The sequence below is a fragment of the Jaculus jaculus genome, chromosome 21, assembly GCF_020740685.1.
Source record: "Jaculus jaculus isolate mJacJac1 chromosome 21, mJacJac1.mat.Y.cur, whole genome shotgun sequence".
Taxonomy (NCBI): Eukaryota; Metazoa; Chordata; class Mammalia; order Rodentia; family Dipodidae; genus Jaculus; species Jaculus jaculus.
In genome coordinates this window covers 11,271,442-11,341,944 of record NC_059122.1, presented here as the reverse complement: position 1 = coordinate 11,341,944, position 70,503 = coordinate 11,271,442, and the positions used below count along the sequence as shown (strand labels likewise).

Here is a 70,503-nt window from a genome sequence, read left to right as displayed (position 1 = left end):
CAGAGAAACCCATTGCCACATCCACTGGTCCAGTTGCTTCATATGCAATTTTCCTCCTCCTCTTCTTCAAGACGGGGTCACATGTAGCTCAGACTGGTCTCGAACTCCGATCCTCCTGCCTCTGCCTCCCAAGCCCTCGGATTACAGGCCTGAGTCACCACACCCGATTGTACCTCTTGCATCTTGCCACTCCATTTGCTTAAGCCATGTTTACCACCCTGGCCTGTAGTCAGCTTCGAAGGGTCTTGTTTGAAATGGAATCTTACCATGTGGCCTCAGCCAGCCAGCCCAGTGCTGGGGTTGTAGGTGTCGGTTGCCCTCAGGCTGTGCCCGCTCTTCACTCTGGGTCCCTCTCCTGTCCCCTACCCAAGATCCCACAGCGACAAAGACAGATCCAGCCGCCTTCCCTGCCAAGTCTCTCTCTGATTTCTTCCAGACCAGAAGGAAACTAACAACCTCCAGAAGACCTCCACGCCCCAGATCCAAGATCCAGGAGGATACCACCCCTTAGCCCCTGAGAGCAGCCACAGGCCTCCAATAAAGGGAAGGAGAGTATGTTCAAGAAGGTGCCAGGGCTCTTTTTGCACACAATGTAGCAGTTTGGCTTTTCCCAGAAGCTGACTCGAGATCATAATGGCAACATGTGTGAAAGGGGCGGAGCTCCGCGGTAGAGCACAAGGCCAAAGGAAGGGAGAGGAGAGGATTGAGGGGATGAGAGGAGAAGAATGGAGGGGGAGAGGAGGGGAAGGGGGCAGGGGAGAGGAGAGGAGGGAGGGGAGGAGAGAAGGGGAGGAAAGGAGAGGAGGGGAGGGAATGAGAGGAGGGAAAAGGAGAAGAGGGGACATGAGAGGAAGAGGGGATGAGAGGAGAGGAGAGAAGGGGAGAGGAGGGGAGGGGAGGAGAGAAGGGGAGGAAACGAGAGGAGGTGAGGGAATGAGAGGAGGGAAAAGGAGAAGAGGGGACGTGAGAGGAAGAGCAGAGGAGAGGAGAGGAGGGGAGAGGAGGGGAGGGGAGAAGAGGGGACAGGAGAAGAAGAGGGGAGGAAAGGAGAGGAGGGGAGCAGGGAAGAGGAGAGGAGAGATTAAAGGAGAGGAGAGGAGAGTAGGGGAGAGGAGAGGAGAGGAGGGAAGAGGAGAGGAGAGGAGGGGAGAGGAGAGGAGGGGAAGAGAGAAGGGGCGGAAAGGAGAGGAGCGGAGGAGAGAAGAGGGGATGGGAGAGGAAGAGGGGTGGAGAGGAGGGGAGAGGAGAGAAGGGGAGGACAGGAATGGAGGGGGAGAGCAGGGGAGAGGGAAGGAGGGAAGGAGAGGAGGGGAGGGGGAACGAAGAGGAAGGGAGGGGAGGGAAAGGGAGAAATGGAGGGGAGGAGGAGAGGGGAGAGGAAGAGGAGAGGAGAGGGCGGGGAGGGGAGGGGAGAGGGAAAGAGAGGGGGAGGGGAGGGGAGAGGGAAAGGAAGAAAGCAAGCGGGGTGTGGTGGCGGCGGCACTTGGGTGACGGGGGTAGGAGGGTTGAGGATGGGTTTGGTGGGGGGTGGTCAGGTTCGGAGGGCACTACGGGGTCTTTGTGTTCCTCTTCCCAGTGTGGCCACATTGAAAACATTACTGCTTTAAAAGAGAGGGGGAGGGCCGGAGAGATGGCTTCGTGGTTAAGGTGCTTGCCTGCAAAGCCTAAGGACCCATGTTCGACTCTCCAGATCCCACGTAAGCCAGACTCACACAGTGATGCAATAATTGGCGAGAGAGATGGCTCAGCAGTTAAGGCACTTGCCTCCAAAGCCTAAAGAGTAGAGTTCGATTCCCAGGACCCACATACTGCCAGTGCATGCATCTGGAGTTCATTTGTAGTGGCTAGAGGCTCCAGTGTGCCCCTTTCTTCTCTCTCTCTCTTTCTTTTTAAATTTTTAATTTTTCAAGGTAGAGTCTTACTGTCGCTCAGGCTGACCTGGAATTCACTATGTAATCTCGGGGTGGCCTTGGACTCATGGTGATCCTTCTACCTCTGCCTCCCAAGTGCTGTGATTAAAGGTGTGCACCACCACATTCAGTTACCCATTCCCTCTCTATCTGTCTCTTGCTCTCTCTATCTCTCTTTCTACCTCTCTCAAATAAATATTTTTTTTAAAGAATTTTATTGATTTTATTTGAGAGTGACAGAGAGAGAAAGAGGCAGATAGAGAGCGAGAGAGAGAATGGGCGCGCCAGGGCTACCAGCCACTGTAAAGGAACTCCAGATGCATGCGCCCCCTTGTGCATCTGGCTAACATGGGTCCTGGGGAATCAAGCCTCGAACCGGGGTCCTTAGGCTTCACAGGCAAGTACTTAACCGCTACGCCATCTCTCCAGCCCTCAAATAAATATTTTTTAAAAACAAATAAAATGATTTAAAAAGTAAATGAGCCAGTCATGTGAGTTCAAGGCCAGCCTGAGACTACATACATAGTGAATTCCAAGTCAGCCTGGGCTAGACTGAGACCCCACCTCAGGAGGGGGAGGGGGAAGAACATGGGCTGGAGAGATGTCTTAGCAGTTAAGACGCATGCCTGTGAAGCCTAAGGACCCCGGTTCGATTCTCCAGGTCCCACGTAAGCCAGATGCACATGGTGGCACATGCATCTGGAGTTCATTTGCAGTGACTAGAGGACCTGGTGTGCCCGTTCTCTCTGTGTGTGTCTCTTTTTCTCTCTCTCTGTCTGAAATAAATAAATAAATGAAAGAAAGCAGAACAAACATCTGGGGAGATGGCTCAGTGGCGGAAGGTGCTTGCCTACAAAGGACAGGTCCTTTGGAGCCTGGCTGCTCGGTGACCACTCAGGGCCACGTGCTGAGTAAACAGCCCTGCCCTCGTCACTCTGAGGGCTCTGTTGGACAGGGTTTCACTGTGCAGCCCAGGCTGGCATCAAGCTCGTGATGATCTTCCTGACTGAAGCCACCTGTATGCCAGGATGACGGCGTGCATCACGTTACCCCTCCCGTGGGCGCTTGGGTTCCTTGCCTTTGCATCACTGTTCCTTCCCCAGGGACCCGTCCTCTTCCTCGGAGAAGCCCTCCCTGATTTTTCCAGCGCAACGCGTGGCACATCTGCTCGGCCCACTATGTTCCTTCCCCCGTGCCTACTTCCTCCCAAGTTCCCCTCACTAATTCGCTGAAGTTCAATAGCTTTCCCTGAAAACCAGAGGGGAACTGAAGAGTTCATAACCATTCCTAAGACCAGCAGGCAATACAGAAACCTCAGAGGCATGCGGCCTCGACTGGCCTGCCTACTTTGATTGATAAAATCCCCTTAGCTCAGAAAACCATGGGGAAACAGAAACCGTCTGCTGGGTTATCATCCTCCCCGGACAAGTTTGCTAAAAAAGCTTATTCTGAGTAAAGACACAAATAAGTACAGTTCCTTATCTTCCTCCTTGCACCTGGTCCAGTCTGTTTTTCTTAGGATCCTCCTTGTAAGCTCACACCCCAGCCTGGCCTGGTGCTCCGGCCTTCGTCCCGCGGGAGGGCTGCTGCCCCTCGCTGTTTCCATAAACTGTAGAGGTCAAGTCTGGTATTCTCTTTTGCTTTTAACTCACACTTTCCTTCCACTCATACTGTCCCACATTTGCATTCAGGACTTGAGTGTAAGCGCCAGAGGGACAGGAATCAGGTGTAATTAGTTACCAGTGACTTTCAACAGCACCCAGTACATAGTAGGCACTTGGGAAATATCTGCAGAATAAACAAAGGCCCCCACTATGAGCTTTTTAAAACTAACATCATTTTGTACATATAGGAAAACTTGAGCCGGGCGTGGTGGCGCACGCCTTTAACCCCAGCACTCGGCAGGCAGAGGTAGGAGGATCGCCGTGAGTTCGAGGCCACCCTGAGACTACATACTGAATTCTAGGTCAGTCTGGGCTACAGTGAAACCTTACCTCGAAAAATCAAAAAAAAAGAAAGAAAGAAAGAAAGAAAGAAAGAAAGAAAGAAAGAAAGAAAGAAAGAAAGAAAGGAAAAGAAAACCAGGGGGCGGCCGGGCGTGGTGGCGCACGCCTTTAATACCAGCACTCAGGAGGCAGAGGTAGGGAGGTAGGAGGATTGCCGAGAGTTCGAGGCCACCCTGAGACGCCATAGTGAATTCCAGCTCAGCCCGGGCTACAGCGGGAACCTACCTTGAGAAACCAAAAGCAAACACATGATTGAGCCTTGAATCTGTGGCGCTGGCTGACAGAAGTCAGACATAGAGGCAAAATAGGTGCAGCCCTTGTGCAACGTCCACCCAGAGCGACAGACACAGAGAGCAGATGCGTGGTCAGCCGAGACTGGAGGGACAGGAGCAGGGAGGGATTGCCTCATGGACACGGCATTTCCATTTGGGATGATGAAAATGTGTTGGAACTAGATAGAGATAGAGGTTGCACAACACCGCAAATGTCTTAAATGTTGCTAAACAGTTTACTTAATTTTTAATATTTTTTTTTAATTTGAGAATGACAGACACAGAGAGAAAGACAGATAGAGGGAGAGAGAGAATGGGCACGCCAGGGCTTCCAGCCTCTGCAAACGAACTCCAGATGCGTTGCCCCCTTGTGCATCTGGCTAACGTGGGACCTGGGGAACCGAGCCTCGAACCGGGGTCCTTAGGCTTCACAGGCAAGTGTTTAACCGCTAAGCCATCTCTCCGGCCCAATTTTTAATAATTTTTTGGCTTATTTTTATTTGTTTATTTGAGAGCGACACTCAGACAAGGAGGGAAAGAGGCAGATAGATAGAGAATGGGCACGCCAGGGCCTCCAGCCACTGCAAACAAACTCTAGATGCGTGCGCCCCCTTGTGCATCTGGCTTATGTGGGTCCTAGGGAATCGAACCTCCAAACGGGGTCCTGAGGCTTCACAGGCAAGCGCTTAACCACTAAGCCATCTCTCCAGCCCCTTAAAATTTTTTTAAAATATATATTTATTGAGGGGGGCAGGAGGTAGATATAGAGAGAATGGGCACACCAGGGCCTCTATCCACTGCAAACTAACTCCAAGTCACACGCACATGCACCTTGTGCATCTGGCTTTATGTGAGTGCCGGGGAATCGAACCACGGTCCTTTGACTTTGCATGCAAGAGCCTTAACCTCTAAACCATCTCTCCAGCCCCAGCTTACTTTTTGTATTTAAATCATTTGTGTTTAAATGATGGATTTTGTGGTGGTTTGATTCAGGTGTCCCCCATAAACTTAGGTGTTCTGAATGCTAGCTTCCCAGCTGATGGATATTTGGGAATTAAATCCTCCTGGAGGAAGTGTATTGTTGGGGGCGGGCTTATGGGCTTTATAGCCAGTTTCCCCATGCCAGTGTTTGGCACACCCTCCGGTTGCTGTGGTCCACCTTCTGTTGGCCAGGGGGTGATGTCCACCCTCTGCTCATGCCATCGTTTTCCCCCTGCCATCGTGGAGCTTCCCCTCAAGCCTTTAAGCCAAAATAAATCTCTTTTTCCCACAAGCTGCTCTTTGTTGGGTGATTTCTACTAGCAATGCGAACCAGACTGCAACAGATTTTGTTAGGTTGTGGTTAACACACACCTGTCATCCTGGTGCCTGAGAGGTTGAAGCAGGAGGATCCTGAGTTTGAGGCTAAACCTGGGATGCATAGTGAGTTTGTGACCACCTTGAGCTCCATGGTGAAACCCTGCCCCAAAATAAATAAAAATGAGGCTGGAGAGATGGCTTAGCGGTTAAGGCATTTGCCTGCAAAGCCAAGGACCCAGGTTCAATTCCCCAGGACCCATGTAAGCCAGATGCACAAGGGAGCATATGTGTGTGGAGTTCATTTGCAGTGGCTAGAGGCCCTGGTGCTCTCTCTCTGTCTGTCTCTCTCTCTCTCTCCCTCTCTCTGATAAGTAAATAAAAATAAGTTAGAAATATATAAAAATTTAAAAATTATAAAAAGTAAATAACAATAAAAAGAGGGGCTGGAAAGATAGTTTAGTGGCTAAGGTTCTTGCCTGCAAAGCCTAAGAACCCAGGTTCTATTCCCCAGCTCCCATGTAAGCCAGATGTACATGGTGGCGCATGTGTCTGGAGTTCATTTGTAGTGGCCTGAGGCCCTGATGCACTCATTCTATCTATCTGCCTCTCTGTCTTTCTTTTTCAAATAAATAAAAATGAAATGTTTTTTAAAAATAAAAAAGAAAGCTTGGCGTTGTGGAGCACACCTTTAATCCCAGCACTCGAGAGGCAGAGGTAAGGAGGGTCGCCGTGAGCTTGTGGCCACCCTGAGACTACATAGTGAATTCCAGGTCAGCCTGGGCTAGAATGAGACACTACCTCAAAAAGCCAATAAATATTGGGGTCTGGAGAGATGGCTTAGCAGTTAAGGCGTTTGCCTGCAAAGCCAAAGGATCCCGGTTCGATTCACCAGGACCCAAGTAAGCCAGAGTCATGTAAGCAGAAGGGTGCACATGCATCTGGAGTTTGTTTGTAGTGGCTGGAGGCCCTGGTGTGCTCATTATCTCTCTCTTTCTTTCTCTCTCTCAAATGAGTAAATAAATAAAGTTATAAAAGAAACATAAACAAACAAAAAACAAAAACAACAACAACAAAAAAATGTGCCTGAGGTCAAGGAGACCCCAGGACTGACCCAGGGTCCCCAACTCCTTCCCTTCTGCCTTGATGTCTTTCTTTTTTTTATTTTATTTATTTATTGTTTTTGTTTTTGGAGGTAGGGTCTCACTCTAGTCCAGGCTGACCTGGAATTCAATCTGTAGTCTCAGGGTGGCCTCAAACTCTTGGCGATCCTCCTACCTCTGCCTCCCGAGTGCTGGGATTAAAGGCATGCACCATCACGCCCGGCTATTTATGTTTCTTTTATAACTTTATTTATTTACTCATTTGAGAGAGAGAAAGAAAGAGAGAGATAATGAGCACACCAGGGCCTCCAGCCACTACAAACAAACTCCAGATGCATGTGCACCCTTCTGCTTACATGACTCTGGCTTACTTGGGTCCTGGTGAATCGAACCGGGATCCTTTGGCTTTGCAGGCAAACGCCTTAACTGCTAAGCCATCTCTCCAGACCCCAATATTTATTGGCTTTTTGAGGTAGTGTCTCATTCTAGCCCAGGCTGACCTGGAATTCACTATGTAGTCTCAGGGTGGCCACAAGCTCACGGCGACCCTCCTTACCTCTGCCTCTCGAGTGCTGGGATTAAAGGTGTGCTCCACAACGCCAAGCTTTCTTTTTTATTTTTAAAAAACATTTCATTTTTATTTATTTGAAAAAGAAAGAGAGAGAGGCAGATAGATAGAATGGGTGCATCAGAGCCTCTAGCCACTACAAATGAACTCCAGACACATGCCCCACCATGTACATCTGGCTTACATGGGAGCTGGGGAATAGAACCTGTGTTCTTAGGCTTTGCAGGCAAGAACCTTAGCCACTAAACTATCTTTCCAGCCCCTCTTTTTATTGTTATTTACTTTTTATAATTTTTAAATTTTTATATATTTCTAACTTATTTTTATTTACTTATCAGAGAGAGGGAGAGAGAGAGAGAGAGAGAGACAGACAGAGAGAGAGCACCAGGGCCTCTAGCCACTGCAAATAAACTCCACAAACATATGCTCCCTTGTGCATCTGGCTTACATGGGTCCTGGGGAATTGAACCTGGGTCCTTGGCTTTGCAGGCAAACGCCTTAACCGCTAAGCCATCTCTCCAGCCTCATTTTTATTTATTTTGGGGCAGGGTTTCTCCATGGAGCTCAAGGTGGTCACAAACTCACTATGCATCCCAGGTTTAGCCTCAAACTTAGGATCCTCCTGCTTCAACCTCTCAGGCACCAGGATGACAGGTGTGTGTTAACCACAACCTAACAAAATCTGTTGCAGTCTGGTTCGCATTGCTAGTAGAAATCACCCAACCAAGAGCAGCTTGTGGGAAAAAGAGATTCATTTTGGCTTAAAGGCTTGAGGGGAAGCTCCACGATGGCAGGGGAAAATGATGGCATGAGCAGAGGGTGGACATCACCCCCTGGCCAACAGAAGTTGGACCACAGCAACAGGAGGGTGTGCCAAACACTGGCATGGGGAAACTGGCTATAAAGCCCATAAGCCCGCCCCCAACAATACACTTCCTCCAGGAGGATTTAATTCCCAAATATCCATCAGCTGGGAACCTAGCATTCAAAACACCTAAGTTTATGGGGGACACCTGAATCAAACCACCACATTCCACCCCTGGCCCCCATAAACTGATATCCATACATGATGTAAAATACAATGCATTCAGTCTGACTTTAAAAGTCCCCATAGTTTTTATCAATTCCAATGATGTTCATACATCCCCATAATCCAAGATCTTTTAACTGAGCCATAATACCAAAAAATAACCTCAAAAAACCCATAATGGCACAGAATAAATATTTACACTGCAAAAGATGGCATTGGGCATAGCAAAGAAACATTCAACCAATGCAAGATTTAAAACAACAAAGGCAAACATCAAACTCTGTAGCTTCAAGTCCAACAACTCTAGCCAGTGACAAATCTTCAAGTCCGATAATTCTAACCAGCAACAAGTCTCTGGCATTCCAATTCCACCCCTCCAGCTAGGCTATTCACAGTCCTGGAAAACTTCATCGGGGCCGGCAGCTCCTCGGCTGCCATCTCATGGTCCCGGCATCTCCACTGGGTCTCCACTGCAAGCCACGGTTCATCCTCATGGCCCCATGGGGTATCTATACAGGTAACCAGCAAACCCGCTTCACACTGCCCATGGCCATTTCCAAAACACAAGACCGTGTTGCAAACTCAGTGACCCTCTTTCCAGCATTTCTTATACTCTATGATACCAGGTAGGGTGCCAATTTGTTAATTCAGGGGGGAATAAAGCAGACTTTGAAGAACAGGACACTCCTTGAGCACTCAGGCCCCTTCAAAAGAGTCGACATTCTTCCTGTTGCCCCAGCACAGGTCAGCTAGCCCAGTCTCAAAGGTTGTAATCTCTCAGTTGCAGATGAATGGGCAGCAGTTCACCCAAAGATTTTTCTTTTTGTACCATATCCCTCTGCACACACCAGTTCATTTCTACGCTAAGCAACCCTGCACAACTTCTCAGGACATGGGCACAAGAGCAAGCTTCTCACACAAACTGCTAGCCCAGTCCAGGCAAAGCTCTTTCTCACCCTCATAAGCCAAACCTCACAGTCCATAGTTCTTACTGCATTCAGGTCTTGCAGCTCAGACCAGAATAGTCCATCAAGCTGTACTTCAGCACTGCAAGGCATCTCTTAGGCCAAAGTTTCAAATCCTCCCACATTCCTCTTGAAAATCAGCTCCAAAAGGCCAAAGCCACACAGTCAGGTGTCTAGCAGCAACCCCACTCCTCGGCACTTTACTGTTGCAGTCCGGTTCGCATTGCTGGTAGAAATCACCCAACCAAGAGCAGCTTGTGGGAAAAAGAGATTTATTTTGGCTTAAAGGCTCGAGGGGAAGCTTCATGATGGCAGGGGAAAATGATGGCATGAGCAGAGGGTGGACATCACCCCCTGGCCAACAGAAGGTGGACCACAGCAACAGGAGAGTGTGCCAAACACTGGCATGGGGAAACTGGCTATAAAGCCCATAAGCCCGCCCCCAACAATACACTTCCTCCAGGAGGATTTAATTCCCAAATATCCATCAGCTGGGAACCTAGCATTCAGAACACCTAAGTTTATGGGGGACGCCTGAATCAAACCACCACAAAATCCATCATTTAAACACAAATGATTTAAAAACAAAAAGTAAGCTGGGGCTGGAGAGATGGTTTAGAGGTTAAGGCTCTTGCGTGCAAAGTCAAAGGACCTAGGTTCGATTCCCCGGGACTCACATAAAGCCAGATGCACAAGGTTCATGTGCTTGTGACTTGGAGTTTGTTTGCAGTGGATAGAGGCCCTGGTGTGCCCATTCTCTCTATATCTACCTCCTGCCCCCCCTCAATAAATAAATATTTTAAAAAATTTTAAGGGGCTAGAGAAATGGCTTAGTGGTTAAGCGCTTGCATGTAAGCCCAAGGACCCCGTTTGGAGGCTCGATTCCCCAGGACCCACATAAGCCAGATGCACAAGGGGGCGCGCACATCTGGAGTTTGTTTGCAGTGGATGGAGGCCCTGGCACACCCAATTCTCTATTTATCTGCCTCTTTCCCTTCTTGTCTGAGTGTCGCTGTCAAATAAACAAATAAAAATAAGCCAAAAAATTATTAAAAATTAAGTAAACTGTTTAGCAACATTTAAGACATTTGCAGTGTTGCGAAACCTCTATCTCTATCTAGTTCCAACACATTTTCATCATCCCAAATGGAAATGCCGTGTCCATGAGGCAATCCCTCTCTGCTCCTGTCCCTCCAGTCTTGGCTGACCACGCATCTGCTCTCTGTGTCTGTTGCTCTGGGTGGACGTTGCACAAGGGCTGCACCTATTTTGCCTTTATGTCTGACTACTGTCAGCCAGCGCCACAGATTCAAGGCTCAATCATGTGTTTGCTTTTGGTTTCTCAAGGTAGGTTCTCGCTGTAGCCTGGGCTGAGCTGGAATTCACTATGGCGTCTCAGGGTGGCCTCGAACTCACGGCGCTCCTCCTACCTCTGCCTCCCGAGTGCTGGGATCAAAGGTGTGTGCCACCACGCCCTGCGGAGAATTTTTTTTGACATGGGGTTTCACCACTGGCCTCAGACTCTCATCCAGACGGAAGTTCACCACCACGCCTGGTTGTGTTTTCAATCTGCATTTGTATTTAAGTGAGGCTCTGAGGGTCACATGGTCACTGGGTTAGTGCATTTTGCTTGTGTGTGTGTGTGTGTGGGGGGGTGCATGTGCCCTTGTGATGCCCGCTCGCCTGTGGTGGGTAGGATGCATTTGCCTGCACTGGCCAGGGTGAAATGCCAAGTGCCCTGCTCCTTTACTCCTCCACCCATTTCTGTTTGAACCTCTCTCTTTTGTGTATTGGAAAGAGCTTTTAATTTTAATTTTTAAAAAATTTTTAGAGAGAGAGAATCGGCACACCAGGGCCTCAGCCACTGTGATCAAACTCCAGACACTTGCGCCACCTAGTGGGCATGAGTGACATTGCACGTGCCTCACCTTTGTGCATCTGGCTTATGTGGGATCTGGAGAGTTGAACATGGGTCCTTAGGCTTTAGAGGCAAGCGTCTTAACCACTGAGCCACCTCCCCCCAGCCCAAACCAATCTCTCTTCCGGATCTCAGAAGCTTGTTTACAAGCATACATGTGTACACCCAGCTATGTATGTGGGTTTGGGAGATCTCAACTCAGGCAGTCTCAGGTGCCCCTCATGCATGCACAGGAAGCATATGGCGCCACTGAGCCATCCCCCCACATCCTCCTTGTTTTGGAGGCAGGATCTCATGTAGCTCTAGGATGGCCTACAATTCCAAATGTAGTTGAGGATGAGCTTGAACCCAACACATCTGGCAATTTTTTAGAAAGAGAGAGAGAGCGAGAATGGGTGTGCCAGGGCCTCTGGCTACTGCAAAGGAACTCTGGCTGCATGTGCCACATTGTTCAGCTGGCTTATGTGGGTCCTGGGGAGTCGAACCTGGGTCGTTAGGCTTTGTGGGTGGTTTCGAGTTCTTAGTTGGGGAGGGAGGGAGAATGAGCATGCCAGGGCCTCTAGCTACTGCATACAAACTCCAGATACATACTCTACCTTGAGCATCTGGCTTATGTGGGCCCTAATGCTTTAACCACTAAGCTATCTCTCCAGCCCCTAAGTGAGGTGTTTTTTCTTTTAATGTTTTATTTTTGGTTTTTCGAGGTAGGGTCTCACTCTAGCCCAGGCTGACCTGGAATTCGCTATGTAGTCTCAGGATGGCCTCTCACACATGGCGATCCTCCTACCTCTGCTTCCCGAGGGCTGGGATTAAAGGCGTGCGCCACCACGCCCGGCCCTAAGTGAGTTTAAAAAAAAAATGTTTTTGGACTGCAGAGCCAGTAAGGCACTTGTCTGCAAAGCCTAACAAACCTGAGTTCAATTCCCCAGTACCCATGTAAAGCCAGATGCACAAAATGGTGCATGTATCTGGGGTTCATTTGCAGTGGCTGGAGGCCCTGGTGCATCCATTCTCATTCTCTCTCTGCTTGCAAATAAATCAATAAAAAATATTTAAAATTTTATAAAATTTATTTATGGGGTAGGAGTAATATAGGAGTGCCAGGGCCTCCTGCCACAGCAAATAAACACCAGGCAAAAGCACCACTTTGTGCCTTCAAGATTATATATATGTATAATTTTAGTTTTTTGTTTTTTTGGTTTTCCAAGGTAGGGTCTCACTCTGGTCCAGGCTGATCTGGAATTAATTCTGTAGTCTCAGGGTAGCCTTGAACTCATGGCAAACCTCCTACCTCTGCCTCCCAAGTGCTGGGATTAAAGGTGTGCAGGCCCAGCTGCTTTATTTTAGTTTTTTTGAAGTAGGGTCTTGCTCTGGTTCAGGCTGACCTGACGTTCACTATGTAGTCTCAGGGTGACCTTGAACTCACAGCAATCCTCCTACCTCTGTCTCCCTCCCAAGTGATAGAATTAAAGGCATGTGCCACCACACCTGGCTTGTGTATCTGATTTTATATGGGTACTAGAGAATTGAACCCCAGGCCATCAGGCTTTACTAGCAAGCATCTTTAACTGGTAAGCCATCTCTCCAGCCTCCTAAATCAGTTGTTGAAGATGAAGAGGTTTTCAATGCTCAGCATCAGAGACTGGGGGAAGTCCTCAGATGGGTGTGAGAACTTTTAAGTTCTCTGTTTCTTTTTTAATCCTTTTATTTTAAATATTTCATTTATTTATTTATTTGAGAGTGACAGACACAGAAAGAAAGAGGCAGAGAGAGAGAGAGAGGGAGAGAGAGAGAGAGAATGGGAGTTCCAGGGCCTCCAGCCACTGCAGACGAACTCCAGATGTGTGCCCTTGTGCTTCTGGCTATCATGGGTCCTGGAGAATTGAACCTAGGTCCTTTGGCTTTGCAGGCAAATGCCTTAACCACTAAGCCATCTGTCCAAGTTCTCTGTTTTCTCTAAGCTGTGTGACCTTGGGCAAGTCATGGCCCTATATGACCCCTTAATATACAAATCAAAGTCCTTAACTCATTTCCCTGTTCAAAATCTATCTGTGGGCAAACCTTCAAGGTGCCTGCAAAACCTAATGACCTGAGTTCGATTCCCCAGTACCTACCTAAAACCAGATGCACAAGGTGGTGCATGAGTCTGGAGTTCATTTGCAGTGGCTGAATGATCTGGAGCTCCCATTCCCTCTCCCCATCCCTCCAGCTGCCCACCCTCTCTCCTGGACATGGTGGTATTCGCCTTTGATCCCAGCACACCGGAGGCTGAGGGAGGAGGACTGCTGTGATTTGAGGCCATCTTGAGAGAATATAGTGAATTCCAGGTCAGCCCGGGCTAGAGTGAAACAAAACTCTAGTGAAAAATCATGGCTCCTATTCTCTCCTGAAAAAAACGAACTTGGGAATTTATACATGATTTTTTTTTTTTTTTTTTTTGAGGTAGAGTCACATTGTAGCCCAGGCTGATCTGGAGTTCACTATGTCGTCTCAGGGTGGCCTCGAACTCACGGAGATCCTCCCACCTCTGCCTCCCGTTTGCTGGGATTAAAGGTGTGCACCACCACACCTAGCTACATGATTTTTTAATGTAATTGAATTCCCTCAAAATCCAACTCTAGGATGCCCCCTCACCCTAACTGATCAGTATTAACAGGGTGTGGTGGTGCACACCTTTAATCCCAGCACTCGGGAGGCAGAGGTAGGAGAATTGCTGTGAGTTTGAGGCCAGCCTGAGATTACATATTGAATTCCAGGTCAGCCTAGGCTAGAGCGAGACCCTACCTCGAAGACAAAAAAAAAAAAAAAAAAAAAATTCACTTGTTCACTGCCTCAGTTGGTCAGCAATTACTGGAATGGCAACTGTCCTCTCTGTCTGGCCTCTTTTTGGGAGATTTTGGGGCTCTGTGGTTCGCAGCTTGGGTGTAGTTGCAACCATCCATTTCAGCCACATGTGGTCAGGACTGAGCCAGGATTTCCCAGAGGAGTTCTAGTCTAGAAAGCAGAGAAAAATTCCAGGAGTGGGAGATGGGGGAAGAGTCCGGCAGGCGGGTTGTGATGGGTGCATAGGAGTTCATTTTGCAGGAAAGAGTTTTCTAGAACAGTAAACCAGCTTTAGGGGATTTGAAGGGAGGGTGAGAAATGATACAGGATATTTACACGTAGTCCACACTCAGCTGCTGGAAGAGGGTGAGTGTTCTCTCACTTGAAGGTTGCTCAGCCACGCTGGGGGACACTCAGGGTTACAGAGCCATTACGTGACAGTCAGGTGGCTTTCTCCCAGGTATGGCCACACCTGATTGGCCGCGAGACAGTAAGGTGGAGGTAGTGGGGTAAAGTGGTCAAAACGGGCCAAAATCTGATTGGCTGGCAAGTCAGAGGTGGGCATTGTGTGATCAAGGGAGAGTTATGCAAGTGGTTTAGTTGACTAAGGAGACCAAAGTTGAAGTCTGATTGGCTGAGGGATGGAGAAAAGCTCTAACGGAAGGGCAGGAGGCTGAGTTTGGGGCTCGAGAAATGGCTTAGTGGTTAAGGACCCCGGTTCGATTCCCCAGGACCCACATAAGCCAGATGCACGGGGGGGGGGGGGGTGCGACACATGTGGAGAGTTCCTGTGCTGTGGCTGGAGGCCCTGGCGCGCCCATTCTCTTTTTCTCTGCGTCTTCCTCCCTCTCTCTCTCTCTCTCTCAATAAAGAAACTATTTAAATATGTATATATATATTTAAACGGAAGACAAATGGGACTGTGGCGTGATTGGCTGAGGTGGCCGTGGGAGTGCAGTGGAGAAGCCAGGGAGGTCAAGATGCCTATCACTTATCTTCCTCTCAAATCCCAGTGTGCTGAGCTTAACCTCGTACACTATGAGGAAAGGACGCAGGTGTGTGGAGGAGTGAAGTTGGGCCACTGTAGGCAAAGGCCAGGTGTATTGCAGTCTCCGGCGCTCCCATGTCCCGGTCAGCCTCCTGCAGAGGACTTCAGGCTCCGCTGTCACTCCCCCACTTTAGGACAGAGAAACGTCCCATCCTCCCAACTTCCCCACCACCAGCCACCCCATTACCGTCTCCCAGCACTGGGAGGCAGAGGTACGAGGATCGCCGTGAGTTCGAGGCCACCCTGAGAATACAGAGTGAATGAGTGAATTCCAGGTCAGCCTGGACACTCTACCTTGAAACCCCCGCCGCCCCGAATAAAAGGGGCTACAGCCTCCATTCAAAATCATCTTTCATCTTTCTACTTGGTTTTATTGGTTTGTTTATTTTTGGAGACAGATCTTGCTGTGTGGCTCAGGCTTGCCTGAAACTCGCCATCCTCCTGCCTCCGCTGTGCCAGGATCACAGGGTATGCATCAGCCTGGCTCCCACGTAGGTCTGTATTCCTGTTGTTCTATTTTATTTTATTTTATCTTATCTTATTTTATTTTGGTTTTTCGAGGTAGGGTCGCACTCTAGTCCAGGCTGACCTGGAATTCACTATGTAGCCCAGGGTGGCATCGAACTCATGGCCATCCACCTACCTCTGCCTCCCTGGTGCTGGGATTAAAGGTGTGCACCACCATGCCCGGCTTTTGTGTGTGTGTGTGTGTGTGTGTGTTTTATGAGAGAGAGTGAGAATAAGAGAATTGGCTAGCCAAGTGCTCCAAGCCACTGAAAACAAACTCCAGATGCTTACGCCGCCCCCTTGTGGGCATGTGCGACGCTGCACGCTTACATCACTTCACGCGTCTGGCTTAGGCGGGACCTGGAGAGTAGAACATGGGTCCTTAGGCTTCGCAGGCAAGCGCCTTAACCGCTGAGCCATCTCTCCAGCCCTTTTCCTTAACTTTTTATTGACAATCTCTGTCCATAGGGACAACATATCTTGATCATAAACCTTTCTCACCACCGTCCCTCCTAAGAACCCCCTCCGCTGAATCCCTTCTTTTCCAGTCTGTCTTCTTCTATTTTGATGTTACCATTTTTTCCCCTTTCCTATTATGCAGGTCCTGTGTAGATAGTGTCACAAGCACTACGGCCACTTTGTGTCTGAAAGACAGCATTGTAAGCAGGCCTCCTCTTCCCTTGGCTCTTACATTCTTTCTGCCATCTCTTTTGAAATGGTCTCTGAACTTTGAACGGTGTGGTAGAGATGTCTCAGTGCTGAACACACCACTGTTGTTTCTTTCTTTTTTTTTTTTTAATAAGATTTTATTTATTTATTAGAGACAGAGAGAGAGGGAGAGAGTGTGAATGGGCACACCAGGACCTCTCGTCACTGCAAACAAACTCCAGACGCATACACCACCATGTGCATCTGGCTTATGTGGGACCTGGAGAATCGAACCTGGGTCCTTGTGCTTTGCAGGCAAGTGTCTTAACTGCTAAGCCATCTCTCCAGCCCCACTGTTATTTCTTGCCAGCACTATGATGAGTTGTTTTTGTTTTTTTTTTTTGTCTCATTCTTGCTCAGGCTGACCTGGAATTCACTATATAGTCCCAGGGTGGCCTTGAACACTTAGAGATCCTTCTACCTCTGCCTCCTGAGTTCTGGGATTAAAGGCATGTGCCACCACAACCAGCTATGAGGTTTCTTTTATTAGAAAAATATATTTCTTTATTTAGAGAGGGAGGGAGAGAAAATGGGTGCACCAGGGCCTCTAGCCACTGCAAACGACCTCCAGATGCATGTGCCACTTGGGGAATCGAACCTGTGTCCTTTGGCTTTGCAGACAAATGTCTTAACTGCTAAGCTATACCTCCAGCCCTAATTTTTATTTTTATTTTTATTTTTTTGAGAGAGAGAATGGGCATGCCAGGGTCTTTCAGCCACTACCAAACTCAGGCGCTTGCACCCCTTTGTGGTCATACCTGGCATTGCATGCTTGAGTCATGTGTCTGGCTATACGTGGGATCTGGAGGATCCAATAGGATCTTAGGCTTCGCTAAGCCATTTCTCCAGCCTTCCCTAGGCTTTCGATTAGGTTGCAAGTACCCATTAAGGGCCCATTCTCTCCCTCTCAAAGAAATAAATATAAAATATGTTTTTAAGCTGAGGATGGTGGCACACGCCTTTAACCCCAGCACTCAGGAGGCAGAGGTAGGAGGACGGCTGTGAGTTTGAGTCCACCCTGAGACTATATAGTGAATTCCAGGTCAGCCTGGACTAGAGTGAGACCCTACCTTGAAAAAAAAATATATATATATATAAATACATATACATATTAAAATATATATATATATTAAAGCTTGTAGTGTCTATTGCTGGTTAGGACTGTTAGTAACTTCTCTCCTCCAAAATGCTGGCACTGTGTAGCTCTTTCCATCATCCTGACAGCTGGTCCACAGGGAGGAGACTTTCTTTTCAGCTCCAGTTTGATTCCTTAGTGACCTGCAGCCCAAGCATGTGGGTCTTCAGGAGGAGTGTCTTACCATCTAGTTCTGGTGGGTAATTAAGAGCTTGGCAATGGTCTCTAGTGTCTTGGGGGCATCAGGGACCTCCTTGGCCAACAATTCACTGGACGGTATCCCATCCCTGGCACTGAAATTTATCCATATCTGAGGCCATACTCCGGCTTCAACACACACAGCTTCACACATGCACACACACGTATTTAAAAAGGAAAAGAGAAATAAAGAAGGGCTGGAGAGATGGCTTAGCAGCTAAGGCGTTTGCCTGCAAAGCCAAAAGACCCAGGTTCAATTCCCCAGGACCCACGTTAGCCAGATGCACAAGGGGCCGCACGTGTCTGGAGTTTGTTTGCAGTGGCTGGAAGCCCTGGTGGGCCCATTCTCTCTCTCCGTGTCTCTTTCTCTGTCAAATAAACAAATAAATAATAAGATATTAAAATAAATAAATAAAATGAGTTGGGTCAGGCGCAGCGTTGCACACACGTGATCCTCACTCTGCGGAAGCGAAGGCAGGAAGATCAAGAGTTGAGGCCATCTTGAACTACATGATACCCTGTCTCAGAAAAAAGGGGAGAGGCCAGGTCTGGTGGCGCACGCCTTTCATCCCAACACTAGGGAGGCAGAGGTAGGAGAATCACTGTGAGTTTGAGATAACCCTGAGACTACAGAGTGAATTCCAGGTCGGCCTGGGCTCGAGTGAGACCTTACCTTGAAAAAAAAAAAAAGCAAAGGGGGGGGGGAGAGTGCTGGGGAGATGGCTCAGTGGTTAAGATCACTTCTTTGCAAAGCCTGACAGCCCGTGCTCAATTCTTCTGAATTCATGTAAAGTCAGACGCACAAAGTGGTGCAACTGTCTGGAAGAGGCTCTGGGGTGCCCACCCCCTCTCTGTGTGTGTCTTTCAAATAAATAAAAAATAAAAAATTTTAAAAATGAAGGAAGGAAGGGAAAGACCATTTGTTTCATGACTGAATATTATTTCATTGCACAATCAGACTATACTTCATCTTCTGCGCATTGGACAGTTGGATTGTCACACCTTTGTTTGTGTTTTTTTGAGGTAGGGTCTTGCTCCAGCCCAGGCTGATTTGGAATGCACTGTGTAGTATCAGGGTGGTCTTGAACTCACAGTGATCCTCCTACCTCTGCCTCTGCCTCCTGGGTCCTGGGATTAAAGGCGTGTGACACTACATCCTTTTAATTTTTTTTTTAACTTTTTAATTTACTTTTTTATTGACAACTTCCATAATTATTAATAATACCCCATGGTAATTCCTTCCCTCCCCCCACTTTCCCCTTTGAAACTCCATCATATCCCCTCCCCCTCTCAGTCAGTCTCTCTTTTATTTTGATGTCATCATCTTTTCCTCCTCTTATGATGGTCTTGTGCAGGTAGTGTCAGGCACTGTGAGGTCATGGATATCCAGGCCCTTTTGTGTCTGGAGGAACACGTTGTAAGGAGTCCTACCCTTCCTATGGCTCTTACATTCTTCCCACCTCCTCTTCTGCAATGGACCCTGAGCCTTGGAAGGTGTGATAGAGATATTGCAATACTGAGCACTCCTGTCACTTCTTTCCAGCACCATGATGCCTTCTGAGTCATCCCAAGGTCACTGCCATATGAAAAGAGAAGGTTCTATCACTGCAAGGAATCTCTTAGGCCAAGGTTTCAAATCTTCCCACATTCCTCTTGAAAATCAACTCCAAAAGGCTAAGGCCACACAGTCAGGTGTCTAGCAGCAATCCCACTCCTCAGTATCAACATTATTGTTGCAGTCCGGTTCGCATTGCTGGTGGAAATCACCTAACCAAGAGCAGCTTCTGAAAAGCCAAAGGACCCAGGTTCGATTCTCCAGTAGTCACATAAGCACAAGGTGCTGCACGCGTCTAGAGTTCATTTGCAGTAACTGGAGGCGCTACCCAGCACACCCATTCTCTCTCTCTCTCAAAAGTAAATAAATAAATATTTAAAAAAAAAATAAGGGCTGGAGAGGTGACTTAGTGGTTAAAGAGCTTGTCTGTGAAGCCTCTCTTAATTTTTTTAATAAAAAAGCTTTTTATAAAAAATTACTTATTTATTAGAGACACAGAGAGAGAGAGAGAGAATGGGTGCACCAGGGCCTCTAGCCACTACAAACTCCAGATGCATGTGTCCCATTGTGCATCTGGCTAACGTGGGTCCTGGAGAGTGGAACCGGGATCCTTTGGCTTTGCAGGAAAATGCCTTAATCGCTAAGCCATCTTCTCTAGCCTTTTTTTTTCACTTAATAATTCTTTATGAAATTCAAGTCAGAAACTCAAGCAGTAAGTTTTGAAATCAAACATTTGAACACAACATAATCCAAACATATACAAACGTAAACATGCTAAGGAATGATGGTAGGAAAATATTACAAGTTTTGTTGAAGCCAGGCAAGGTAGCACACACCTTTAGTCTCAGCACTGGGGAGGTTGAGGTAGGAGAGTTACCGTGAATCTGAGGCCAGCCTGGGCTACAGAGTGGGTTCCAGGTCATTCTGGGCTAGAGTGAGGCCCTGCCTAAAAAAGGCGGGGAGGGTTGTTTTCTATCATTAAACTATTAGTTTCTGTAAGAACAGAAAACTTCATGTGTGCAATAAAGCCCTGCAGTTCACAACAAGTGAGTGTGTAATCTGCACCGTATCTCAGGCAGTGTCCATTGCTGGTGTGTGCTGTGTTCCTAACCAAGGCTGCAGTGAAGTCACGTGACGCAACATGGGCCAGTGCTTCCAGAAACATCTCAGACTCGCCGTGTGTCCGATTTTGAATACATGTTTGGTCATTTTTCAGAAACTCAAAAAATATTTATTTATTTGTATATGTGTGTGTATACACTCTAGGGTCTTGTGCTACTACTATAAATGACCTCCAGACTCATGTGCCATTTTTTGCATCTGGCTTTATGTGAGTGTTGGGAAATTGAATCCTGGGCTGGCAGGCTTTGCAATGTAGCTATATTTTTTTTAATTATTAAAAATTTCCATGATTGTAGATAATATCCCATGGTAATGCCCTTCCTCCTCCTTTTTTTTTTGGATTTTTGAGGTAGAGTCTCACTCTCTAGCTCAGGCTGACCTTGAACTCACAGAGATCCTCCTACCTCTGCCTCCCGAGTGCTGGGATTAAAGGTGTTCACCACTACGCGTGGCCTTTAAAACATGTTTTTAATCTATTTATTTATTTTTGGAGTTTCGAGGTAGAGTCTGACTGTAGCCCAGGCTGACCTGCAATTTCACTATTTCGTCTCAGCGTGGCCTAGCACTCACGGGGATCCTCCTACCTCTGCCTCCCAAGGGCTGGGATTCACGGCGTGCGTCACCACGCCCGGCTTTTGTGTCCCCTGTCTTGAGTGCAGCGTCACTTGCTCTTCCTCTCCTCCCACTCCGACCTCAGCCCGCTGAGATGTCTGTGAGCTGCAAATCCCGCAGCTCTGGCCCAAGGCCCAGTGTCCTTCATCTTTGGGGCCATGTGATGCACCCTGTGTCCACCCTCCCTTAATCTCCACCTCCGTCCTCTGCCAGCGACACCCCATGTCCTCAAAATCTCCTCCGTCATTCATCTTTCCCAAGTGAACCCGTTCACCCACTCCCGGGGTGTCACTGTCTTCCCAATGCAGGTGACTCACAGACGTACGTGTCACCTAATGTGACCAGTTGCTTCTTGGCTGCTTCTCAGAACACCCCACGGCCCTTTCAGACTAAAGGTGACTGAGCCAGCATCTCCCAAACACGTGGGACCTCCTGTCGTCCGGTTACCACCTGTGTCTGGTAAGGGGACTGAACACCAACTCTGACCCCTGGCAATTCCATGTCGTGCGTACCCCTCGCCCAGCGTGACGACCAGAATAATCTGTGGGGGCTGGAGGGATGGCTTAGCGGTTAAGGCTTTTTTTTTTTTTTTTTGCCTGCAAAGATAAAGGACCCAAGTTCGATTCCCCAGGACCCACGTTAGCCAGATGCACAAGGGGGCACACGTGTCTGGAGTTCGTTTGCAGTGGCTGGAGGCCCTGGCGCGCCCATTCTCAATTTCTCCCCCTTTCTCTGTTGAATAAAATATTTTAAAAGAAAAAAGAATCTGTGAACATTGCCCAAATCTGTTCTATTAAGAAAGGCTAGGCCGGCACAAATCAAACTCAAAACTCAAAGACCTGATGTTTGTTCTGCTCCATGTCGGAGACTGGACGCCCTGGAAACACCACCTCAACTCAGGATCCACCTCACCTGCACCAGGATGCAAGCTCAGAGCAGTCACGTGACCTTCCCCAAGGCCACACACGCTGTCTATCCTCCCCATTCCTAGGTTCTTAACATATATATATATTTTTTCTTCCTAGTATCCATCTCTAAATACAAAGAAGCTGGGTAGGTACCTATCCTCTCCTTCTCTGCCAGTAGAAGGCTCCTTCCCAAACTCTGTATAATACACACACACACACACACACACACACACACACACACATATATATATATATATATATATATATATATATACACATATATATATATTAGGGAGAGAGAGAGAGAATGGGTACACCAGGGCATCCAGCCACTGCGAAGGAACTCCAGACACGTGCACCACCGTGTGCATCTGGCTTACGTGGGTTCTGGGGAATTGAACCTGGGTCCTTAGGCTACATAGGCAAGCACCTTAACCACTCAGTCATTTCTCCAGTCCCCAAACTCTATTTTTTCAGTGTTCCTAATGAACTCTTTTTTTTTTTTTTTGCCAGTATCATTAGCCAAACTAAATCCACCCATCTTTAAAGAAAAAATAAAAGCTTTAATAGGCTAAAACAAAAGCTTTACTAGGCTAAAAACCAGTCAAACACCGGTGTGTGTGTGTGTGGGGGGGGCGTCTTCCCCTGTTCAAACACCATCCACTTTTTTCCTCAGTGTTCAAAGACCTTAGTAGGTAGCCAGCACCCTTGGGGCTTGCCTTGCCTCTCACATCCTGGGCGCAGAGAAGCTCTTGCCAGCTTGCCAGGCTCCCAAGTGTCTCCGCCCAGCTCCACCCACCCCCCCCCACCCCCCCCCCCACCCCCCCCCGCCCTGTTGAAACCCAAACCCTCCCCGCAGACAGTCGGAGCTCCCATGTCACATCCTTCACGTCTCCTGGTCGGGCCTCCCTCCTGTGGTCTCCCAGAACCAAAGCTGCAAATTATCTGTCCTTCTTCCTCTTCACCTCCCAACATATTCACCCCGCCCCTGACCCTCCCAGGGCAGGACAGCAAGTGAGACACTGGTATAAAGACCGAAAGAGCCGGGCGTGGTGGCGCACGCCTTCCATCCCAGCACTCGGGAGGCAGAGGTAGGAGGATCGCCGTGAGTTCGAGGCCACCCTGAGACTCCAGAGTGAATTCCAGGTCAGCCTGGGCTAGAGTGAGACCCTACCTCAAAACAACAACAAAACAAGACAGAAAGAAATCTCCTAAATCGGGGGTAAGTGTGCCCTCCTTTTCCGCCCACTTGGCCAAGTCAGCTAATCATCTACCCACCAACCTGGCCACAGTACCTGTCTCCCATCTAAGGGTGGGGTTTCTCTGTCTGGACACATTCGGAGCAGATCGGCTGGCCAAGGAGAACATCTTGGAGGACAGTCAAGGGCTGGGGAGAGAACAGAAAGCTGATGGATTCCCCCTCCAGCCTTTAGTGTTTTATTTTATTTTACTTATTGGAGAGAGAGAAAGGAGAAGGAGGTGTTTGGGGAGTGAATGGCCTCCAGCCATTGTAACTTCGTGCGCCCCCTTGTGCATCTGGCTTACGTGGGTCCTGGGGAATCGAACCTGGGGCCTTTGGCTTTGCAGGCAAGTGCCTTGACCACTAAGCCATCTCTCCAGCCCCAAATTTTGGGCTTTTTTTTTTTTTTTTTTTTTTTTAGACCGTGTCTCCTTAAGAAGCCCTGGCTGGTCTCAAACTGTGGGGCTACAGACCAGTACTGCCGGAGATTTTGCTAAAGGACCCAGAAGGGTCCCAGAAGGGCAGGTGGGGTGGGTTGCAGAAGCACCAAGAGCAGCTGCTCCCCAAGGGCTGGTGAACTCGGAGAATCTTGATTCCCAAAGGAGGTTCCTGGTGATTAGTAGGGTCTCGGTGACAGCTCAGGAGCCCCCCCCTTCCCCTGCAAGTCTTGGGAGCTTGGAGGGGCTCTGTGTGGGAGGAGGGTGGGCCCCGGGAGGAATCAGACTCTGATATGGGGGGTCAAAAAGATGGCAGACTCCTGAAGTTCTGTGGTTTCCAGGAGTCCAGGTCTTCGTGTCTCAATCTCCCTCATCTGTCACTTTCTCCTCGCCCCTGTCGCCTTCGCTTCGTCTCTGGGACGCCTCGCTTGCGGGCCCCCGGGGTGCCTGGGCCCGGCGGGGGCGTGTCTCGGGCGTGCCCCTGGCTCGGGACCCAGCCGGGCGGGGTTAAATGGCTGGGCGTGCAGGCTGCGCCCGCAGAGCCGAGGTTGCGGGGCCTGCGGGGCCAGGGCCGATCGGGACCCGGGGGGTCGGAGGCCGGGAGCCGCGGGGTGAGTGTGCGCGGGGGGCCCCCGGGCCTCGGTGTTGGGAGCTGGAGCTGCGGGATCGGGCTCGGGGTGTGCGTGGCGGGGCAGGGCGCACGGAGTCCCGGGCGCGCCACCCGGGCAGGGCGCACATGCTCCGGGACGTGCCATTCTGGGATGTGCCGCTCGGGCAGGGCGCACGGAGACCCGGACGTGCCATCTGGCCAGGACGCACTGAGCCCCGGACTGCCACCCCGGGCAGGGCGCACCGAGACCGGGACTCGCCACCCCCCTGGCAGACTGTGGGGCCTGGGCCCTTGCTGCGAGGGGACTGTGGGAGCGTTTCCGACGGCTGCTCTGTGCTGTGTTTGTTTCGTTTTGTTTTCTGTATGCACCTCAGGGTCCTCCGAGTAGCTCCTCTCTGAGTCGGCTTGGTGGAGCAGGGAAGGCATTCTAGCGCGGTGGAGAGCGGAGAGCTTCTAGGGATCCCTCGCATTTCAGCATTGCTTCTTGTCCTGAGGAGGAGGCTGGGGGTGTAGCTGGGTGGCATAGCACTCGCCCAGCATGTTTAAGGCTGCCCATCCTGCCCACGGTCCAGAGGGACACTCTGTTCACCCGTGGTGGACTTGGCATCTCTCAAGTACGCACGCGCCCCCTCGTGCATCTGGCTACCATGGGTCCTGGGGGACTCGAACCTGGCTCCTTGGCTTTGCAGGCAAACAAACTCCTTAAAGGCCATTTCTCCAGCCCTTAAGTACTCTGAAAACGAGTCCTTTGCCTAGGCTTCCACCTCTGGCTGGGAGAGTTGTATGAGGTCTTGCCTTCAGTCTCAGGTGGTAGTTATCCCAGAGATGCTGTCTGCTTGGTCACTGGGTGGCTGGCCAACCTGGATCTTGCAAGGTGGCTGGGGTGCCACCACCTGAGGGGTCTCAGGCTAGAGGTGTGGGAGGGAGACAGGGTTGACATCAAACAGAGGCCACCTGGGCTTCTTAGCGGGCAGTCTGGAGGTGCCCCAGCTGAGGGTTCGTCTGTTAGCACCGTGTTAGCTCATGTCACTCCCCACAATGACACCCTGCACCCTTTTCTCCCCTCGATTTCTGAGTCCCAAAGGTGACTCCAGCCAGAGCCGGCTGCCTCAAATGCTTCTGCAATGTACTGGCTAGCCTTGACGAAGAGCCCTCCCCCACCCCCCACTCCCCGATTTGAGGACCGAGGGCCAGAGAGCGGAGTCACTCGTCTGTGAAAACTCACCAGCTAAGCTGGGATTGGAACGGAAAAGCTCTGTCTGACCCCTAAATCCTGGGCTGCTTTGTGATAGCCCCGGCCATCTCTGTAAGAGCCCGGCTTGGGTTTCCACCGGGTAACGTTAGCTCTAGGCTGGCGTCTTGCGGTGACCTGGGTTGGCTACCATACACGGGTTTGGGTGACCTGGGAGACATTGAGAGAATGAGGCCTCATCTCCCGTCCCTCGCAAACCCTGGGCTCTGTCCATTCATCCCAGATATCTAGGGAATAAGCAAGAATATGTTGACCATGCTAACAGCAGCAGCGATGAGATAATACATACACCTTTGGAGCAGTTCAGGTATTCAGCATGTCATTACAGCTCCATGAGATGGGGAAATACGGGTCCTGTTTTACAGATGAAGCAACGAGGCCCAGAGAGGTGAAGGCACTTGCCTGAGGCCGCACAGCTACAAGGTAGAGCTTTATAACAATCTTTTTTTTTTTTTTCTTCTATAAGTAGGGTCTTGCTCTGATAAAAATCTTTTATAGGGCTTATATCCAGGCGTGACCACATTTGGAATGGTATGCAGAGGTGATTAAGACCTGGGAATGATCTAGACTGCTAATGGCCTTAAAACTTTTTTTTTTTTAATTTAGTTTTGTTTATTTGAGAGAGAGGGAGAGAGAAGGAGGCAGATAGAGGGAGAGAATGGGTGCGCCAGGGCCTCCAGCCACTGCAAACGAACTCCATACGCGTGCATCCCCTTGTGAATCTGGCTTACGTGGGTCCTGGGGAATGGAACCTGGGTCCTTTGGCTTTGCAGGCAAATGCCTTAACCACTAAGCCATCCCACCAGCCCTTAAAACTTTTTGCAGCAGCGGGAGAGCGGGGCAGGAACTGCTTTGGGCCAAGGAAGCTTTCACGGGACTACCTCTCACCTCCTTCAACAACTTGGTTCTGTCCTCATTAGTCATAACTGATCCAGAGACTTCTTCTCAGAATCCCAGATGTCTTGGGTGCTCAGAGTAGAGAATCAGACCTGAAGGTTTGCTTTCAGATCACACCTTCTGGGGTCTGGCATGTTGGAGGGGACTGGAGTCCTCGGGGTGAGGGTCTTGTGTTGAGAAGCAAGGGTAGTTGTTACCGTAAACCAGAGCGGGAGGCAGGCTGCCTCGATTACAAGTTGGAGAGAGAGAGAGGCTGGAGAGGTGCCTCAGCAATTAAAGACACTAAGTTGCAAAGCCTGTTGGCCTGGAGTTCAGTTCCTTAGTAAGCCACATAAAGCCAGTTGCGCTAAGCAGTACACGTGTCTGGAGTTTGTAGTGGTGAGAGGCTCTGATGAACCCATGCTGACTCACTCACTCTCTCTCCTCATAAATAAATAAATAATTATATATATATTAAAGACAGGGAGGCTGTTTTGGGGGGGGGGTGATGGTGCCGGCTTTGGAGTGTTAACATGCCTGGCCTTGGCCAACACTTGGCATTCAAGGAAAGGAATGTGGATATGGGCTGGGAAGATGGCTCAGTGGTTAAGGGAAAAGGCATGTGTGTAGCAGTTGACAGGAGCTGGAGGTCTGCGTTCCTTCCCCGGAGCGCACATACCTTGTGTAACGAGTCCCTGGCTGGCAGCCGGCCAGGCCAACTTGATAAACCAGCGCTCCCTGGGCGTGGGCCCGGCTGTGGGGCGGGTCGGTGGCACCTGCCATGCCAGATGAGGCAGCTACTGCGGAGTGGGCGGGGACCTCTGGCAGGGCTTCCCAAGGGTGCCAGCTTTGGATTTCTTTTGCGGCTGCAGGATATCAGAAAGCTGGCTATGGTAGTGCAAGCCTGTCACCCCAGCTTGTGGCAAAGGCAGGAGACTCTTGTTTCAGGCCAGCCTGGCCCACGTAGTGAGTTTGGGTCCAGCCTGGGCTATGAGACCTTTGTCTTTTTTTTTTAAATTTTTTAAAATTTATTTATTTGAGAGTGACAGACACAGACAGAAAGACAGATAGAGGGAGAGAGAGAGAATGGGCGCGCCAGGACTTCCAGCCTCTGCAAACGAACTCCAGACGCGTGCGCCCCCTTGTGCATCTGGCTAACGTGGGACCTGGGGAACCGAGCCTCGAACTGGGGTCCTTAGGCTTCACAGGCAAGTGCTTAACCGCTAAGCCATCTCTCCAGCCCAGAGACCTTTGTCTTAAACAGAAACAAATACATCAATTACATACGGGACAGTAATAGTGGTAAAATAATAGTGGCTAATGTGTTGTGTGCTAAGTGACAACCCCCTCCCCTTTTTTCCCCCTCATCTCAGTAATCATTTTTTTTGCTTGTTTATCAACATTTTATATGCCGTTATTGAAAGTTGACAAGTACAACAGTTAAATACGGTGACAGCTGTGTAGAGAACACGCATGGAAATGTATGCACACAGCAGTCCTGTGCAGGTAATATGCAGAAACTCCTGCTGGGAAGTCCATTTTCTTCGCAGAACTCATCATTTTTCAAAGTGCTCAACCAGTTCCATCAAAACACTTCAGTGGGGCTGGAGAAATAGCTTAGCGGTTAAGTACTTACCTGTGAAGCCTAAGAACCCCGGTTCGAGGCTCGATTCTCCAGGACCCACGTTAGCCAGATGCACAAGGGGGCGCACGCGTCTGGAGTTTGTTTGCAGTGGCTGGGAGCCCTGGCGCGCCCATTCTCTCTCTCTCTCTCTGCCTCTTTCTCTCTCTAATAAATAAATAAAAATGAACAACAACAACAAAAATTTAAAACACTTCAGTGAACAGGAATTTACTTCAAGAGATTCAGTCTTCTTTACTCAACTTTAGGTGGAAGGTCCTAGTGTTGCCGTTATTGATATTATTACTTGTTTTTTTTTCCTTTTTTTTATGACAAAGAGAGAGAGAGAGAATTGGCATGCCAGGGCCTCAGCCACTGTAATTGAACACCAGATGCTTGCGCCACCTAGTGGACATGTGGGGCCTTGTGCTTGCCTCACCTTTGTGCTTCTGGCTTACGTGGGAGCTGGAGATTTGAACATGGGTCCTTACGCTGAGTAGGCAAGCACCTTAACCTCTAAGCCACCTCTCTAGCCCCATGTTTTTCTTTTTGGTTTTCTGAGATAGGGTCTCATGCTAGTCCAGGCTGACCTGGGATTCATTATGTAGTCTCAGGGTGGCCTTGAACTCACGCTGATCCTCCTACCTCTGCCTCCCCAGTGCTGGGATTAAAGGTGTGCGCCACCACACCCGGCTTACTTATACTTTTTTTTTGTATGTACCGTGCTTGTGTGTGCGGGGGGGGGGAGGATATGCACGTATGTGCAGGTGTGCATGCACATTTGGGGGCCGGAGGTCAATGTCGAATGTCTACCTCAGTTACTCTCCACCTCATTCTTTGAGACAGGATTTCCTGTGGAGCTTATGGGTTCAGCTAGAGTCACCAGTCAGTGAGCCCCGGGGCATCCTCCTGCCTCTGTGTCTTTGCTGCGGGCATCACAAGCATGTGCTTCCATGCCTGACAACTTTACATGGGTGCTGAGGATCGAATTAATATCCTTGTGCCTGTGTGACAAGCATTTTACCTACGGAGCACCCCCCCGCCCCCTTAGCCGATACCTGTACCTTTCCAAACACTCATGTCACAGACACCCAGGGAGGCACCCGCTCCAGAGCTGTGCCCTGGAGATTACACACATTGAGCCATGCATGTCACCGGCAGTCGGGGCTAGGGAAGGAGCGACGACCAGCTCTCCCGAGCTTCCCCATTTGACCAGAGCATCGTAACTTATCTAATTAATGTAGATACTTAAAAGCAGATTTTATGGCTGGGCTTGGTGGCACACACCTTTAATCCCAGCCCTCAGGAGGCAGAGGTAGGAGGATCTCCGTGAGTTCGAGGCCACCCGGAGACAATATAGTGAATTCCAGGTCAGCCTGGGCTAGAATGAGACTCTACCTTGAAAAACAAAACAAACAAAAAACATCAAATAAATAAATAAATAAATAAATAAAAAACACAGATTGGATGAATTTAAGTTAATGACGAGGGAATTGAACCCCGTGTCTCATGCGTATTAAACACAAACTCTACCACTGAGCTGCCTCCCAACCCCAAGTTCATTTTTTTGTTCATTTATTTATTTATTTATTTGAGAGCGACAGACACAGAGAGAAAGACAGATAGAGGGAGAGAGAGAGAATGGGCACGCCAGGGCTTCCAGCCTCTGCAAACGAACTCCAGACGCGTGTGCCCCCTTGTGCATCTGGCTAACGTGGGACCTGGGGAACCGAGCCTCGAACCGGGGTCCTTAGGCTTCACAGGCAAGCGCTTAACCGCTAAGCCATCTCTCCAGCCCCCAAGTTCATTTTTATTTTTATTAAAGTTTATTTAGTTTTGCAATGCTTGGGGGGGGTGGTCAAATCCAAGGTCTTGAACATGTGAGGCAAGCACTGTGCACCATCCAGCCCTCCAAGAGGAGAGTATGCGTGTGTGTACATGCATACATCACTGATATGTGCTTTAATATATGTATATTTCTTTTTAAAAGAAAGTTTTAGAGAGAGAGAGACAGAGAGAATTGGCATGCCAGGGCCTCAGCCACTGAAATGGCGCTCCAGACGCTTGCGCCACCTAGTCTAGTGGTCATGTGTGACCTTGTGCTTGCCTCACCTTTGTGCATCTGGATTACATGGGATCTGGAGAATCAAACATGGGCCCTTCAGCTTTGCAAACCAGTGCCTTAACTACTAAGCCATCTTTCCAGCTCTAAGTTAATTAATTTTTTTTAACGGCAGGCTCTTATGCTAACCCAGAATGACCTAGAATTCACTTTGTAGACTCACAGTGATTTTCCTCCCTTAGCCTTTTAGCGCTGGGATCAGAGGCAATGCACCCAGCTTGAGTGTATGTATGCTTTGAACTTGACATCCTACCACCTTGACCTCCTGGGTACTTCTGTGATTACACATGTGCACCACCCTAACTGCTTACTTTTTTAATAATATACATATTTTTTTATTTGAGACAGGGAAAGAGGCAGAGTGTGTGTGTGTGAGAGAGAGAGAGATAAAGAGAGAGAGGGAGAAAATGGGTGCTCCAGGGCTTCCAGACACTGAAAACAAACTCCAGACGCGTGCGCCCCCTTGTGCATCTGGCTTATGTGGGTCCTGGGGAATTGAACCAGGGTCCTTTAGTTTTGCAGGCAAGCGCCTTAACTGCTAAGCCATCTCTCTAACCCCCCCATACCCGGTTTTTTAAAAATATTTTTTGTTTTTCTCTTAGTATGTGTATGTGCACCAGTTCATGCATACACATGCCACCGTGCACATGTGGAGTTCAGAGGACAGTGTTCGAGTCTGCCCTTGCCTTCCGCCTCGTTTGAAACAGGATCTCTTTTTCATGTTCCATTCACGAGATTCCAGGAACTCCTCCTATCTCTACCTCCCTTCTCACCACAGGTGCCCCAGGATTACAGAAGCCCACCACAGCTTCTGGCTTTTAGGAGAGGGGGGATCTGGAGATCTGAACTTGGAGACTTAGAGTTGCATAGAAAAGGTTCTATCCACTGAGCCATCTCCCCAGACCCCGACCTACTATTTTTTTTTATTTCATTTCATTTATTTATTTGAGAGAGAGAGAGGAAAATAGGCAGGGAGAGAGAGAAAGAGAGAGAGAGAGAGAGAGAGAGAGAGGAGAGAATGGGCACCTCAGGGCCTCCAGCCACTGCAAACAAACTCCTTATGCATGTGTCCTCTTGTGCATCTAGCTTATGTGGGTCCTGGGGAATCGAACCTGGGTCCTTTGGCTTTGCAGACAAGCACCTTAACTGCTGAGCCATCTCTCCGGCGCCCCACCTACTATTTTTTAGAGCAGTTTTATGCTTGTGGAAGTTTCATGGAAACGACACTGCGCATGAACTCTCCTTTCTACCTCCTAGTTCCCGTGTTAGTCACATCTTACATTGGAGGATGCTTTTATTACCATGCAGGGGCCAATCCCAATTATCTTCATTCAACTTCCCTGTCTAGGTTAGGATGCATTCTTTGTGTTGTACAGTCAACTAATTCCTATCACTAATCAGGTTGTCTGATAAATTATAATTTATTGATAAATATAATTACATGAGCTCACTAATTATAATATCTTTGTTTTTTTTAATATATTTTTTAAAGATTTTTATTTATTTATTTGAGAGTGACAGAGAGAGAAAGAGGCAGATAGAGAGAGAGAGAGAGAGAGAGAGAGAGAGAGAGAGAGAGAATGGGCACGCCAGGGCCTCCAGCCACTGCAAACGAACTCCAGATGTGTGCGCCCCCTTGTGCAACTGGCTTACATGGGTCCTGGGGAATTGAGCCTCGAACCAGGGTCCTTAGGCTTCGCAGGCAAGCGCTTAACTGCTACGCCAACTCTCCAGCCCAATACCTTTGTTTTTTTGAGGCAGGGTCTCATTCTAGCCCAGGTTGACATGGAAAATACACTGTATTCTCAGCCTGACTTGGAACTCACAGTGATCCTCTTACCTCTGCCTCCTGAATGCTGGGATTAAAGGCATGTGCCACCATGCCTGGAAATACTTTCTCTTTTAAATATTTTTATTTATTTATTTGCAAGTGAGAGAGAGAGAGAGAGAGAGAGAGAGAGAGAGGGAGGGAGGGAGGGAGAGAGAAGTATGGGTGTGTGCCGGGGCCTCTTGCAATTGCACAGAAACTCTGGATATATGGGCTGTTTTGTGCATCTGGCTTTATATGGGTAGAGGGAAATTGAACCCAGCCTGGCAGGCTTTGCCAACAAGCACTTTTTACCATTTCTCCAGCCCTACAGAACTTTTTTTTTTTTTTTTTTTGAGACAAGGTCTCACAACATAGCCTAGGTTAGCCTCAAACTCACAACCCACTGGCCCATGTCTCTTGAGAGCTGGGGTGACAATATCAACCGCCACCCCCAGCTTTATGTGTTTTTCAAAGACACCCAAAATAAAATTGATTTTTTTGTTTTGTTTTGTTTTGTTTTCCGAGGTAGGGTCTCACTCCAGTTCAGGCTGGCCTGGAATCCACCATTTAGTCTCAGGGTGGCTTTGATCCTCCTACCTCTGCCTCCCGAGTCTGGGATTAAAGGCATGCGCCACCATGCCAGGCTTCTAAAATTGATTTTTAGTGTTGGGGTCCTTCACATGCTAAGAGGGTGTTCTACCACTTAGCTACACATCTGGGCCCCAAATCAACCACACCAAAAGGCACAAATCAGAAAAGTTTAGGACATTCTAGAGCTTTCCAGCACCTTTAAAGAACTTCCAGGCTGGAGAGGTGGCTTAGTGGGTAAGGCACTTACCTGTGAAGCCTAAGGACCCAGGTTCAGTTCCCCAGAACCCACATAAGCCAGATGCACAAGGTGGTGTATGCATCTGGAATTCGTTTGCAGGTGCTAGAGACCCTTGACACACCCATTTTTTCTCTCTTTCTCTGTGTCTGTCTTAAATAAATAAAAATAAAGAGGTCTACAGGGTCCATTGTGGAAGAGGTAGCAGAAAGAATGGAAGAGCCAAAGGAAGGGCAGGACCCCTTACAACGTGCTCCACCAGACACAAAGTGGCCTGGATATCCATGACCTCACAGTGCCTGACACTACCTACACAAGACCCTCATAAGAGGAAGAAAAGACGATGACATCAAAATAAAAGAGAGACTGACTGAGAGGGGAAGGGGATATGATGGAGAGTGGAGTTTCAAAGGGGAAAGTGGGTGGGGAGGGAGGGCATTACCATGGGATATTGTTTACAATTATGGAAGTTGTCAATAAAAATATAAATAAATAAATAAAAATAATAAGAAGGAAAAAAATAAAAAATAAATAGAGAGGTCTATACCCCCGTTCATAGTCACCTGCTGTTCTTGCCCCGGAAACCACTGTGGTTCCACCATCTCCATAGATTGTGATTTGTGGAATTTCATATTAATTGGATTATAGACTGTGGCCTCTTGTGTCTTGGTCAACATCATGTTTCCAGGTTAGTCCATTTGTAGCATGTATCAGAGCCTCATACTTTCCCATGTCCCAATAAGATCCCTTTGCGTAGGGCTGGAGAGATGGCTTAGTGGTTAAGCACTTGTCTGTGAAGCCTAAGGATCCTGGTTCAAGGCTTGATTGGCCAGGACCCATGTTAGCCAGATGCACAAGGGGGCACATGCATCTGGAGTTCATTTGCAGTGGCTGGAGGCCCTGGTGTGGCCATTCTCTCTCCCCCTGCCTCTTTCTCTCTGTCTGTTGCTGTCAAATAAATAAATAAAAATAAGCAACAAAAAATTTTTTTTAAAAAAGATTTCTTTGTGCAAATATATCATAATTTTGTCCCTTGGATTCAAGACTTTTATATAAACCAGGCATGGTGGTGCACACCTTTTGTCCCAGTACCCAGAAGGCAGAGGTAGGAGGATCCTTGTGAGTTCGAGGCCATCCTGGGACTACAGAGTGAATTCCAGGTCAGCTTGGGCCAGAGTGAGATCCTACCTCAGAAAAACAAAAAACAAACAAACAAACAAAAAAACTTTACTGTAATGGGGGACCAAAACAGAGGAAGAGAAGGAGAAATATGAGGGGAGAAAAAGGGGATACTTGAACTTGCATCAGGAAAGCTGCCATATTTTATCTGTCCATTCAGACATTGCTAGACACTTGAATTTTCCACATGCAGTCAATTGTGAATATTTCTATGAATTTTTGTATGAACACTTGTTTTTCATATTTTTGGATATATACCTGAATATAGAATTACTGAATCTTGTAATAGTTTAATATTTAAGGATTTTAGCTATTTTTTTTTTGAGGCAAGCCCAACAGACTGTCCTTTTTTATAAGAAAGAGAGAGAGAGAGAGGAAGAGAGAGAGAGAGAATTGCTGTACCAGGGCCTCCAGCCACTACAGTTGAACTCCAGACATGTGCACCACCTTGTGTACATATGCAACCTTGTGCATGCATCACCTTGTGCATCTGGCTGACGAGGGACCTGAGGAGTTGAACATGAGTCCTTAGGCTTCCCAAGCAAGTGCTTTTACCCCTAAGCCACCTTTCCAGCCCAAGGATTTTATTTTTGATATGGTTTCAGTCTAGACCAGAGAAATTCACTCTTTAGCCCCAGACAGGCCAGGTACTCACAGTGATCCTCCTACCTCTGCCTGTGCTGGGGTTAAAGGTATGCGCCACCACGCCTGGGTATTTCAGTTTTGAGACAGTTCCTTTCTATATGATCCAAACTGGACTGGGACTCGAGGTTTTCCTGGGATTGCAGGGATGCTCCACTACACCAGGATCCAATGCACTTTTTCTTTTCCAAAAATTTTTTTTTTATTAACAACTTCTGTGATTGTAAACAATATCCCATGGTAATTCACTCCTTCCCCCCACTTTCCCCTTTGAAACTACATTATCCATCATATCCCTTCCTCCTCTCAATCAGTCTCTTATTTTGATATCATGATCTTTCCTCCTATTATGAGGATCTTGTGTAGGTAGTGTCAGGCACTGTGAGGTCATGGATATCCAGGCCATTTTGTGTCTGGAAGAGCACATTGTAAGTAGTCCTTTGGCTCTTAAGTTCTTTCCGCCACCTCTTCCTCAATGGACCCTGAGCCTTGGAAGGTGGGATAGAGATGTCTCAGTGCTGAGCATTCCTGTCACTTCTTTCCAGCATCGTGACGCCTTCTGAGTCATCCCAAGGTCACTTCCATCTGAAAAGAGAAGATTCTCTACCAAAAGTGAGATTAGCATTAACATACAGGTATGAACATTAAGAGAAGTGCTTACTGGGCAGTTTGATAAGCATAGTATATACATTTAGCCAGACAGCAGCAGATATTACAACCCTAGGGCTCATGACTACCCCTGTTGTAGGTTTTCAGCATCAGAGATATATTTCCTCCCACAGAGTGGGCCTCCAGTCCAATGAGAGGGCAGTTGGTTTCCACCATGACAGACATGCCACTATTGTACCTGTTGGCTCATTTTGCCTGGCTGGCCAAAGCTAAGGCTTGCAGTGTCCACTGTTGAGTATCTTCACTGGTGATTTCTCTCTCTCCCATTGAACTGCATGCAGAATGGCTTCTTCCAGCTTCCTGTCAGCTGGTCTACATGGTGGAGGTTATCAACTCAGTTCCAGTGGATTTCTCAGTGGCCTTGCAGCCCAAGTATGTGGAGTCTTCAGCAATAGGGTCTTACCATCTATTTATGGTGGGAAACCAAGGGCCTTGGCAATAGCCTATAGTGTTTTGGGGGCATCAGGGACCTCCCTGGCCAATAACCCATTGGAAGATATCCCATCCCTGACACTGAAAATTTTCTGGTAACAGTCTATGGCTCCTGAGTGTTCCATTGTCCAAATAAGTAGGTTTCTATATGACTTATTTATATCCTCTTAGATTTTGATTAGCCCTCCCTCCACCTTTCCCTTACTCAATCTCTTCCCTTGATCTCTCTTGGGCCTTTTCACCTCCATTAATCTATTCTTCTACTTACATATATACAATACCATCCTATTAAGTACCCCCCTCCCTCCCTTTCTTTTCCCTTTATATCTCTTTTCTAGCTTACTGGCCTTTGCTACTGAATTTTATTCCTACTCACACAGAAGTCCAATCATCTGTAGCTAGGATCCACATATGAGAAAGAACATGCAACGTTTGGCTTTCTGTTTTTAATATTTTTAAAATTTATTTGAGAGAGAGAAAGAGGCAGACAGAGAGATAAGGGGTGCGTCAGGGCCTCCAGCTGCTGCAAACGAACTCCACACATGCAGCACCTTGTGCATCTGGCTTACGTGGGTCCTGGAGAATCGAACCTGGGTCCTTTGGCTTTGCAGGCAAGTAAGTGTCTTAACCGCTAAGCCATCTCTCCATCCCCTAAATTATACATACATACATGTGTGTGTGTGTGCATCGTGTCTGTACATGGTCTCCTCCCTGAAATGCCAGGGCCATGCCTGTCCTCTTTCCTGTCCCCACGCCTACATTTGAGTCACACACACCGCGAGGGCTCCGAGAGCCTCCGCCAGTCCAGTCGTTGAAGGAAGTCTTGAAGCACTTAGCAAGGGTGGTGGCAGGTGCAGGCAATAGACAAAGATCACAATGAATAGAAGAAATAACTCACAGACAGAACAGTGAACCACTATTAAACTGTCAAAGAAACAAACACCAGGGCTGGAGGGAATAGCTTGGTGGCTAAGGTGCTTGCCTGCAGAGCCAAAGGACCCAGGTTCGATTTCCCAGGATCCACGTAAGCCAGATGCACAAGGGGGCACATGCGTCTGGAATTTGTTTGCAGTGACTGAAGGCCCTACTGTGCCCATTCTCCTTTCTGCCTCTCAAATATATAAAATAAACTATTATTATTATTTTGTTAAAAGATTTTTCATAATTTTTTATTTTTTATTATTTATTTGTTTAAGAGAGAGAGAGGCAAAGAGAGAAAGAGAGAGAATGGGCAAGCCAGGGCCTCCAGACACTGAAAACAAACTTCAGATGCATGAGCCACCTTGTGCGTCTGGCTAACGTGGGTCCTGGGGAATTGAACCTGGGTCCTTTGGCTCTGCAGGCAATGCCTTAACCACTAAGCCATTCCCCCAATCCTCTACATTACTTTCTTTTGTTTGTTTGCTTTGGTTTTTCGAGATAGGGTTTCACTGTAGTCCAGGCTGACCTGGAATTCACTATGTAGTCTCAGGGTGGCCTCGAACTCAGGACAATCCTCCTCACTGTGGCTCCCGAGTGCTGGGATGAAAGGCGTGCACCAATATGCCCGGCTGTACGCGACTTTTTATCACCTCAGCCGTTTCATGCGCGCAGTTCAGTTACGTGAAGCGTGCTCAGGGCATTGTGTGGCCACCACCCTCTGTCTCCAGAATGTCTGCATGGTGCAGAACTGGCCCTTCAAACTCCTCATGCCCTTGAATCAGCAATTCTGCTTCCTGTCACTACAGGTTAGGTGCCCTTTGAATCCAAGGACCACCTATCAAAGGAATCACAATATAAAGCTGTCTTCTTTTGTGTGCACGTGTGTGTGTTTGGGCGCATGTGTATGTGTTGGAGGTCAGGTGACAACCTCTGATGTCACCCTTAGGCACCATCCAATTTTTTTTTTTTTTGTTTTTTTGAGGCATACCCAACACACTGGCAATATATATGAGAGAGAGCGTGAGAGAGAATGGGTTCGCCAGGGCCTATAGGCACCGTAATCAAACTCCAGACGTGTGCACCACCTTGTGCGCATGTGTGACCTTGTGCATTTGTCCACCTCGTGCGTCTGGTTACATAGGATCTGGGGAGTCGAACATGGGTCCTTAGGCTTCGTAGACAAGTGCCATACCAGCTAAGCCATCTCTCCAGTCCCCCATCCACCTTTTTTTTTTGAGACAAGGTCTCTCCTTGGCCTGGAACTCACCAATTAGGCTAGGCAGAGAGCTCTGGGGATCCTCCATTCTCCACCTCCCCAGGACTGGGGTTATTGGCTTGCTTTACTTTCTAAATGGGAACTGGGGATCAAACTCAAGTCCTTATACCTGCATGGCAAACACCTTGGTGTTATCTCCCTGGTCTGGATTTTGAAAAGAAAATTTTATTTATTAGTTTATTTACTTAAGAGAGAGACACACACAGAAAGAGAGAGGGAGAGGGTGGGTGCACCAGGGCCTCCAGCTTCTGCAAGCAAACTCCAGACACATGTGCCACCTTGTTCACCTGTCTCACGTGTGTCCTGGGGAATCGAACCTGGTTCCTTTGGCTTTGCAGGCCAGCACCTTAACCACTAAGCCATCTCTCCAGCCCCTGTTTGTTTGTTTGTTTTAGTTTCTCGACGTAGGGTTTCACTCTAGCCCAGGCTGACTTGGAATTCACTATGTAGTCTCAGGGTGGCCTCGAACTCACAGTGATCCTCCTACCTCTGCCTACCGAGTGCTGGGATTAAAGACGTGTGCCACCACCATGCCCGGCTCCCTTGTTTGTTTGCTTGTTTGTTGTTTTGAGACAAGGTCTCACTAGATAACCCAAGTTGGCCTTGAATTTACCGTCTGCCTCAGCCTCCCAAACACTGGGATGACAGGCGTGACCCACTGTACTCTGCTGATATCGGTCTTTTTGTGACGGGCTTATTTTACAGAGCAGAATGTCCTCGAGGCCCGTGCTGCGGCATGTGCTGGTTTCCTTCTGAGTCATATCGACTGCACGCGTATACCACCTTTGTACCTGTTCATTCAGCTGTCCACGGACCCTTGGGTGGCTTGCACCTTTCCGCTCATTGTGCATGTTGCTGCTGTGAGCATGGTGTGCAAATACCGTGTGCAAATACCACATTGAGACCTCTGTTCTGTGTGTGCAGCCAGAGGGGGATTTGTTGGATCATATGGTTTTTTTTTTAAAAATATTTATTTATTTATTTGAGAGAGAGAGAGAGAGAGAGGAAGAGGTAGATAGAGACAGAGAGAGAATGGGCCTCCTGCCACTGCAAACCTGCTCCAGACACATGCGCCACCTTGTACATTTGGCTTATGTGGGTCCTGGGGAATTGAACCTGGGTCCTTAGATTTCACAGGCAAACACCGTAGCTGCTAAGCCATCTCTCCAGCCTTGGATCGTATGTTAATTCCATTCCTGTTCTTTATGTTGGGTCAGGGTCTCATGTAGCTGAGACTGGCCTTGAACTTGCTGTGTAGTCGAGGACGACCATGAGCTCTCCTGACTCTCCTGCCCCCACCTCCTGACGCTGGGGTCGCAGGCCTGCACCGGAGCTGAGTTGCGCAGGGCCGGGGGTCTGGCTCAGGGCCTCGTGCATGCTAGGTCCGCCGTCTGGCAGCTGAGCCACATCCCCAGCCCTCGTTGTATTGTATAGAGTTTTTGTTTCTGTGGTTTATGGGAGTGTCGGACCTGCTGGGCAAGGGCCATACCACTGAGCCACACTGCTGGGTCTTTCTTATCTCCTAGAATTGGAGGAACTATGCTGAGATTTGTCCTCCTAGTCTGTGAAATGGGTAGAGTAAGAGAATTTACTTCTTTTAAATTAATTAATTAATTTTTGTGTGTGTGTGTGGGGGGGGTTCGGGATAGAGTTTCCTCTGGCCCAGGCTGACCTGGAATTCACTATGTAGTGTCAGGGTGACCTCGAACTCACAGTGATCCACCCACCTGTGCCTCCCGAGTGCTGGGATTAAAGGCCTGCGCCACCACACCTGGCTAATTAATTTTTTAAAAATATTTTATTTATATACTTGAGAGAGAGAGGCAGATAGAGAGAAAGAGAGAATGGGCCTGCCAGGGTCTCCAGCCACTGCAAACGAACTCCAGACGCATGCGCCCCCCTTGTACATCTGGCTTACGTGGGTCCTAGGGAATCAACCCGGGTTCTTAGGCTTCTCAGGTAAATGCCTTAACCACTAAGCCATCTATCCAGCTCCTTTCTTTCTTTTTTATATTTCATTTATTTATTTGAGAAAGAGAGAGAGAGAATGGGCGTGCCAGGGCCTCCAGCCGCTGCAAACAAACTCTAGACTCATGTGCCCCCTTGTGCATCTGGCTTACGTGGGTCCTGGAGAATTGAACCGGGATCCTTTGGCTTTGCAGGGAAGCACCTTAACTGCTAAGCCATCTCTCCAGCCCTCTTTTTGTTTTTTGAGGTAGAGTCTCACTCTAGCCCAGGCTGACCTGGAATTCACTCTGTCGTCTCAGGGTGGCCTCGAACTCACTACGATCCTCCTACCCCTGTCTCTCCAGTGCTGGGATTAAAGGCGTGCGCCACCACGTCTGGCTTGAGCCTCTTCTTTTCAACAAATCCCCTCTGGCTTCGACTTTCATGTCTTTCTTTTATTATTATCATTTATTTTTATTTATTTATTTGGCAGAAAGAAAGAGAGAAAATGGGCACGCCAGGGCCTCCAACCACTGCAAATGGACTCCAGACATGTGCGCCCCCTTGCGCATCTAGCTTATGTGGGTCCTGGGGACTCGAACCTGGGTCCTTTGGCTTTGCGGGCATACTCCTTAACCACTAAGCCATCCCTCCAGCCCTCATGTCTTTCTTTTGTATGTGATCCTTGGAGCTAAGTTGGGGTTGTGTGCATGAACATGGTGGGGAATGTTTCTGGGGTGTGGGTGACTTCTCAGTGGTTACACTACTGAAGCCCACGATGCCTGTTTCCCCAACAACCATGAACGTCACTGTCTGCTCCATACGAGAGCCCAGCCTGAGGGTTCGCAGCCCTGCGTGTATGTGTGGGGATCACATGGTGAGATCTTGGCCACTCCCGGTTGATCTCATGTGAGTGTCTTCCTTCCTCCAGGAGCTGACCCGAAGGCCAAGGCAGGGGCCTGAGAAGTGACACGTAAGATATCCGTCCAGAAGAGAGGACCTGAAGAGAACTGGGTTCAGGTACTTGAATGCATGCCCACACACAGAATGGCACCTTTCGCCATCACCCAAAGATGGAAACAGCCCGACTGTCCCTCAGCCGATACATGAATGAACAAAATGCAGCGTGCCCAAAATATGGGGGTGTTACTGAGCCGCACCGAGTGCGGGTGAATCTGGAAAATGCCCTGGGCACAGTAAGTCAAAAGATTTAATGGGATGCAGAAGATGGCTTAGTGGTTAAGGCGTTTGCCTGCAAAGCTAAAGGACCTCGGTTCGATTCCCCAGGACCCACATAAGCCAGATGCACAAGGTGGTGTGTGTGTCTGGAATTCATTTGCAGTGGCTGGAGGCCCTGGCATGCCCATTCTCTCTCTCTTTCTCTCTCTACCTCTTTCCTCTCTCTCTCTCAAATACGCCCTAGAAACAGAAAGGAGGGTGGGTGGGGTGGTGCATACCTGTCACCCCAGCACTTGGAAACTGAGGCAGGACAATCCAGGGTTCAGGGCCAGAGGCTGGAGAGATGGCTTAGCAGGTAAAGTCTTGCAAAGCCTGTCCGCATGGGGTTCAGTTCCCCAGCCACCACCCACATGAAGCCTGACAGGCATTTGTTTGCAGTAGCAAGACACACACCACACACACACACACACACACATACACACACACACATACACACACACACACATACACACACATACACACACACATACACACACACACACACACACACACACACACACACAAATTTTAGAGTTCAGAGCAAGCCTGGGCTACATGAATTTAAAAAAACTTAAACAAACAAAGAGATTAGCTAGCACTTGATGGGGCGCGCACGGAGGGAGGCACAGGAAGTGAACGTCACAGTGGTGATGCTGTTCGGGAATTAGAGGCGACAGTTACATGCCGTTATGAATGGGAGCGATACCGCTGACTAAGCCATTTTGTCGGTTTCTAATTTTGAGAGCTGCTACTGCTGGTGCGTGCGTGTGTGTGTGTGTGTGTGTGTGTGTGTGTGTGTGTGTTGAATTCCCTGAACCAGCTGTGCAAAGGCCAAGTAAGTTGTTTGGCGGAGGAGCCCAGAAGGGTGGTCATGGGGCGGGGGCCGTGGAACCGAGCACACAAAGCCCTGGGTTCCATCGCCAGAACAACAGAAAGAAAAGAGAAAAGAAAAGAACAGAGAAAAGGAAAGAAAAGAAAAGAGAAAAGAAAAGAACAGAGAAGAGAAGAGAAAAGAAAAGAAAAAAGAAAGGAAAAGAACAGAGAAGAGAAGAGAAGAGAAAAGAAAAGAAAAGAAAAGAAAAGAAAAGAAAAGAAAAGAAAAGAAAAGAAAAGAAAAGAAAAAACAAAAATCTGGGGAGAAGTCTCAGCACTCGCTTGCAAGGCCTTTGGGCCCAGGTTTAATTTCCCAGGACCCCTGCAAAGCCAGATGCACAAAATGGCACACGTGTCTGGAGTTTGTTCACTGTGCCAAGAGGCCTTAGCATACCTCTGCTCTTTCCCCCTCTCAAATAAATACCTAAAAGTTATAAAAACAGCTGGGCGTGGTGGCACACTCGGGAGGCAGAGGTAGGAGGATCGCCATGAGTTCGAGGCCACCCTGAGACTATGTAGTGAATTCCAGGTCAGCCTGGGCTACAGCAAGACCCTACGTCCAAAACCCAAAAATAAAATAAAAGTACAAAATAAAAACAAAGAGAGAGAAAGCTGGGTGCGGTGGCACACGCCTTTAATCCCAGCACTCTGGAGGCAGAGGTTGGAGGATCAACGTCAGTTTGAGGCCAGCCTGGAACTACATATTGAATTCCAGGTCTGAGTGAGACCCTACCTTGAAAACAGAAGATAAAGAAAGGAAGAAAGAAAGGAAGGAAGGAAGGAAGGAAGAAATAAAGAAAGAAAAAACAAAGAGGAAATTGGGAATGAGGTTGTGTTGGAAAAGTGCTTGCTCAGGATTCATGAAGCTCTGGGTTTGATACCCAGGACCCCATAAAACTGTGTGTATGTGTGTGTGTGTGTGTGTGTGTGTGTTTACGCATGTGCACATCTGTAACCCCAGCACTTGGGAGGTGGAGGCAGGAGAATCAGATGTTCAAAGTCATTCTCAACTACCTAATAAGTTGTAGGCCAGCCTGGGCTGCATGAGACCCTGTCTCAGAACATAGAAAAGAGTACTGGAGGGCTGGAGAGATGGCTTAGCGGTTAAGCGCTTGCCTGTGAAGCCTAAGGACCCCGGTTCGAGGCTCGGTTCCCCAGGTCCCACGTTAGCCAGATGCACAAGGGGGCGCACGCGTCTGGAGTTCGTTTGCAGAGGCTGGAAGCCCTGGCACGCCCATTCTCTCTCTCTCCCTCTATCTGCCTTTCTCTCTGTGTCTGTCGCTCTCTCAAATAAATAAATAAAATCTAAAAAAAAATTTTTTTTTAAAAAGAAAAGAGTGCTGGAGAGACGGCTTAGCGGTTAAGGCGCTTGCCTGCGAAGCCAGAGTACCCAGGTTCAATCCCCACACGTAAGCCAGATGCACAAGGTGACGCGTGCATCTCCAGTTCGTTTTGCAGCAGCTAGAGGCTCTGGCGTGCCCATTCTTTCCTCTCTGGCTCTTTTGCTGTATCACTAACAAATAAATAAATAACGTTAGTTTAAAAAATAAAAAACACGGAAAGAAAAGGAGGAAGGAAGGCTGGTTAGAAGCGCGTGTGCGTGTGCATGTGTGTATCCAACAACGATGAAGGCTGAGGATCCTGGTTGGCCACAGAGGTCGTGGCTGGAGTCTGGGGAGGCTCCCCGTTCACCAGCCACGACTCAGCGTCGCGTCCCGGTGCCCTCAGGATGCTGCCCATCACGGGCGACTTGCTGCACGCCCTGGGGCTGGAGAAGACGGCATTCCGCATGTACGCCGTGTCTGCGCTGATGCTCTGCGTCCTCCTCTTCCTCTTCCGGCTGCTGCAGAAGCTGCTCAGGCTCTGCTGGGACTTCCACGTCACCTGCCGCAGGCTGCGCTGCTTCCCACAGCCACCCCGCCGCAACTGGCTCATGGGCCACCTGGGCAAGGTGAGTGCAGTGGGCCCAGGGGTGGGGGGGTGGAGGGGACGCTGGACGGGTGGACAGGCCCCCGTGGGTCACGAGGATCTCGCTGAGGTTGGACAGGGACCCGTTCTGTGGAGTTTGAGCCGGAAAGATCAAGCTGGGAGGAGGCAGAGCCGACTTTAAAACTGAGTTCTTTAAAAATGGTTAAGGCGTGCTTGCCTGCGAAGCCTAAGGACCCTCGAACTCATGGTGATTCTCCCACCTCTGCTTCCCGAGTGCTGGGATTAAAGGCGTGAGCCACCGTGCCCGGCTTTTTTTTGAGATAGTCTCACAGTGTAGTTCACGATGGCCTTAAACATAATTCCCCTGTCTTGGCCTTCTGAATGCAGGGATTACAGGCACATATACTCATGGCTTCTCCAACGACATGCATTTATTTTAATTTTAATTTATTTATTTGAGAGCAAGAGAGAGAGAGAGAGAAGGGGCACACCAGGACCTCTAGCCACTGCAAACGAACTCCACATACAAACGCCCTCTTGTGCATCTGGCTTATGTGGGTCCTGGGGAATCAAGCCTCGAACTGGGGTCCTTAGGCTTCGCAGGCAAGCGCTTAACTGTAAAGTCATCTCTCCAGCCCTTATTTACTAATTTATTTATTTTTGAGGCAAGTCCAACAGACTGGCCTTTTAAAAAATATTTTATTTATTTATTTATCTGAGAGAAAGAAAATGGGTGCACCAGGACTTCCAGCGACTGTAAACGAACTCCAGACGCATGTGCCACCGTGTGCATATGGCTTATTTGGGTTCTGGGGAGTCGAACCTGTGTTCTTAGGCTTCTCAGGCAAGTTACTTAACCACTAAGCCATCTCTCCAGCCCTGGCTTTTTTTTTTTCTTTTCATGTGAGAGAGAGAGAAAGACAAAGACAGAGACAAAGAGAGGAAGAGAATTGGTGCACCAGGGCCTCTCGCCACGGCAATCAAACTCCAGATGCGTGTGTCCCCTTGTGTACACATGTGCGTTTGAATCAGTGTGCATCTGGCTTATGTGGGACCTAGAGAATCAAACATGAGTCCTCAGACTTCACAGGCAAGCGCCTTAATGGCTAAGCCATCTCTCCAGCTCTTATTTTAATTAATTAATTAATTAATTATTCATTGGGTTTTCATGGCAAGGTCTCTAGCCCAGACTGACTTAGAATTCACTATGTAGTCTCAGGGTGGCCTCAAACTCACAGTGAACCTCTTACCTCCGTCTTCCAAGTTATTTTGATGCTTTTTCTAAGGCCAAGTGTCATTTTTGGTAGCACAGACTGGCCTAGAATTCACTGTTTCCCAGCCTAGCCTCAAACTCACAGTAATCTTCCTGCCTCAGCCTCATAAGTGTTGCTGGGATTACAGATGTGAGACATCTTGCTACCACCACACCCAGCAGAGTTTCTTAAAAAGGAAGGGCAAGGATACACTAACTAAGTGGCAGAGCCCCTGCCAGGCCAGTGTGAGGGCCTGAGCTCCAAACCTAACATTGCCAACAATGAAAATCAGTAGAAGAAACACACAGCAATAAGCCGGGTATGGTGTCAACACTTTTAATTCCAGAACTCCCGCGGCAGAGAGAGGAGGATCATTGTGAGTCCAAGGCCACCCTGAGATCAGGCAGGAGCTCTACCCATGAGCCACGCCCCCAGCCCCTCACTGTGGATTCTAGACAATGGCTCTACCACTGAGCCACACCTCCAGACCCTCACTGGGATTCTAGACAGGAGCTCTACCACTGAGCCACATCCCCAGCCCCTCACTGTGGATTCTAGGCAGGAGCTCTACCACTGAGCCACGCCCCCGGCCCCTCACTGGGGATTCTAGACAATGGCTGTACCACTGAGCCACACCCCCAGCCCCTCACTGGGGGATTCTAGACAGGGGCTCTACCACTGAGCCGCACCCCCAGCCCCTCACTGGGGGATTCTAGACAGGAGCTCTACCACTGAGCCACACCCCCAGCCCCTCACTGGGGGATTCTAGACAGGGGCTCTACCACTGAGCCACGCCCCCAGCCCCTCACTGGGGGATTCTAGACAGGGGCTCTACCACTGAGCCACGCCCCCAGCCCCTCACTGGGGGATTCTAGACAGGGGCTCTACCACTGAGCCACGCCCCCAGCCCCTCACTGGGGGATTCTAGACAGGGGCTCTACCACTGAGCCACGCCCCCAGCCCCTCACTGGGGGATTCTAGACAGGGGCTCTACCACTGAGCCACACCCCCAGCCCCTCACTGGGGGATTCTAGACAGGGGCTCTACCACTGAGCCACGCCCCCAGCCCCTCACTGGGGGATCCTGAAAGGCAGTCTGCTGCTGACAGCCTCCAGCACATTACTCTCCATTTTCCAGAGGAGGAGGCCCAGGGAGGTGCCCACGTGGCCGCACCTCTGCTCTCCCAGGCGTGCTCTCCAGGCGAGGGGTGGTGTCAGGAGGCAGGGGTGGAGGGGGCTGGGATGTCCTGTCTTCACCGCCCCTCCCTTGTCTCTGCAGTATCTTCCCACTGAGGCGGGCCTTCGGGATGAGAAGAAGGTGCTGGACTACATGCACCACGTGTGCCTCGTGTGGGCTGGACCTGTCCTGCCGCTCCTGGTGCTGGTCCATCCCGACTACATCAAGCCTGTGGTGGGCGCCTCAGGTAGGCAGGCTCGCTGGCTGACGGAGGATGGGTAAACCTTCAATGCCCACAACCCCCCTGGGCATCTAACAGGGCACAGGAGGCTCCCCAGGGGATAGGACATTTGAGTGGGGCTTAGAGAGAGGTGGACAAGCCTTTCATCCATCAAGGTGGACAGGGCCAATGCAGGGGGTAACAGCAACATGGACAAAAGTGAGACTGTCCTTTAGAGCCTCGGGGACCTTGCAGGGCTGCCCGCCTATCAGGTAGACACTTGTTCGCCTCAGTTTTAGTGGAAGTCCGTGTTGCTCAATCCCAGGCCGTGGCAACTCCTTCCCTCTGGGTTGTGACACTCACCGTGACCAAGCGTTGTGGTGGCGCAATTTGGCAGCCTGGTCTCGTCACCTTGGACTGATGCCAACTTGCTGCCCGAAGGGTGATGTGGACAGGTCCTACCTATCCCGAGGGGTGGGGTGCCTGGTGAGCTCTTCCTCACCTTCAGCTCTGAAAACCCGCTTCCTCTCTAGTCTTCCGGGGTGTAGGAGGAGGCTCTACCCTCTGGACTTTTCCATTCTCAGTTCTGACCCTGTTGGCCTCCCGTGGAGCTGGGGGCCCTCGGAGCCATTAGCGGGCCTGTGGCTTTCTTTGGGGACAGGGTCTCCCCACAAAGCGCAAGCTATGGTGATCGCAAGGCCCTTTTTCCCCAGGCTCCAGAGCGCTGGGATTAGAGGAATGTGCCACACCCAGTTTATGGAGAGATTTCAGAGTGGAATAAAACCAGCTCCAGGAATCTTAGGCTCTGGCTCCTGCACCGAGGGCCTCTGTGAACATGGAGGCTGTCCCCAGGAGCTGTGAAGGAGGAAGGGGTTATAGCCCCTTGCCCGGTCACTGGTTTTGTGCAGAGATCCCTACTTAACTACAGGGGGCCTAGCTTCTGCAGAAATGGCTCTCCCGGGTGATGGGAAACAACTTGGGACAAGAGCTCTGGACCAGTCCTTGAAGTTGGGTTACAATCCTGGCTTCAAGCAGGGCATGGTAGTGCACACCTTTCATCCCAGCCCTCGGCAGGCAGAGGTAGGAGGATCGCCGTGAGTTCGAGTATACATACATATATATATGTATACTTTATTTATTTTTATTTATAATATATAGCATATATATAAACAATATATATATATATAATAAAATTTTTTTGTGCTTTCTAAAATTGGAACGACACAGAGAAGATTAGCATGGCCCCTGCACAAGGATGACACGCACATTTGTGAAGCATTCCATATTTTTCTATGAAAAAAATTATTTTTGACAATTTAGTACATGCAAATAATGTGTCTTGACAATATTAACTCTTTCTTTATGTTCTTAAGTCCCTTCCCTCTGAATCCCTTCTTTCCAACTTATTCGGGTATTTGACTTTTCACGGTGATCGCCTGCAATTTCCAATAGTGTCTAGGCACCCACTTTTCACTAAGAGCTCATTTTACCCCGATACTCGCTTCACAAGTATCTGGCGCCGACAGGCATTGATTATGAATCCAGTAACGAAGTAGCCAATCACTGGGTGGGCACATGGTTCATGGTCAGCTGTCACATGCCAAGCGCACACAGGAAAGCTGTGAGGCATGATGGTTCTGGTGTCCCCTTTGGAGAACGAGGAGCTGGAAGGTCAGTGTGTCATCCAGGAGCCGGGCGGGGCTGTCAGCCACAACAGGCAGGTTCCTGTTTTAGGAGTTCTTAGGCACTAGGTACCATGGTGACCTTTCTTACACACCTTCCTCTGGGGGGGGGGGCATTACCAGTCATTTTAGAAAAATACTTTTGTTTATTTATTTGAGACAGAGAGAGAGAGAGAGAATGGGCGCGCCAGGGCCTCCAGCCGCTGCAAACGAACTCCAGATGCGTGCGCCCCCTTGTGCATCTGGCTTACGTGGGACCTGGAGAATTGATCCTGTGTCCTTTAGCTTTGCAGACATGCGCCTTAACCTCTCAGACATCCCTCCAGCCCCCTACCAGCCTTTTTTTTTTTTTTTTTTTTTTTTTTTTTTTGCTAGAAGGCAAAATGGATTGGAGAGGAAGCCTGGCATGGAGGGTCGAGGTCAGAGTGGGGAAAGCATAAGAGCTTCCTTCTTTCCTTTCTTCCTCCTTCCTTCCTTTCTTCCTTCCTTCCTCCCTCCCTCCCTCCTTCTCTCTCTCCCTTCTTTCCTTCCTTCCCTCCTTCCCTCTCTCCCTCACACCCTCTTTCTCGCTTTCTTTCTCTCTCTTCCCCTTTCTTCCTTCCTTTCCTCCCTCCTTCCCTCCCTCCCTCCTCCCTCTTTCTTTCCTTCCTTCCTTCCTTCCTTCCTTCCTTCCTTCCTTCCTTCCTTCTTTCTTTCTTTCTTTCTTTCTTTCTTTCTTTCTTTCTTCCCGTAGTTGAGGGGGGTCATGCCAGGGTCTCTTTTTATTTATTTATTTAATTAATTTATTTATTTATTTATTTATTTGAGAGCGACAGACACAGAGAGAAAGACAGGTAGAGAGAGAGAGAATGGGCGCGCCAGGGCTTCCAGCCTCTGCAAACGAACTCCAGACACGTGCGCCCCCTTGTGCATCTGGCTAACGTGGGACCTGGGGAACCGAGCCTCGAACCAGGGTCCTTAGGCTTCACAGGCAAGCGCTTAACCACTAAGCCATCTCTCCAGCCCATGCCAGGGTCTCTTGCCACTGCAAATAAACACCAGACACATGCACCCCTTTTTGAATGTAGCTTCATGTGGGTACTAGGGAATTTAATTTGGTCAGGTAGGTTTTGCAAGCAAGCACTTTTAACTGCTGAGCCATCTCCCCAGCCCAGGTGTAAGATGTTAAAAGAAAGATGCAAGCCAGGTGTGGTGACTCACGCCTTTAATTCTAGCACTTAAGAGGCAGAGGTAGGAGGATAACTGTGGGTTCAAGGCCAGCCTGGGGCTACAGAGTGGATTCCAGGGCAGCCTGTGCTAGAGTGAGACTCTACATGGACAAAAACACATAAAAAATTAATAATAATAATAATGAAATGAAGATTCTGATACAGGTTTGATGGAGAGATGCTCAGATGGATTTATTTTTGGTGGGGAGAGGGTCATAGAGAAAAGGGGGTTCATTTGCCATGGAAGAGCATGACATGACTCTGAAGCCAAAGGAAGGCTCCGGTTTTGAGGAACAAAGTGAAGTGTTCCTCCTTATAAGTTTCTTGGGGACAGGGGAAATTCCATGCTATGGGACCCTGCCTAGATGCAGGGAGGGGTGTAGTCCAGAACACACTAGATAGGCCCCAAGTTCAAATGCTGGTGGCCTTGGGTCCCTGAGCGGTGGGAGGGCCGCGGGGGCATCGATCCTCTTAGGGAGGTTGTGCCTTTGTTCTAACTGGGTTTGCTAGGTGAGATCTTGCAGAGAGAGGGACCTTTCAGCCCAAGTGCAGATGTGGGAAGGTGCCAGGAGATTGAGGTGCCCTGGGTAGGCTGGGGTGGCGCTAACATGCATGTGGAAATAGCAAAGAAGCTTGAGAGTTAGTTAGGCAGGCACGCTGGACTAAAAGGGGAAAAAGCTCACACGCACGTTATCCTTGGAGGGATGGGAGCTGCGGAAGATGTGTGAGCCGGGAAGCCATTGGCCAGACGTGAGGATCACAGAGACCCCTCAGTGGTGCAGCCTGGTACGCAAAGCCCAGAGAGATTCCCGCCTTCCTCTCAATGACTTGTTCTCGAGAAACCCCCCCCCCCCGCCCCACGCTCTGACCCCAGCTGTCCTTTCCCTGTGGCTCCCTCAGCAGCAGACACACCTTCTGTCGCTGTGATGAAAGTGTGGCATGCACCTCTGCTTCCTTTTCCCACCCCGCCCAGGACCGCCTGCAGGCAGGGCGTGGGGCTGAGCCACCCCTGGGTCCCCAGCATCACCCAGCTTGGGTTGGGCCCAGAAGGGCCGCAGGAAGGGCGTGTGGAACGGGAGGGTGAGTGTGCGCGCGTTGGCCAACTCCTGGGGAGTGTGCGTGCTGGCCAGGTTCAAGTGACATCATCTGTTTCGTGTTACTTCCTCCTCTGGTGCCTCCCCACTCAGTCCCCAGCCTGTTCACTGTATGGATGGGGGATTTACCCATTTACTCATCCGTGTGTCCACCCACTCATCCATCCATCCATCCATCCATCCATCCATCCACCCACCCATCCATCTGTTCATCCATCCTTCCATCCATCTGTTCATCCACCTACCCATCTACCCACCCACCCACCCACCCATCCATCCATCCATGCATCCAAATGCCCCTCTTTCCCCCTTTTCTCCCCTTTCATTTATTTTCATACATACATCCTTTGATTGCCTCATTCATTGACTGGGTAAGAATTTATTTGCGGGGTGAGTCCAGGGTCCCCTGTAGTCCAGGCTAACCTTGGACACACTGTTGAGCTTAGGATGACCTTGAAATCCTGATCCTCTTGCCTCAGCCTCCCAAGTGCTAAGATTATAGCCTAGCCGGGCGGGGTGGCGCACGCCTTTAATCCCGGCACTCGGGAGGCAGAGGTAGGAGGATCACCGTGAGTTCGAGGCCAGCCTGAGACTACAATAGTGAATTCCAGGACGGCCTGGACTAGAGTGAAACCTTACCTCTAAAAACACAAACAAACAAAAAAGATTATAGCCATACACTACCACCTGGCTTTCACTGAATAAAATGTTTAGCACCAGAAGTTTTTATCATGTCATGTCAGTGATTGATGCGGTCTTCCAGAAGGGCTTTGTAAAGGGTGGGTACAGCCAGTGTGACAAGTGGGAGCGGCTGTCCACACTAAGCAGAGACGGGTGGAGTGCTGGGGGACGGGAAGCGGCTCTCTGGTGGATAGATTGAGGCAGGAAAGCCAAGAAGTGCCCCTGTTGAATAGTTCATGTTATTAAACGGCGTCGTATTGCCATCAGCATAGTCTCCCCATGTTCCGGTTGCCCTTAAAGGTCTGCAATTACGGAATGTGCTTGGCACACCTGCTCCTGAGGCTGGAGTGGATGTACGGGCTTGGATGGGTGGCGAGGGGGGATTTCGGGAGACCGAAGTAGATTTTTGGCGCTGAGAGCTAACAATTTGTTACTTGCAAGGAGAGAGAGAAGGAGAAGAGAGGGCGAGAGGGGGCGGGAGGGAGACACAGAGAGACAGACAGACAGTGGGTGCCCAGGGTCTGTTATCCACTGCAAATGAACTCTAGATGCACCACTTTACCTGAGTACTAGGGACAAGTACAAGTGTCTTTGACTACTGAGCAATCGCTCCAGTCCTTGTCTCTCTCCCTCCCCCCCTCCCTCTCTCTCTCTCTCTCTCTATCCATATATATATATATCTTTCTCTGACTCTTACATAAATAAATAAAATAATATATACATATACATACATATATATATATATCTTTCTCTCTCTGACTCTTACATAAATAAATAAAATAATATATACATATACATATATATATCTTTCTCTCTCTGACTCTTACATAAATAAATAAAATAATACACACACATGCACACACACACACACATATATATATATACAGAGAGAGAGAGAGAGAGAGAGAATGGGTGTGCTAGGGCCTCCAGCTATTGCAAACAAACTCCAGACACATGCACCACTTTGTGCATGTGGCTTACATGGGTCCTGGGGAATTGAACCTGGGTCCTTTGGCTTTGCAGGCAAGTACCTTAACTGCTAAGCTATTTCTCCAGCCTTCTTTTAATTTACTGACTTGAGAGAGAGAGAAAGAATGGGCTCTTGCAGACACATGTGCCATTTTGTGCATGTAGCTTTACATAGGTAATGGAGAACTGAAACTGGACCAACAAGATTTGTAAGCTAGCTCCTTTAAGCTCCTTTAACCACTGAACCATCACCCTGGTCCCTGAGAGCTGCCAATTTGTGCTTCGACCCCAGAGGCCAACTCACATAGGGCCTCCTAATCACACAGGAATCAACTGTGTCCAAAGACTAGAGGTATGATGGCCTCCAGAACCTGTCCACATAGTTGTTGGAACTTTGTGCTTTGTGGTATTTTTGTTTTGTTTTTTTCCCCCCCCCGAGGTAGGGTCTCTGTCTAGCTCAGGCTGACCTGGAATTCACTATGTAGTCTCAGGGTGACCTTGATCCTCCTACCTTTGCTTCCCAAGTGCTGGGATTAAAGGTGTACACCACCATGCCTGGCTCTGTCTTGTTTGTTTGTTTGTTTTTGAGCTGGAATTGGCATTTTGGCTCGACTATAGCAATTAAAAATTTATATATTTTATTTATTTATTGGAGTGAGACAGACCAAGAGGCAGATTGAGCGAATGGGCACACCAGGGCCTCCAGCCACTTCAAACGAACTCTAGATGCAAGCGCCACCTTGTGCATCTGGCCTTATGTGGGTCCTGGGGAATTGAATCTGGGCCCTTAGGCTTTGCAGGCAAGTGCCTTAACTACTAAGCCATCTCTCTCTCCAGCCCGCAATTTTGATTTTCCTGGGATTCCAGCTGATATCTTGCATCATCTGGAAGGAGCTGGGTTCATGTTTGACATCCTGAACCCTGGATAGTCCAGTATCGCCTCCTCTTTGAAGTTCATGAGGCATTGTGCCCCACAGGAACGTGAACCCCCCCTTGTACATTTCGCTGGAAAGCTCACAGTCTGCTTCAACACACACACTTTGCACACAGGTGCCAAATCATGAGCAACATGCTGCTCACCATGGACACCGACAGTCACCTGGCATTTACATGGGCACAAGGGCTCTCCTCCTTGCACTTGTGTGGCATGAACTAGCTACCAATCTCTCTTCCTAGTCCCCATCTTACTTTTTATTATTATTATTCACTTATTTGAGTGAGAGAAAGAGGGAGAGGAAATGTGTGTGTCAGGGCTTCTAGCCACTGCAATCGAACTCCAGATGCTTGCGCCACCTTGTGCATCTGTAAACAACCTTCTCTCTCTCTCTCTCTCTCTCTTGCTCTCTTTAAATTGTTTATTTGCAAGGAAAGAGAGAAAGGATGGGCAGGCCAGCGCCTCTTTGCTGCTTCACACAAGCACCAGACGCATGCGCCACCTTGTGCATCTGGCTCTACGTGGGTGCAGAGGCGTCAAACCCAGGTTGTCAGCCCTATTGCAAGCAAGCGCCTTTGCCGCTAAGCCATCTCTTCAGCCCTGTATTTATTTTTTAATCTCTGCGTGTATATGTGTGTGTGTGTGTGTGTGTGTGTGTGTGTGTAATAATCAGGGACAACCTCTGGCCTTCACCTTCCAGCGTATTTGAGGCAGGGTGCCTTGTTGACCACTGTGTTTGCCAAGCTGGCTGGCCCGTGAGCTTCGGGGCTCCTGTCTCCGCCTCCCGTCTTGCTTAGATTCTAGATGTGCTGTGTACTGTGTCCTGCGTGACATGGTCAGCGGGCCTCCGAGGGCCAGTCCTCACTTGCTCTGCAAATGCTTGGTCTGCTGAGCCCTCGGCCCAGCCCCTGACCACTTGATCTTTGTTGCTGAGCGTGTGTGTGTGTGTGTGTGTGTGTGTGTGTGTGTTTTCCAAGACGGGCGATCAAACTGTAGCCCAGGCTGGGCTGGAACTCACTATGTAACCGAGGTTGACCACAGTTCCCCAGGGATCCTCCCCCTTCAGTTTCTTGGGTGCGGGGAAGAGAGCATGAGCCACCATGCCTGGCTCTGAGTTTGACTCCTTGACAAGGGGCATGGAGAGCTGCGGAGAGGTTCGGATTTAACATTTTTTTAAATTCATCTATTTTGTTTATTTATTTGAGACAGAGAGAGGGGGAGAGAGAGAGAGAGGGAGAGAATGGGCGTGCCAGGGACCTCCAGCCACTGCAAGTGAAGTCCGGACACATATGCCATCTTGTGCATCTGACTAACGTGGGTCCTGGGGAATCAAACCTGGGTCCTTAGCCTTCGCAGGCAAGCGTCTTAACTGCTAAGCCATCTCTTAAGCCCTGATTTTTATGTTTTAGGGAGAGAGGGAGAGAAAAAGAGAGAGAGGAGCTGGGCGTGGTGGCGCATGCCTTTAATCCCAGCACTCGGGAGGCAGAGGTAGGAGAATCGCCATGAGTTCAAGGCCACCCTGAAACTACATAGTGAATTCTAGGTCAGCCTGGGCTAGAGCAAAACCCTACCTGGAAAAACCAAAAAAAGAGAGAGAGAGAGAGAATTGGCACAGCAGGACCACAGCTTGAACTCCAGATGCTCACGCCACCTCGTGGGCATGTGCGACCTTGCGATTGCCTCACCTTTGTACATCTGGCTAACATGGGATCTGGAGAGTCACACATGGGTCCTTAGGCTTCACAGGCAAGCGCCTTAACCGCTAAGCCATCTCTCCAGCCCGAAGTTCAGGTTTAGATTAGAGTTTTATGAGTGTCGTCCAGGGTCAGATGTGACAGACAGACTAGAGTGGAGATGGAAAGTTGGTGCCCACCCAAGGAGCAGGCCCAAGAGACTAATAATGAGCAGGGGTCAAGGGTCAGAACTCGTTCTGGAAATCATCTCTTCGCCGCTTCTCTCCGCAGCTGCCATCGCGCCCAAGGATGATCTTTTCTACAGCTTCCTGAAACCTTGGCTAGGTGAATGCCATTGGGGTGGTTGTGGCTGAGAAAGGAAGGGCGGGGGAAATGGGAGTTCCTTGGAGGGCTTCAGGGGGGAGGCAGGAGAAGCCCCTTGACCTTGGTTTTCTGGGCCCAGGGGATGGGCTTCTGCTTAGCAAAGGTGACAAATGGAGCCGGCACCGGCGCCTGCTGACACCCGCCTTCCACTTTGACATCTTGAAGCCCTACATGAAGATCTTCAACCAGTGCACCGACGTCATGCACGTGAGTCCCGAGACCGAGCCACGGTCCAGCCTCCAACTCACCGACAAGCCACGCCGTGGGTAGCGAGGGAGGGGCAGGGAGAAGGACTCACTTTCTGGAATCTTACCTGTGGCCTGTGCCCAGGACACCCCTCCGCAAGGTACCTGTCCGACTGGCTGATGGTGTCCTCGTCCGGTGACCTGGCGTCTCTCTTCCAGGCTAAGTGGCGGCGACATCTGACAGAGGACTCCGTGGCCTCCTTTGACATGTTTGAGCACGTGAGCCTCATGACCCTGGACAGCCTGCAGAAATGCGTGTTCAGCTACAATAGCAACTGTCAGGAGTGAGTGTGGCTTCCCTCGGGACAAGGAGTCGGGAGCCCCAAGCTGGGTGGGATGATGGGAAAAGAGAGGGATCCGCCCAGCTGGCAAGCAAGCCTGGGACAAGTGGACTCAGGCCACTGAAAGGCCAGGTGGCTGCTGGGAGAATGACATCATCCTGTTAAGTCTCGGTTTCTTTCTTCCTGCCTTCCTTCCTTTCTTTGTCTCTTTCTTTCTTTCTTTTTGTTTGGTTTCTCGATGTAGGGTCTCACTCTAGCCCAGGCTGGCCTGGAATTCACTATGGAGTCTCAGGATGACCTCGAATTCATGGTGATCCTCCTACCTCTGCCTCCCGAGTGCTGGGATTAAAGGCGTGCGCCACCTCGTTGGGCTCCATTTTCTCACAAGCCTTGTGTGAGACTTAAATGAGCTGATGTTTGTCGGGAGTGGTAGCGCGCACCTATAATTCCCTGGGAAACGGAGGCATGAGGAGCTTCAGTTTGAAGTCAGCCTGGAGAATTTAGTGAAACCCTGTCTCAAACACATACACACACACACACACTAGAGCTGAAGAGATGGCTTAGCAGTTAAGGTGCTTGCCTGTGAGGCCTAAGGACCCAGGTTCGATTCCCCAGGACCCACATAAATCAGATGCACAAGGAGCGCATGTGTCAGGAGTTTGTTTGCAGTAGCTGGAGGCCCTGGCGCGCCCATTCTTTCTATTTGCTTCTTTCTCAAATAAATAAATAAACAAATAAAATATTTTAAAAAACACAAAATAAACCGAGTTTTGCTGGCTCATGCCTTTGATCCCAGCACTCGGGAGGCAGAGGTAGGAGGATCACCGCGAGTAGAGGCCACACTGAGGCTGCAGAGTGAATTCCAGGTCAGCCTGGGCCAGAGTGAGACCCTACCTTGAAAAAATACTCGCACACAAATAATAATGATGATGATGAATTCATTACTAATAAGTAATGGGGTGACAAACACCAGTGACTTAGCACAAGGCAGGTGCTCACGAAAAGCTGCTTTTTCACCTATTCCTTCACAGAGAAAGTGCAACCTTTGGGAACATCCAACTCGTTTCTCTCCTTCTCTCCTCTCTTCTCGTTCTCTTTCTCTTCCCTCTTTCCACTCTCTAATAGTCTTCCTCTGTTCTCCTCCTGGATTTTGTTTGTTTGTTTGTTTGGGTGTTTTTTGGTTTTTCAAGGCAGTGTCTCACTGTAGCCCAAACTGACCTGGAATTCACTCTGCAGTCTCAGGGTGGCCTCAATCTTCATAGCAATCCCTCCTACCTCTGCCTCCTGGGATTAAAGGCGTGAGCTGCCACACCCTGGCTTACCTCCTGGTCTTTTGACATGGCTTGTCACTGTGTAGCCAGGGTGGCCTCTTAATCCTCCTGAGTGCTGGAATTACAGGCCTTCTTTGTTAAACAAAGATGAGAAATGCTTTGAGAATAGACTGCTGTGGCAGTCTCCCGGGCAAGTGGAAGGCTCAGGGAATGCTTGCTGAGTGAATGAACACAATAGCTTACCCTTCCCCTTGTCCATTCACTCCTGAGTCACTCATTGTGGAGGCTGGAGGTGCACCTCGGTGGTTAGAATGCCTGCCGAGCATGCAAGAGATCCTAGGTTCCACCTCTAGCCCTGCAAAAATATAAAATGGAAATAAACTGGGTGTGGTTGTGTATACCTGTATGTAATCCCAGAGCTCAGGGGGTTCTCTGTAGCTGTAGGATCAGGAGCTCAAGATCATCCTCAGCTACTTAGTGAGCTGAAAGACAACCTGAACTACATAAAACCCTGTTTTAAAAAAATAAAATAATGGCCGGGCATGGTGGTGCACGCCTTTAATCCCAGCACTGGGGAGGCAGAGGCATCGGAGGATTGCCGTGAGTTCGAGGCCACCCTGAGACTCCATAGTGAATTCCAGGTCAGCCTGGGCTAGAGTGAGACCCTACCTCGAAAAAAAAAAAAAAAAACAAAAGAAAAGAAAAAGGTAGATAAGGCCAGGCATGGCGGAGCACGCCTTTAATACAGAGGTAGGAGGATCGCCGTGAGTTCGAGGCCACCCTGAGACTCCATAGTGAATTCCAGGTCAGCCTGGGCTAGAGTGAGACCCTACCTCAAAAAAGAAAAAAAGAAAGAAAGAAAGAAAGAAAGAAAGAAAGAAAGAAAGAAAGAAAGAAAGAAAAGAAAAGAAAAAAGTAGCTGAGGCCAGGCGTGGCGGAGCTCGTCTTTAATCCCAGCATTTAGGAGGCAGAGGTAGGAGGATGGTCGTGAGTTCGAGGCCACCCTGAGAATCCATAGTGAATTCCAGGTCAGCCTGAGCTAGAGTGAGACTCTACCTTGAAGAATCAAAATAGAAAATAATAATAATAATAATAATAATAATAATAATAATAATAAGTAGATGAGACAATGGATGCAGAGGAGGTAAGAAGGGACAGGTAAAGGGGGGCCTGGGCGCGCTCTCACGGCTCTCCTCCCCGCAGGAAGATGAGCGACTACATCTCGGCCATCGTGGAGCTGAGCGCGCTGGTGGTCCGGCGCCGTTACCGCCTGCACCACTACCTGGACCTCGTGTACTACCTGAGCGCCGACGGGCGCCGCTTCCGCCGGGCCTGCGACACCGTGCACGCCTTCACCACCGAGGTCATCCAGGAGCGGCGGCGCGCGCTGCGCCAGCAGGGCGCCGAGGCCTGGCTGAAGGCCAAGCAGGGCAAGACGCTGGACTTCATCGACGTGCTGCTGCTGGCCAAGGCAAGGGAGGCCAGGGGGCACCAGTCCGCGGGGTTGCACCCATGCATGCACGCAGCGACAGCCCAGCCCGCGCGACACCACTTAAACCAGGTTGCGCGATGTCATCCATCCCGCGTGGCCCGTCCTGCAGAATGTGCCTTTGGCCGTTCCACAGGCACTAAGTTCAGGTTGAAAATATTACCAGAAAATTAAAAAAAAAAAAGGTGGCTAGGTAGCTGGCTCAGTGGGTAAGAGCCTATATTATGCAAGCAAAGGGGCCTGAGTTCCACCCCCAACACCTGTGTAAGAAGCCAAGTGTCCTCGGTGGCGCACGCCTTTAATGCCAGCACGCGGGAGGCAGAGGTAGGAGGATCTCCGTGAGTTCGAGGCCACCCTGAGACTACATAGTGAGTTCCAGGTCAGCCTGGGCTAGAGTGAGACCTACCTCAAAAAAAAAAAAAAAATTGGAGGGGGGTTCGCTAAGTGTAGTTGCATAAATCAAACCCTAGTGCTGGGAAGGCCGAGGTGGAAGGATTGCTAAACTCACTTGATCAGCCAGCCTAACCAAAAAACAAAAATCCGCAGGAGCTCCAGGTTCATTGAGAGGCCTTGCCTAAAGGAAATGAGGTACAAAGAGTGACAGAGGACACCTGGTGTCCTCCACACATGTGTGCACAGAGGACCACACATCTGCACACACGTGCACACTCGCCACACGCCCACTGTTAAGTGATGATCATATGAATTCCCCCCACCTCATTTTTTGTTTTGCTTTTTTGAGGTAGGGTCTCAGTCTAGCCCAGGCTGACCTGGAATCACTGTGGACTCTCAGGGTGGCCTCGAATTCACGGCGATCCTCCTACCTCTGCCTCCCGAGTGCTGGGATTAAAGGCGTGCGCCAGCACTCCCGGCTCCCCTACCTCATTTTTTTTAAATTATTTTATTTATTTATGAGTAGAGAGAGAGGAGAATGATCATACCAAGACCTGTTGCAGCTGCAAATAACCTCCAGACACACGCACTACTTTGTGCATCTAGCTTTACATGGGTCCTGGGGTATTGAACCCAGGCCACGAGTTCTCCATCAACACCCCCCCCCATCTCTTTTAGTCTCCTTCCCGCCTTTCATCTTTCTTTTTAAATATATTTTATTTATTTATTTACGGGCTGGAGAGAGGGCTTAGCAGTTAAACATTTGCCTGTGAAGGGCTGGAGAGATGGCTTAGCGGTTAAGCGCTTGCCTGTGAAGCCTAAGGACCCCGGTTCGAGGCTCGGTTCCCCAGGTCCCACGTTAGCCAGATGCACAAGGGGGCGCACGCGTCTGGAGTTCGTTTGCAGAGGCTGGAAGCCCTGGCGCGCCCATTCTCTCTCTCTCCCTCTATCTGTCTTTCTCTCTGTGTCTGTTGCTCTCAAATAAATAAATAAATTTAAAAAAAAAAAACAAAAAAACATTTGCCTGTGAAGCCTAAGGACCCCAGTTCGAGGCTCAATTCCCTAGGACCCACGTTAGCCAGATGCACAAGGGAGCGCACGCGTCTGGAGCTTGTTTGCAGTGGCTTGAGGCCCTGGTGTGCCCATTCTCTTTCTTTCTCTCTCTCTCTCTGCCTCTTTCTCTCTGTTGCTCTCAACTAAATAAATAAATAAACAAAAAATATTATTTATTTATTACAGTCAGGTAGAGAGAGAGGGAGGGAGGGAGAGAATGGGTGCGCCAGGGCTTCTGGCCACTGCAAACGAAATCCAGACGCATGAGCCACTATGAGCATCTGGCTTACGCGGGACCTGGAGAATCGAACCTGGGGTCCTTAGGCTTCGCAGGCATGCGCCTCAACCGCTAAGCCATGTCTCCGGTCCCTCGTCTTTCTTATAATAAGTCACATTCTTCCCTCTGAGATATTTCTCTGGACAGCTTAGAGAGGAGAATAGGAAATTGGGCAAGGCGGTACACTTATGTAATCCCAGCATTTGGAAGGCTGAGGCAGAAGGATCTTCTTGGGTTTGGGCCAGCCTGGACTGCCCACCAAGCTCCTCTCAGGAAAGAAAGAGAGAGAGAGAGGAGAGGCATGGATAGGTCTGGCAGACTTAGGGGGGCCCCCAACGATGCAGGCGGTGGGATGCGGTGGGCTGAGCATGCTGTACTTCCTGCTGCAGGATGAAGACGGGAAGGAGCTGTCTGATGAGGCCATCCGGGCAGAGGCAGACACCTTCATGTTCGAGGGTAAGGACAGGGGATGAGGCTGAGGGAGGGTGGGGAAGCCGCTCTGCTTCCGCCCCGGCCAGCACGCCTGGACGGACGCTGCTGCTTGCCCCGGGGGATCGGCAGCCTTCCCAAACCTCCTCCGCCCACAGGTCACGACACGACGTCCAGCGGGCTGTCGTGGGTGCTGTTCAACCTGGCAAAGTACCCAGAGTACCAGGAGAAGTGCCGGGAGGAGATCCGGGAGGTCATGAAGGGCCGAGACGTGGAGGAACTGGAGTGGTCAGTCTGGCGGGGGTGGAGGGTACAGGAGGCTGGAAGGGAGCGGGTTGAGGCCAGAGCTCAGAGTATGAATCTTTGTGCTGCCACTGGCTGAGTGTGTGGCCTTAGATAAAAACCCTTGAGGGCTGGAGAGATGGCTTAGTGGTTAAGCGCTTGCCTGTGAAGCCTAAGGACCCCGGTTCGAGGTTCGGTTCCCCAGGTCCCACGTTAGCCAGATGCACAAGGGGGCGCACGCGTCTGGAGTTCATTTGCAGAGGCTGGAAGCCCTGGCGCGCCCATTCTCTTTCTCCCTCTATCTGTCTTTCTCTCTGTGTCTGTTGCTCTCAAATAAATAAATAAATAAAATTTAAAAAATAAGTTTAAAAAAAAAAAAACCCTTGAGCTTCCAGGACTACAGTGTCTCTGGTTATAACCCAGAGATGCTTACCTACTTCAGCAGTCCTCTGAGTGTCTTGGCAACTGCCGTAGTCAGGGTACGTAACAAACATCCCCAAAGTCAGCGATTAGCTACACTCCTGAGTTCACAATCTGGATCATTTTCCTTAAACCAAGTTCCTCCTCCTCATCTTTTGTTTTTTTTTAACTTAATATTTTTTTCATCTCCTCATCTTTTAGAAAAATATTTTATTTATTTATGGAGAGAAATAGGTGCCAGGACCTCTAGCTGCTGAAAACAAACTCCAGACACATGCGCCATCTTGTGCATCTGGCTTATGTGGGTCCTGGGGAATCGAACCTTTGTCCTTACCGTTGCAGGCAAGCGCTTTTACCATTAAGCCATCTCTCCAGCCCCCTTCTCTTCATCTTTTAATTTCCTTTTTCTTTTCCCCTCCTTCTCTCCCTCCCTTCCTCCCTTCCTTTCTGGAGACAAGACAGCCCAGGCCAGCATGGAATTCATTCTGTAGTCCAGGCTGACACTAAACTTCAGTCCCTGTGCCCCCATCTCAGCAGCTCAGAATTACCCACCCAGCTTACGGCCGTGTTTGGTCTTGTGACCGCTCTTGCCTGTGCCCTGCTCTTGTGTCTGTTGGGCTCGGCTGAGCCGAGCAAGGATACTCGCTGACTGTGGACTGTGTTGGGGTCTCTTCCAATGTTCTCCTCACTCTCCCTGGATCTGCGATTCTCAGTGCACATCCCAGAACTATCAAAACCTCTGTTTGCATTGACACATTGTGGTGAAGGCAAATCACATGGTGCAGCCCATGAATGGGGCCGGACATACACCCCCCCTTCCGAGAGCCCAGTTTGCTGAGGAGTCATGCAGTGGGTGATGCTAATAGAATCTGGACTGGAGATCCAGTCCTGCTCAGGTGTGTGCCATGAAGAAGGGAGCCTGAGCGATGCGGAGAAGGGGCGGCATTATAACTGGGCACAGTGCCACACGCTTGTCATCCAGACTTGGGAGGGGCAGACAAGATCGTCAGTTCAAAGCCAGCCTCGTCTACATAGCAGGTTTGAGGTCAGTTGGCGCTGGGTGATACCCTGTCTTAAAAAAAAAAAAGTAAAAGAAAAAGGCTGGAGAGATGGCTTAGTGGTTAAGGCACATGCCTGTAGAGCCTAAGAAATCATGCTTGAATCTTGAGGTCCCACGTAAGCCCGACGCACAGTGACACAAGCGTGCATTGTCACACTTGTGTATAAGTTGGGCACGTGTGTCTGGACTTCGTTTGCAGCAGCTGAAGGCCTTGGTGTGCCAATTCTCTCTCTCTCAAATAAAAAAGAAAGAAAGAAAAGCAAGAGAAAGAGAGAGAGAGAGAGAGAGAGAGAGAAGAGAGAATTCATGGAGGCAAAGCTCCTGCTTCGAGGGGAATGAAAGTTCACCTGGTGTCTGAGTCTTTGATGGGAATTTTCTGGATGGGGTCATCCAGCCAGTCAGTCTAGCCAGGTGCCAAGGCATTTCTAGGTTTCTAGGGATGGGGGTACTGCTTCGGGGAAGACTAGACCCCTTTTTTTTTTCACTCTAGCCCAGGCTGACCTGGAATTCACTATGGAGTCTCAGGGTGGCCTTGAACTCACGGCGATCCTCCTGTCTCTGCCTCCCTAGTGCTGGGATGAAAGGCATGCACCACCACCGCCCAGTCTTTTTGTACTTTTTGAGACAGCCTTGCACTGAAGTGCCCAGGTGGCCTTGAGCTCACTAGGCAGCACCACGGCGGCCTTGCCTCAGCTCCCGAGTAACTGGGTCTCAGGTCAGCACCAGTAGACATTGTGAGTCTTCGTGATACTTGACTTGGAAAGTGGAAGTAGCAGAAGCTTTGGGGCAAGTCTGAACTGTTGGGCGAGTCCTACCGTGTGTGTGTGTGTGTGTGTGTGTGTGTGTGCGCGCGCGCGCGTCCGCGTGCACCATTTGTTTGGAAAGTCACAGTTCTGTTCTCTCCAGGGACGACCTCGTTCAGCTTCCCTTCACCACTATGTGCATCAAGGAGAGCCTGCGCCAGTTCCCTCCCGTGACCCTCATCTCTCGCCGCTGCACCCAAGACGTCAGACTCCCAGATGGGCGGATCATCCCGAAAGGTGCCTGCCCCGTGTGGGCCTCCCGCTGCGGGTGCGCCTGCTGCCCCCGTGCATGCCCCCCCCCCACCCCCGTGGATGAGGAAGCTAGCCCTGAGCATCTGTGGCTCTGGGGGGTGGTGGGGAAACCCAGGCATATACAGGGGAGAAGCAGATGACTTGAGGAGGAAAGGAGTGAGTGTGTGTTTGGGGGGGGGGGGTCTGGCTGTGTGCAGATGGAGGGTCAGTTTCATTCAGTTGCCAGGTATCCCCCAGAGGCTGAGTTGTCTGGGGTTATAGTGTGTCTTCATCTCCAGGACACACACACACACACACACACACACACACACACACAGCCAACCACCTGGCATGGCAGATGGGCTGGGCTAGCCACATATGTAGGCATGGCTCCATTCAGACAGGGCATGTGGGAGGCCGGGGCTGTAGACGGAAGAGCCTGTATTCCTCCACAGCTTCAGAAGGCACACCGTTGGCAGTGCGGAGCGGCTGTACTCGCTTTTCCTGGGGAGATGTGAACAGCCGTCTGTTCACCCACCCCTCGCCGGGTACCGATGACGCCCAGGTCTAGTTTAGTGAGACAGCGGGTGCGCCGCGGTTACCGAGGCAGTGTGGGGGAGGGGCCACTCACACGAGCATAAATGATTCAAAGGCAGCCGCGTCGCCCAGCTTGGGTGACATCGCGGAGCTCGCTGCAGGCAACCTGCACGGGGCTCTGAGAGTCTCCTCAGCGGTTGCTCATGGCTTCTGTATCTCTGGGGAGCCGGGCGTGGTGGCAGAGGTAGGAGGATCGCCGTGAGTTCGAGGCCACCCTGAGACTGCATAGTGAACTCCAGATCAGCCTGGGCTAGAGTGAAACTCTATCTCAAATATATATATAATCTATCTATCTATCTATCTATCTATCTATCTATCATCTATCTATCTATCTATCTATCTATCTATCTATCTATCTATCTATCTAAAACCCTGGACAGGGGACTTGTGAATCTTACAAGTGTGAGCTTTTCCAAACATGTTTCCTTCCCTTCTCCTTCAGGAGGGAATGTTTCAATTCAGAGGAACTTTCTGTATGATAGGAGCCAGGGGAGGGGATTGGTCATGGGAGGAACGTCTGTGGCCCACACAGAGGCAGAGAGGTGATGGGGTCCTTCTAGAAAGAGTGGCTAAGACAGCCGGTGTTTTCGTGGGACAGAAGATGATGGCAGGTAGCTCACAGGGAGAATTGCGAAGGGGAGGGGACTATTTCCAGAGGAGGCCCTGGCTCCTCTGGGCCCCACTGACCCCAGTGTCCCCACAGGAATCATCTGCTTGGTCAGCATCTATGGGACCCACCACAACCCCACAGTGTGGCCCGACTCCAAGGTGAGCTCCTGCCCAGACCTCAGAGCCCACACATCAGTGCCCACACATCGACCCTCTCCTCCAGACTGACTCCCCCCCACCCCGCCCCTCACTGCTAACTCCGAGAGGTCAACAGATAGCGGCTGAGCATCCACTGTGGGCCAGACCTTGTGCCTGGCACCAATGCCCTAGAATGCTGTGCTGGCCTCCGTGGAGCTGGCAGTGAAGTTCTGAGGGTGACAAAGCCAGCCGATCATTTCGGGGTGTTGCTAAGTGCACTGAAGACATAAAAACTGAGCCGGGCGAGGTGGCGCACGCCTTTAATCCCAGCACTCAGGGAGGCAGAGGTAGGAGGATCGCCATGAGTTCGAGGCCACCCGGAGACTCCATAAGTGAATTCCAGGTCAGCCTGGGCTACACGGAGACCCTACCTCGAAAAACCAAACAAAAGCAAAAATTGGTGCCGGTGAGCAGCACTTTAGCTCAGGTGGTCAGGGAAGGCTTTGAAGACCAAGAGAGAGAGATTTGATATCTGAGGGAAGTCCAGAAAGGTGGGGAGAAAGGGGGGAAAACCCTGTTCTATGATAACAGGAGGCAAGCCTCCTGATGGTTCGAGGCTGAGGCTGACCGGCCCCGTTGCTGCCCCCACCCCGAGAGTCACACCAGGCTGCTCCTGTCTTAGGTGTATAACCCTTACCGCTTCGACCCCGAGAAGCCGCAGCAGCGTTCCCCGCTGGCCTTTGTGCCCTTCTCCGCAGGCCCCAGGTAAGGAGGTCCTGCCCACCCCCACAAGCGGGGGGGGGGGGTGGTGGGCAAAGCCACTGTCAGGTCAGGGCTGTGTGCGTCCTATCCTTAGCCAGGCCCCGTCAGGTGTCATTTCTGCCCACCTGTGCTCCTTACACTGAACTGACACCCTGCCCCAACACCCCCCAAATGAGATTGTAGTCAGAACACGGCACGCCCACGGTATGCCGGCCTCTGAGCTCTGGGCTCCCAGACGCTGTTGTTTCCCATTTTACAGATGAAGGAGTTGAACCTCAAAAGTCATTCGCCCCTCCATCCCCGGGGCAAACAGGATTCAAACACTGGGCTCCACCAGAGTCATGTTTCCATAGATTCGTGGGTCTCCTTTTTAAAAAATTATTTATTTACTTGAGAAAAAGGGGAAGAGGCAGCGAGAGAAGGCAGAGAGAGGGGGGGGGGAGAGAATGGGCGCCCCAGGGCCTCCAACCATTGCAAAAAACTCCAGACGCATGTGCCATGTTGTACATCTGGCTTAGGTGGGACCTGGAGAACCGAACCTGGATGCTCAGTCTTCCCAGGCAAACGCCTTAACCACTAAGCTATCTCTCCAGACCCCATGGGTTTCATTTTATTTAAATTATTCTTATTTATTCTATGAGAGAGAGAGTGGTGGGGCCAGGGCCTCTAGCCGCTGCAAAGGAACTCCAGATGCGTACGCCCCCTTGTGCATCTGGCTTGCGTAGGTCCTGGGGAATCGAACCTGGGTCCTTAGGGCTTCTCAGGCAAATGCCTTAACCGCTAAGCCTATCTCTCCAGACCACCTCCCCCATGGGTCTCATTTTTAACCTTCCCGCCCCTCCCCACACACACACCCCGCAGGAACTGCATAGGCCAGAGCTTCGCCATGGCCGAGATGCGGGTGGTCGTGGCGCTGACCCTGCTGCGGTTCCGCCTGAGCGTGGACCGAACCCGCAAGGTGCGGCGGAAGCCCGAGCTCATCCTGCGCACGGAGAACGGCATCTGGCTCAACGTGGAGCCGCTGTCCCCGAGGGCCTGAGCACAGCTGAGGATCCCCGGGGGTCCAGGACCCACCCACCCACGCCTAGGCCCCGCCCCCAAGGCATCAGACCACGCCCCAATGCCCATAGGCCACGCCCCAAGATGACAGGCCACGCCCCAAAGGTCCCTAGGCCACGCCCCTCGGGAGTCCCCGGAGACCCTAGGGCTCCAGGCTCCTCCAGCAGCTTCATGCTGGTGCTGGTCACGCCTCTCGGGCAAGGCCCCGGCCCCCCCCCTCCGGGGTGGGGGTGGTCTGATCCCTCCCACGGAGCTCCAACACCTGATTGAGGGAACAGGCTAGACCCCTCCCCCCACACCCTAAAAACCCTCTTCCCATGCCTTGTCCCCTGGACCCTCCCAGAACCTCTCTGGGACTCCAAGCCAGGCTGGTTTCTACACTGAGGACTTAGAAGTTGGAGCCTGAGGTCAGCCTGAACCCCAACTGCCCCTTCTTGAGGTCCCAGCTATTTGGGCACACTGCTCAGGAGCTCAGAACTGGGTTGGTTGGTTGTGTTTCTTGTTTTTGTTTTTGTTTTTGTAAACCCAGACCCCTCGAAGCCCTTTCCTTCTTGATTCAGAGTTCCTTTGCTGAGTGTTCGGTGTTTTGGAGAATAAAAGGAAAGGAACGAATCCATCTCCTACCTCTCATGTCCACCCCCCCCCCCAAAGCTAGACAGAACCCCACAACCACCACCCCTGGAGCCAGGGGGAAGGAGGAGTTCTTGACAAGTTGTCAAGTGACTGAAGGGAGCCTGTGTGGGCCAGGAGGCAGGGAAGCTGTATATTCTGGAATGGGGCTCGGAGGGGTTTTCGGAGTGTTTTTTTGGGGTGTGCATATGTGTGTCTGTGTGTGTGTGGGGGGGGGACAGCTTGTCTGTTTACATCAGTCGAGCTCAAGACAGCCCAATTCCTACCCTGGTGGGGTAGCCGTAGATGTTGAACAAATAATTCTGCAAGTGATTGATCACAACTTGTGGCAAGTGATCCAAACGTGAGGCCGGTGGTCCTGGGTGAATCCCAGAGGTACTGGGGAGGGTGGCCTGGGGCGGGGGGTTGCGGTGTGAAGGCAAACCCTGCTGTAGGAAGCTGAGTGGGTGACGGGGAGAAGCCCCAGGCAGAAGGAGGCAGCATGTGCAAAAGGTCTGGAGCTTGGGGGAGACCACAAGGCCCTCAAGAAAAGCAGGACAGGCTGAGTTGCTTCATCGGGGTCATGGCAGCAGCAGGGGGGGGGCAGTGGAAGGCAGACCTGAGGGCGTTGCGGGGGTCATGGAGGACGTGTCACTAGGGGCAGCGGAGGACATGGGTAGATCTGCGCTGGCTGAGAGGTGGCCGTTGGGAGCTGAGGCCCTGGGGAAGAGGGAAGTTAGGTTCAGGCAGGATGAACCTGGATCAGGGTGGACACTGACCCCGTGCGTGGTCCCCCGTGGATGAGGAAGCTAGCTCTGAGCATCTGTGGCTTTTGGGGGGTGGCGGGGACCCAGGCGTATACAGGGGAGATGCAGATGACTTGAGGAGGAAAGGAGTGAGTGAGTGTGTGTTTGGGGGGGGAGGGTCTGGCTGGGTGCAGACGGAGGGTCAGTTTCATTCAGTTGCCAGGTATCCCCCAGAGGCTGAGTCGTCTGGGGTTATAGCGAGTCCTCATGTCCAGGACAAACACACACATTGCCAACCACCTGGCATTACGGATGGGCTAATGGGACAGCCAGGCTGGAGAAGCCACACATCTAGGGATGGCTGTGTTCAGACAGGGCATGTGGAGGCTGGTCTGGGGGGGTTGTAGATGGAAGCAAGCCATCTGTGCAGGTTGTAAACTCCATCTTGTTGGGGGAGCGGTTGTATTAACTTCACCTGGGGAGATGTGCGCAGTTGTGTCTTTGACCCTCGTAAGGTACCAACAACAGACCAAAGCAATGGCTACACCTACGTCTACGCACTAAGTGGGAGGGGGTGGTAAGGACGGTGCTGAGGAAACGGGACAGTGGAGGGATTTCATTCTTTTATTTTATTTTATTTTTTGTTTATTTTTATTTATTTATTTGAGAGCGACAGAGAGAGAGAGAGAGAGAGAGAGAGAGAGAATGGGCGCGCCAGGGCTTCCAGCCTCTGCAAACGAACTCCAGACGCGTGCGCCCCCCTGTGCATCTGGCTAACGTGGGACCTGGGGAACTGAGCCTCGAACGGGGGTGCTTAGGCTTCACAGGCAAGCGCTTAACTGCTAAGCCATCTCTCCAGCCAGATTTCATTCTTTTTAAATTAATTAACTAATTAATTAATTTGAGAGTGACAGCGAGAAAGAGGCAGATAGAGAGAACGGGCGCGCCAGGGCCTCCAGCCGCTGCAAACGAACTCCAGACCCGTGCGCCCCCTTGTGCATCTGGCTAACGTGGGTCCTCGAACCGGGGTTCCCCAGGCTTCACAGGCAAGCGCTTTACCACTAAGCCATCTCTCCAGCCCAGTGGGGGAATTTCTAGAACACAGACTCTGAAAGGCGAGACAATGTCACTAACAATATCGATGCAGTGGCTGGGGCGCACGCGTGAGGACCCGAGTTCAGACCCACAGACCCCCCACGTGCAGCTGGATGCTGTCGCGTTCGTCTTGGGATTCCAGTGCGTCCACGCCAAGAAGGGAGGTGGACGCAGGAGAACACTCCAGAAGTCCACGGGCCAGCTAGCCTGGCAAATGCATCAGGAAACGATGAGAGACCCCGCCTCAAACAAGGCGGAAGGCAAAAACCGCCGCCCAGCGTTGTCCCCTGACCGCCGCAGGTGTGCCGTGGCATGTGCACGCCCGTACTCACGCACACGAGCGTGTGTGCAGATGATATCAAATCTGTGCCGGTATTCACTGAGCCGCTGCCGAGAGCCAGGCAGGGTTTGCGCCTCGCATATTTGACCTACAGGGAGCGAGACAGATGAGGGCTGGAGAGGTGGCTCAGCAGTTAGGGGTGCTTCCTGTGCAAGCAGGAGGACAGGGAGGGCCCAAGACTTCTGAGTTTGAGTCCTCAGAGCCCAGGTAAATAGCCGGGCATGGCCACGCACCTCTGTAACCCCAGTCCTCCGTGTGGCGGAGACTGGAGAATTGCTGGTACTTGCGAACCCACCAGACCTCCAGAGTCAGTGAAGACTGTTCCCCGCTGTTATTTAACATAGTACTGGAAGTCTTAGCCGTAGCAATAAGGCAAGAGACACACATAAAAGGGATACACATTGGAAAGGAAGAGATCAAGTTATCATTATTTGCAGATGGCATGATTCTATATGTAAAGGACCCTAAAGACTCTACCAGAATCAGTGAAGAGACTGTTTCACAATGTCTCAAAAGAAAACCAAACAAAAAAGCATGCACTGTGCCTTGGATGGACATTCCTAGACAGCGCTTTTTCTTACCCTCTAGTTGCTTTTTTAGAGAACAATTGTCATATTGGACTTTTCTAGGATCTTACTCTTTTGGGAAATGTCTCAGGTAATCCTGATAAAAAGTATCACAGAATCAAAATATTGGTTATTATTAACAGCTGCAATACTGCTATGAACTTAGGATACTTATATGGAAAGCACATGAAAGTCACAGAACTATATATTCAATGTATTTTCGGTTTTTTTTTAATTTTTTTTTGTTCATTTTTTATTTATTTATTTGAGAGTGACAGACACAGAGAGAAAGACAGATAGAGAGAGAGAGAGAGAATGGGCACGCCAGGGCTTCCAGCCACTGTAAACAAACTCCAGACGCGCACGCCCCCTTGTGCATCTGGCTAACGTGGGACCTGGGGAACCGAGCCTCGAACCAGGATCCTTAGGCTTCACAGGCAAGCGCTTAACCACTAAGCCATCTCTCCAGCCCATCAATGTATTTTCATCAGTATGTACACAGTCACATTCTTAGTCAATAAAAATGAAAAATTTCAGAACAAAAAAAAAGAGACTCTTTCAAGGAGACAAGCAAATGAGCAATGGAGGGACAGCCGGTGTTCTCCTTTGGCCTCTATCCATGCATGGATGCCACATCTTCTGTGCACGCACGCACACCCACACCCACAAAAGATCCTAGATGAGCTAAGGAACCTGCAAATTCACTAAGACCACTCACTGTAAAGGCTGACGGGCAGTGGATGGATGGTTGTTTGTTCATTCGTTTATGGTTCTGGGTATCCAATACCATCGAGATACACTCCCAGCCTAATAGATGGTTCTCAACCCCCCCCCCCAACCACCACCAAGGTAGGGTCTCCCTCTAGCTCAGGCTAATCTGGAATTCATTATGTAGTCTCAGGTTGGCCTT

At 50.0% G+C, this 70,503-nt stretch overlaps 2 protein-coding genes and 1 non-coding gene across 3 annotated transcripts in view; all 3 read left to right on the top strand.

Moving 5' to 3' along the window:
- LOC123456372 (N-acetylmuramoyl-L-alanine amidase-like) overlaps window positions 1-526 on the top strand; it is an 11,741-nt gene extending 11,215 nt beyond the window's left edge. The window contains exon 5 of the mRNA XM_045139357.1: window positions 437-526. Within this exon, the coding sequence (XP_044995292.1) occupies window positions 437-511 (75 nt within the window). The 3' untranslated portion in view covers window positions 512-526. The remainder of the gene's footprint in view (window positions 1-436) is intronic.
- A 23,369-nt stretch (window positions 527-23,895) lies between these two features.
- Window positions 23,896-66,853, top strand: LOC101604927 (cytochrome P450 4F22). Its single transcript, XM_045139253.1, has 15 exons — window positions 23,896-23,972; window positions 25,589-25,646; window positions 40,476-40,564; window positions 43,364-43,586; window positions 46,096-46,240; window positions 54,746-54,799; window positions 54,918-55,045; window positions 55,243-55,367; window positions 57,839-58,106; window positions 60,237-60,303; window positions 60,435-60,564; window positions 62,945-63,078; window positions 64,373-64,437; window positions 65,099-65,181; window positions 66,040-66,853. Exons 4-15 carry the CDS (start codon window positions 43,365-43,367, stop codon window positions 66,215-66,217), a joined length of 1,599 nt encoding a protein of 532 aa, XP_044995188.1. The 5' UTR covers window positions 23,896-23,972; window positions 25,589-25,646; window positions 40,476-40,564; window position 43,364; the 3' UTR covers window positions 66,218-66,853.
- LOC123456401 lies at window positions 47,401-47,503 on the top strand. The gene has a single exon (XR_006634503.1). It is a non-coding gene; the product is annotated as a U6 spliceosomal RNA (small nuclear RNA).
- Window positions 66,854-70,503: the final 3,650 nt, after the last annotated feature.

Excerpts from the sequence above, each read along its gene's own strand:
- LOC101604927 (XM_045139253.1), top strand. The coding sequence starts at position 43,365 with ATGCTGCCCATCACGGGCGACTTGCTGCACGCCCTGGGGCTGGAGAAG. Across the intron at positions 55,368-57,838 it reads TACAATAGCAACTGTCAGGA|GAAGATGAGCGACTACATCT; the intron begins GTGAGTGTGGCT and ends TCCTCCCCGCAG. Across the intron at positions 60,304-60,434 it reads AGACACCTTCATGTTCGAGG|GTCACGACACGACGTCCAGC; the intron begins GTAAGGACAGGG and ends CTCCGCCCACAG.